The sequence below is a fragment of the Antedon mediterranea genome, chromosome 10 (genome assembly GCF_964355755.1).
Source record: "Antedon mediterranea chromosome 10, ecAntMedi1.1, whole genome shotgun sequence".
Classification (NCBI taxonomy): Eukaryota; Metazoa; Echinodermata; class Crinoidea; order Comatulida; family Antedonidae; genus Antedon; species Antedon mediterranea.
The window spans coordinates 11,905,040-11,977,128 of NC_092679.1; the positions used below are offsets into that span (position 1 = coordinate 11,905,040).

At 34.3% G+C, this 72,089-nt stretch overlaps 1 protein-coding gene and 1 long non-coding RNA gene across 4 annotated transcripts; both read left to right on the plus strand.

Annotated features, from left to right (window-relative positions):
• Positions 1-4,928: 4,928 nt before the first annotated feature.
• Positions 4,929-6,638, plus strand: LOC140060561 (uncharacterized). Its single transcript, XR_011847341.1, has 3 exons — positions 4,929-5,691; positions 6,020-6,111; positions 6,234-6,638. It is a non-coding gene; the product is annotated as an uncharacterized lncRNA (long non-coding RNA).
• Positions 6,639-26,566: 19,928 nt separating this feature from the next.
• LOC140060620 (steryl-sulfatase-like) lies at positions 26,567-60,032 on the plus strand. Of its 3 annotated transcripts, none has more exons than XM_072106907.1 (6): positions 26,567-26,891; positions 44,212-44,612; positions 45,870-45,992; positions 51,633-52,319; positions 52,982-53,263; positions 59,561-60,032. In XM_072106907.1, exons 2-6 carry the CDS (start codon positions 44,318-44,320, stop codon positions 59,986-59,988), a joined length of 1,815 nt encoding a protein of 604 aa, XP_071963008.1. In that variant the 5' UTR covers positions 26,567-26,891; positions 44,212-44,317; the 3' UTR covers positions 59,989-60,032. The 3 variants fall into 3 exon arrangements, with proteins under 3 accessions (XP_071963008.1, XP_071963009.1, XP_071963010.1); XM_072106908.1 differs by lacking the exon at positions 45,870-45,992 and adding an exon at positions 46,073-46,195; XM_072106909.1 differs by lacking the exons at positions 26,567-26,891; positions 44,212-44,612; positions 45,870-45,992 and adding an exon at positions 45,999-46,195.
• Positions 60,033-72,089: the final 12,057 nt, after the last annotated feature.

Genomic DNA, 72,089 nt, shown 5'->3' on the forward strand with positions numbered 1-72,089 from the left:
GGTTGTTACAAAAACATGAAGTAAAAGTTAGGTCAAATGAGCTATACAAATTAAATATGTTAAAGACATGAAAAATAAGAGCAAACAAAAAGTTCTAAAAAGATCGCACCTATTTCACAAACAGCGGGTCTTGTAGCTGTACATGTTTGGTCATTCCATAGTCCAGTTTGAAGTAACTCTACACAGTCTTCATTACTATTATGATCATCCGGGTTACTTCCAGACCAATCTGAGGTGAAAGATAATTTTTATTTTTAATGTGTATTTTAGTATTTTAAAACTGAATGTATGTTCAGAGATTGTCTAGTTACTTTCCCCTGTGCAGTGTTGTGTATAATTTTGTATTAAGTTTTCTATGGTGATTAAAATGCCTATTTGTACTGTATCTCACTCATTCAATATTCTATAAATCAATAAATCTTACTTGTGTATTCCGATACCTCTTCGAATAACCGACTAACCCAGGCAAATGTTCCTTCTGATGTTAGGTCATCATAGCCAATCCAAGCGCCATTATTCCAATTTCCCGAACCTAGTACACTATTTAGCTGATCTACGATCCATGTGTTTTCTTCGTCTCCAGCAATAGTTGCCAACTGTGAGTTCTCGTCTGCGTTCTGACATGCTGCTGCTGCATTGGCGTAAGTATTTGCATCGTTTACCACTAGGAAACAACTTCTTTTGTAGTAAGCCCATCCAGTCGGACAAACTAAATTCAGGAAAAAAAAGACACACATTATTTTTATGTTGTAATGACTAGAGAACAAGCAAAACTCATCGTTCATTCGTTAGATATCGTAAGGTTACGATATTATTTCGTATGTATTCTTTATTGATACATTGAAATAAATAGAAATAATATGTAAAATGCTCTCCAGAACAACGCAACTTCAGCCCCCCTCCTCCTCCAAACCAACTAATATGTTAAACGTAATATAATTCTATTCATAGGTATATAACTTACGAGTAACTAATATATCCCATTCCACTGTTGTGTTATGCCCGGCATTGTCAAAAACAGTATAAGTAACAGTGTAAGGAACGACGCCACCGGTATATGACATGCTATCACCAGATGCATAATTGGTATCTATGCTAGCAATTCCACTCAAGTCAGAAAATACTGGCGTCGCCCAGGTGGGTAAAGCATATTCCAAACCATCAATTATTTCAATTTCAAAATCCTCTGGATAAGAATTTGCAATTGGAGGTTCTGTATCTAAAATTGAAACGTAAATAAAAATAATAAATATTTAAAAGGTTGACAGTACATAACTGATGAAAATCATGTCAAATATTATGGGTTGGTTGAATGAATTATACTTTAGGCCTCTCACAAATACTGTATAATAAATTCTATAATTTTACGTGTAAATTACGTTAAAAATTATTTTTCTTTTAAAAATGCCGACTTCCTACCTGATATAACTGAAATTACAAAAGAACACGTTGCTGTATTGCCTGATACGTCAGTAGCCGTATATGTAACAGTCGTATCCGTCTGAGTATTCAACAGTGTACTGAACGTGTCACTAGAATTATAGTTTGACACAACGGTATTAATGCACCGATCATCTGTCGCCGTTGGTTCCGTCCATGTTACTACTATGGATAATTCGTCCTCTTCTGTGATGAGAATCTGGTCATGAGGGCAAGTGACTCCAAATGAAGGCTCGGTACTGTCAGAAACTGAAATGTAAAAGCGTATTTTTTACCAATTATTCGAGAGTTAAATATAGGCGCAGCCTAGGTTTCTTGTCTGATGTTTTGTTATGAAGTTGGCTTTCCTCGCATCTAAACTGACAATGTTCAAATTGAATTTGTCCAAATGAATTAAACACTTACATATTTCGCAAACATATGCTATGGTCTGGGAACATGACAAGTCATTCCATTGATCTGAGGACGCTTCCATTTCTACACAGTTTTCATTAACACCACCATTTGGTTCGTTTGAATTAAAATCTAAAAATAGTTACAATTTCAAAATAAGAAAAACATTTGCATTACCTTCATACTTTGCCTATTATGCACAAGATGTACTCTTGCTGAAAAACATAGACATATTTCTGCACTTTTTGTTTGAGATCAGTTAATCACTAACCATAATAAAAGCTATTATAATAAAGACGAACATTCGCAAAATTCATTTAATGTTCCGGTCGCGTTGACCATGGCCGAAAGTAGGATCTCTTTCACGTTTTTAATCGCCTGGCAAGTACAGTATACATATGTGCTTGTATTATTTTGTTACTAACTTACTTTCAAATGAAGAACATTTTCCAGAGGACGACCATACAAAAGTACCATCAGATGCAGAATCGGTATAACCAATCCAAGCATCATTTGCAAGACCAATTTCTTCTGCGACAACCCTGTTCTCATCTGCATTTGCTATAGTCACCAAGTAACCATTGTTGTGCAAGTTGTTGCAAGCAGTTTCAGCGGCAGACCACGTTTCTGTGCCTTCTACATACTGATAGCAATGACCCAGCCAGAACACCCAACCATCAGGACAACCGACCACTAAAGAATACGAGTGTAAGATGATAACACATTAAATAATTATTACAGTAGTTTTAAGATTTCTTTTCAGTAATATTGTATCGCGCGCAAGTACAAATTAACGATTTTTTTTCAGAATTCATATTAATTAGAAATTATTCAACAAGCCAAATACCAGATTTTCAGATTATGTTTTAAAAGTACATTTCAAGAGCATCCAGCACCGAAATACGTAAGCCTACCTTTTTCGCAGACAGCGATCTGAGACGTGGCAGTACACGACTGATCATTCCACGTGCCATCTGTATTTAATTCAGTACAATCTTCATTATTCGAATTGTCTGGTTGGTTTGATCCCCAGTCTATAATGAAAATAATAATTTTCAACGGACAAAGTTTTCAAATTTTGCATATATGGATAATCTATACCTTAGTAACTGTAAGGGTGGGTAGAAAGTTCTTTTTAGTATCAAAATGCTCAGAACATATTTTTATTTACTCTAATACAAAATGTTTTCAGAAAATGGCCGGAATAACCATTTCCGTAATTGTGACCTTTGACCCTAGTATGCTCATATCTTGTATGCTCTACTACTTGTAGTAGAGACATGGAATTGGACTTAACGATATATATGTTAGTATTTTGTCTAATGAAATATTTTGTCTTAAAGTGACCGGAAACCACAGTATTGACCCTTGACCTAATAGTCTCACATTTCGGTACCCAATGAGCATAAAATCGTAATATTGAGCTTAAATTATGCAAGACGTATATATTTATATTTTAGCTAATGACTAAATTTGTTAATATTTGGTCTAAATAAATTTGTTGTCCTAAGTGACCGGAAACAATACAGACCCTTGACCTGATAGTCTCACATTTCGGTAACCAATTGGCATAAAATCGTAATATTGGGCTTAAATAAGTATATAAATTATTATTTTTCTATAAAGGACTGGCTGGCTGGATGTAATATAATAAGATAATAATATATAATAAATGATAGTGACTTAGTGACCCAAATAATGTCAACTACTGATCATAGAGCGACGCATCATTGTGCTTATTCGACCTACTATTTAGCCATGGACCTATAAATTAACTAACCTTTAATTTGTAGGTCCATGATTTAGCTATCAATCCTATTTGACAAATTTTGCTTTAAATTACAGTTTTACATTTTTTTCTAGTGAACATAGGTGTAAAATTTGAAACGTTGTCATCCGTGTACCGATTCTGGCCCTTTGTACCCTAAGGCACCCTACTAAAAGCAGTATGACAAAAGAAGCGCGTCTTGAAGTGTTAATCAAATTTGGAAAAGGAGTGCACATTATAATAAATCTACTTCAGGACTATTTTAGGCAAAATGGATTGTACTTCTTTATGGTACCCTATTCATAATAATGGTTTGCTTACTTTCATACACTGACCCCTCACGTGCCGTTTGTTCTGCCCATTCAAACTGGCCTTCGGTAGAGATATCATTATAGCCTATCCAAACGACTGTCCATCCTGGATCGTCTGCGTCAAGCTTGCTTTGTAACCACATGTTTTCATCTTCACTTGAAATAACCGCCAAATCCCCTCCATCTTCACCTTGACAATACGTTTGTGCATCTGCATAGCTGCCCGTAGTGGTGTACACGAAGTAACAACTTTCAAAGTCTGTGTTCAGCTCCCATCCTATTGGACAATCTGTTGATTCAAATTTTTAAAAGCTATATGGATTAATTTGACTAATCGTTTGATAGTAGAAATAATCAATACTAAATACGACGTCATATAACCCTAGAGCTATGTAATGTCATAATTCTGTAGATTGCTTATGCGAGGTAATCTAGCAGCGCACGGGATGACGAGCAAACATAGTACAGTACTGTTGGTTGTTGGTTGTCGCAGCCAGACATAAGATCAAAGGAAGAGTTGGCAAGACAAGCCCAGTGTTATGTTGTTAAATTGCCTTGGGTTATGTCATTTTATATTGTAATACGCGTCATTGAAGAATTCGGAACAACTGACAGAAATATTTAAACGATTCAGCTTTTAAAGAATGTAAATACACGTTTTCTCCAATAACGATAAATCACTGGAACTAAAATTGTTCCTGTCCTAATAAAACAACAATTACGTAAGTTTATAAAAGAACACATTTAAAAAAGTAACAAAATATTTAATAGTAAACACGTTTAACCTTCACATTTACACTATCGTTGCCTAAAGCTTGGTTCCCAATATGACGCAACGCAAGGACGTAAGCGTAACGTAAGCTATTTGACCAATCACAAGCGATGGATTATTAGGATTGTCGCTTGCCATACTGGTCAACTCGCTTGCGTTACGTATACATCTCTTGTCGGAACCACGCTTAATGGGCATTCGGCGTTTTTCCTATGTTTAAAATGGATATGAAAGGGTTCCTAGCAATATCATTTTATTGGCTCAACGTGTAGATCAATCTGTTTTAAGCTTGCCATAGTCATACTTAATGTTTTGGAGGACGACAACGCCCTCAAAACGCCCCTGAGAAACCTGTGAAAAACTTTTTGTGACGTCACTAAAAGTTATTTTTGTATTACAGAGATAGGAATTTAGCAGTAAATCATTGATTGATGCAAAAGCATGGTAGTAATTACTTATCGCTTTGATATTTTTATTCTTGGATAAGTATGTTAGCCTAATCGAATAAAATTAATTCATATTATCAACCATGTTTTTTTTTAAACGGATTTTAATTTCGTTTTTCAAGGCCACCTTTTACGAAATTCATAGCCAAATGCCTATCTTGCTGGGTACACGGAGTTATTTTGCGCATGCGTGAGAATCACAGAGTCGATCACCTCGGCCTCTCTCTCGACCCTCCTCTCGCGAGCGATGTTATTTCGCTATTTATTATACACGTATTATTGAAACATTCATTTTATTATTATTTCATTGTAATTAACTGAAATTGATGGAAATTCGTCCACATCGTCTTGTTAACACGGGTGTTAACATCGTTTTGAAGAAACGGTTGGACGAGTAAATGGTGTTCGACAATGCCATGGCCTGGAGCTAGTTAGGCCGACTAGGCTAGGCTAGGCCTTTTTAGTAGTGATGACTGCTGGATACGGTGTTTAGTCGCCCGGCCAGAGGTGAGCTGAGAGCGTATGCTCCTTGATGTATCGTTGAGGGTGTTTCTGTTAATGGTAGGCACAATTGTGTTACTGTATTATGTGTATACACATTATTTATAAGTACGTTTATTAATATTGTTGTGTGCTGTAGTGTCCTGACTAACACATTATTAAAATATTTTTTTGTTATTACATGCCGCCCTATATAGCTAGCTAGGCAACACTGAATACTAAATACCCTGTATTATAGGATTCCCAATAAAATGAATAGAGGTGGATTTTCTCTAATGTAGTAATGGTTATAACAGGCCAGGCCTAGTTAGGGGTATTTGAGCTTGTATCATTATACAGTACAGTATACAGTAAATAAACAATCATTTGTATTTTTACCTACTTACAGGTCTATAATTGGAGTGCAACTATGATAATTGATGGACAGGATAAGCAAATGTATTTATTGATTGGAATGGAATCGCAAATTATAATATTAAGGTAACAGATACTGAGCATTGCTATTTTAAACTGTTGATCAAACCTACTTAATATATTATACCAAATTATTATTTTGTTTTGAGGGCAGATAAACATGTGCTTATTCATTTTCCTTTTTTCAGGTGAATAGAAAGATGCCCAGCGTACTTTATAATAGATGCTACTTGGATCATGCTTGCACGATACATATGCAGTATACTAAGACACCAAGTATAGAATGAGCGCAGACAATTAAAATTACAGAACTAAATATTTATGAAGAATAGTAAAATATGCATAATAAAATGCTTTAGACGTGAATGCTATGGTTACAGTTATACTGTAACTATGGTAATGTACTACCAGACAGTACACTAGTAGCAGTGCATCATATAGTGTTTGTTTTTAACCATCTAAATGGGTCTGGGTATATAAACAAATAAACCACTACTGTACTTCTTTTTTTATTTATTTAGCCAAATACTATGATTTATGAAAGAATCCATCTCTTGAATATGATGGAGCTGGCTGGTGTTGATAGAATTAAAATGTATCACTCAGGTCTCAAAAGTAATTTATGTCCCGTTTGAAAAATCCTGCTTGTTCCAAACTCATTATGATACATTTGTTCAATAAAATTCATTCCACACACTATTTCTGCCATATAATTTGTTGATGTTTACAATTTTATTACTAGTACTATTACAGTTCTTCAAAGCCATCTCATGTACTGTTGATTCCATAAATCTGCAAAGATAAGACCAATAAATGGATGGAAATGTACTATTATTTTTATTCAATCCTACCTAGGCCCTATAGTAGTATTAACTATTATATTTTATGACTTGGTAACAAACAGAAAGAGGTTATTATTTAATTACAGTTACTAACTAAACTATAATAATCCTCTACTCTGCTCTACTTTAATTATTAATATTATTACTATTTTAGTCCATAACAAAAGTCAGAGCCAAAAACAAGTTCAACACAAGCTTACCTTTTTTATTTACGTCGCCTTTTACATACGTCTACGCCCGCGCCTTGTCCACTTCCTGCAGGTTCGTCGGTGGACCGGCGACTACTACTCTCTTGTACTGTAGGCCATGGAGTAACTCCATGTGTAGGCCTAACCTAGCCTAGTATAGTACTAGCGAATTTAGAAGAAACTATAGTCTACTAGACCTAGCCTAATTTGTAGTCTGCGTGAGTGGTTTAGTGTGAGATGTACAAATACACACTTTCTTCTTTTTACGTACAATCTTTGCAGACATAACTTTTTATTGATTTGTGAAATATCGATATTTTCTACGACTGCAGCAACAGGGAGCTTGCAACACGCGAGTCTCGTGTAGGATGGGTTTGTTTATTTTGTTTACACCCACACACAGTCGATCCGCGCGAACGAGACAAGGCGGTGATTGGACTGTATTAAAATTCATTAACCAATCACAAAACGACTGCTGCCGTGGCTACAACCCCGGGTGTTTCAAACTCTAAATTTGACGATCTTGTACGTGCGTATAGAACGTTCATAAAAATTAAGATGGCGTGCCAGTTGGTCGGCCATTTTGCGGACGTTTTATACCAAAATTTAATTTGTTTATTTCTCAAGTTCTACTAGGTATTTGAATCTAATTTTCTGTGTGCTGTTTATTAACATTAAAAGGATTCATACAAAGTCATTTTTGTAAAATTTTAAAATCCTTTCATATCCATTTTAAGTACAATAAAAATATACGTACAAGATACAGTTGCTGTGAAGGCACACGTTTCAGACGGATTACCAGCTCTATCATAAGCTACATACGTGACGTTGATGTACGCGCCGTATTCTCTTTCAGGTATTGTGATAGAATGGCCAGGCGAATGTGATTCATCTTCACTTACAACACATTCATTGTCTGTAAACGTAGGTGGCGTCCACGTGACTGTTGCTGATGTGTCCCCCAGGGGTACAACAGTCTCTACATCACTAGGGCATGTTAATGTTGTAGGTATTTCATTGTCCTCAACTGAAATGTTGAAAAAAATAATTGTTTCTCAAAATACTAAATTTCTATAAAACATGTCCATACATATTCTTCCTTATATAATGTATTTAATTAAGATAGATAATATTTCTCTGTACAGAAATCACTAGGGCATGTTAATGTTGTAGGTATTTCATTGTCCTCAACTGAAATGTTGAAAAAAATAATTGTTTCTCAAAATACTAAATTTCTATAAAACATGTCCATACATATTCTTCCTTATATAATGTATTTAATTAAGATAGATAATATTTCTCTGTACACATCAGACTTCCTCCTCTGGCCATCTTTATCTGCTGTTAACAGTTAAAAAAAGACCTGAGAGCATCAAATTAAATTACACTAGTTATGCGTTCTTCACCCACAACTGTATTCCAGTGAAAACTTTCTTGTGATGTGGATATCCTTAATGGTCTAAACAAAAATGGTCTATTAGTGAATGCACGTGGTAAGCCTAAGTATTTTAATTGTTATTTGTTGTAAACTTAATAAAACATCCTATTTATGTATATGTAAGCTTGAATTCACTTACATTTTCTAGATTCACTTAAAAAACCTCTTTCAAGATTTCCTAAGTGCGGTTTTTTAAATTGCTGTTAACTTTGATTTTTGATCATAATTTTGTATTTTTAATGTACTAGAGGGTGAGCTCGCTTCGCTCGCTCCCCCTCTAGGAAGTGTAGACGATGGTTCTCGGAATGATAATGTTCTCCTTATACGTTTTCTGTCGGTTACCATTATTGAAAATGCTTGACATTCGTAAAACTAAACTACTTTGTTTCATAGTGTTTTAGATGATTAATAACATTTTAATGTATAGTTTTTATTGTTTAGTAGGGCCCTTTGGGGAGGCGGAGGTCATTTGAGGGAGGTGCTTATTCGAGGGATATATGTTAAATTTTTTAGTTTTAATATGGTAACATTTATAATCAAATGAAATCCTCTAATAAATATGAAAAGTGATAACAAATGCTTGGTAAATTGTAGATAACAGTGCGATGAATTCTACTACAAATAGTACAATTGTGTTATTATAAATATGTGGAACCATCCTAATAATTATTATTACATTATTTAATTTAATCATCTTTTGAAATTAACTGCCGTGACAGAGTGGGCCCAAGAAAGAAGACATTACGGCTTGCAACATGGGCAGACATCTCGGTCCTAACGGGACACAGGAAGATAGCCTACAGTTATTCCTGCAAGCTTACTCAATAAAACTCAGCTATCGGGATATGATTTCACTGGAAAAATGTCTTATCATCAAATCTATGTAATTTTATAATACTATTCCCCACAATATATTCTGATTCTTTATGGCATATATTTAATTTGATCTTTATTAATTTGCAGTATAATTTATATTATTTAACTACTGTACCTTCACACACGCGCGGTATGTTTTAAAATAAACAAAAAAAACTGAAATGGCTATGACTAATGGCCATAAGCTCCAGTCCTACTATCTGATTTTTTTTCCCGTCAGGGACACTGTATTGATTGATGGAAAGTGCCTGTTTCCAGTCACCTTTAGGGTCAAATCTATTATTTTAACTGCTCCCTTGTGTATAAAAGAGAGAAAATATTTTGTGCTCGCCTATGTCAGAATTAACCATAATTTATATATAGATGGTTCTCACATTTTAGTATTATTTTAGACTGTTTAATTATTATAATAACCCATTGAATCAACACTCAACATTTTTAAGAAACTATGTATTAGGCCTATATATGTATGTTGTAATGTTTTATGCTGGACCTTTTGAAAAACAACAATGTCCCCTTTGTTGGACAACGTTGATATTGTTATCCAGTAGAAATATGTTTTTTAAAAAATATTTTAAAAAAATAAAGCAAATAATTTACGTTGGCCGGTAGAGCCTCATTTTGAATCTTTTGAAAATAGACTCGGTACTTCAGATGGGTTCGGGTGCAATTAGAGAGGTTTCGCAATCTTACGAATACGATAACGAAAACGTATACGTCACGCACACGTTAGTCTGGGTTCCAGACGGAGTTTTGTCTTAATATTAGTTAAAAGATAAATATTTTGGCACAGATGGCGTTTCATACGTATACTACTTGATTCTGGATACTCCAGACAAAAATCGCGGTCGAAATAAAAACAAATAAATAAAAAAAAAGATAATACAGACTTGGGGCAAGTCTACGCACACGTATTCGTTTTTCGTAAGCCAGTAAAAATCTGTTTCGCATGGCAACGAAATATTGAGGGCGCTGTCCAAAATATGACTGCGGTAAATTTGAGCGAAGCGCAGATACGTGTAGTGTTGCTTGGTGCTTGGCTGGCTAGGCCTAGCGTAACATCAAAGCGAGTGAGGACTTTAAAAACTGATATTTATCAAAATTGACCTGGCATTTTAGTAAATTACTTTAGTAAATCTATAATTATATTATAATCATGAATCATTTCTGATTCAAATGCAAAATGTGCAAAATAGATCAAAAACTATAGGCCTACTCGTTTTTTGTAGTTACGAATATGACTGGTGATATTCGTCAACACGAATACGCTTTACGACTATGAAATGGAGATCAGCTCAAAGGTTTCACAAATGTGTGACGTATCCGTTGTCGTTATCGTATTCGTAAGGTTGCGAAACCTCCCTATTTACGGGCTATCTTACCCTATTTAACCTACAATATAAAATGTGCACTTCTAAGCTCAAACCAAACTTCCACTAGTTCAGGTAGTGTTTTATTAACTGCATTTAAATATTCTTTATTACTTACACATTTCGCAAACATAACCAAGTGCTGTACTACATTTTAAGTCATTCCAACGGTCTGAATTGCTGTAATCAAGCTCAACACAGTCTTCATCTCCAGAATTGTTAGGTTCACCAGAGTTAAAATCTGAATTATAGAAGAACAGAACAATATTTTACAATCGAAATCAGCGGACCAGAACTGTATATGTTGCATGCAAACTATGCGCCATAAAATAGTTGTCTTGATTATGTATCTTATTAGGCATATGCAATGCCAATGTCGTAATGGCAATATTGATTTTAGTATGAATCAAATAATATAAAATTTAAATATACAATTCCTAGCCGTACTACCAGATTTATCTGATATATTATTGTGTGATACAATGTTTATAACGAACTTGGGGTAAAATGGCTAAGACGCTCGCTCGGAGGTCATCAGAGAACTCAAACCAGCCAGTGGTACACTGAAAATTAATAAATGATGAAGATTAGGAAACCAGTGAAAGTGAAAAAAGCCGCCCTAAACGACATTAACAGACCAGAATATTCTTCTTGGTAGAGCGAATAAGTAGCCTAAAATTTGGTACAATATTAAAATGTTTGTTCTATTGAAGTACCGTACTACTCGAGGCGTTGTTTTCTGTTCTTCTGATGATGAGAATAGTTTCTCGAAACATGTCACATTTTAATGCAGTTTGCATATTCATTAAATGCCTCGCTATAGTTATTCTAACTCGTATAATGTTAAGCATTTAAAGCCCGGGCATCTAAGTTTTAAACATTTCAATGTTCACAGCCGATTCTCGTACGGTATCATGTCTTGCGCAAATGTAAAAAAAAGTCACTAATAGGACCTAACTCGTTATTATTAAAGATGTCAAAACATGAAAAATGAAGATTTATAAAATCAGATTTTAAATAGGCTATTTTACAATTTCAATTAAGTTAATCCCTAACCGTATAGGCCTACCTCTCACAATGAAAGACTCAAATTACGCTGGGGTAAACTAAGCAAACAGCTTCCGGAAGAAAAGCGTTGACATAACGCTTTAAAATAGAGGCTACTGTAGAGTGTCAGAAAAGGTATTCTATATACGTTTGAGGAGGCTGTGTCAGAAGATATAGGCTGCATGGTGTTATTGTTTCTAATACCGCTCGCTCGTTCATCTGGTGACTTTGAGAAAGTAAGACCGATATTATCTTCAATTCTGACAACTAGGCCTACTAGGCCTACAGTACTTAGTATTACTTACTTGTATAATCAGTGCATTCACCGGATTCAATCCAGACCCAAACATTTTCTACTTCTATATCTCTTAACCCTAGCCATACATCAGCACTGATGAGACTGTTATAAAGAAAGTTGCTTTCCTCGACGTTCTTTACAACAACCAAATCAGCCCCAAGGTTCATACAGTTTGTTCGCGCGTTTTCCCAAGTTTCGGTATTTGAAAAGAATTTGTAGCAACTGACGTCATACGCAGTCCACCCAGACTCACAGGTGATGCCATATCCTTTATGAAGTAAACGAAAAAAGAACAAAAAAACATATATCATATTATTTATTCATATTGTTTGAATCAATCGTGTCAACCAAAATAATGATGGTATGTTTTTAAATAATTTCCTTCAGAGATACTGATAATAAGATGTTTCATAGAATCACCGAATATGCTACATTATGGTTGTTGTGGGGTGTCAAGGAACAGTGACATCAAATGTCATCGTGTTTGGTCTCAAATGAAGAAAATAAACACAGGAAGTGGGATTTATATTGTCATATTATGCTTCTGTAAAATGTTTATTTAAATTGAAAGATCACTGTTTATGCGATTTAAATCTTTTCAATTTTATAGTGAGTGAGTGAGTGAGTGGCCGAGCGGTTAAGACAGTGGAACCGTAATTACGTAGCCATAACATCGGCAAGGGTTCGAGGCTCACTCGCTCCATGGTTCTGGTGGTAGAACGAGTCTTCTTGGATAAGGACTATAAACCGTAGGTCCAGTGTACACATAGCTCATGTGCACTTTAAAGAACCTAGTACATCTTTCGAGATGAGTAGGGGGCTACCCCGGTGTACTAGTCTACACAAACACAGCCACTATCACACACAGCCACTGTCACACACAGCCACTGTCACACACAGAAACTGTGCAATTGGGACTGGGCCGTTTTAGAGGTGTTTACCACCTGTTGGTCCCGATCCTTCACTAACAGTGTTAGTGAGAAGTTGAATAAATAAAAAAATAATAAATAAAATATAAATAGTAGGCATACTTTATGTTATGTAGAGCCATTTTATTATTATTAATATACTACTATCCTCTGCTACTTGTACAATGAATATACCATGGTGCAATGGAACAACAGGTTCTAGTAGAGTTTTAAAATTTAAATTTAAAGACATTAGCACGAGTAGTATGTTAATTATTGATCTATTGGAACTGTAGTAGAGTAGAGGATTAAGATGAGTCCCGGCACCCAGACATACAACATGCAGGCCCAATAGCATGGTGTCTATGAACTTGATCCGCAGCAGACCCCAGTACCTTTTCGTTTCCTGGTAGACGAGTTAACCTTGACAGAAAATCACCACTTCTCTGTGGTAACCTTGGGAAAAGTAAAGGCTAAAGGAGTATAGGGCCTAAATCTGACAGCCAAAAATTCCATTGCCTAATAAGTTCTGTTAATTATGACACACAATAGTTATACTAAAGGGGAATTATTGTTCATATCTCTCGCCTTTTTTGAATAATAGTTCCTAAAGTCGAATCAAACATTTAGTTCTGATTGACTGTGTTTACATCACAAAAAGTAGATGAAAATATTAATATGCATGCTCATTAGTCAATTCGCCAAATAGAAAATTGGTTTAAGTTATTAAAATTAATACTAAATAAATGTATAATGATCAACTAAATCAGAAATAAAGAAAGCTTTCAAACAAGCAATGCGATTATTCATGGATGTGAAAACAACCAACTTCAAAAGAAACAAGCAGTAACTGATAAATTGATTCAGAAATAAGCTACCAGTACCACCAACAAGTATCAAGTATCAAGTAGGCCTATAATCTTTATTCGTTTCCACAAGGAGAAAATTACATTTCTCGTCTTAAAATACATCATAATTACAATATTTATATCAACACGAAACAATACCAATTTTAACAAGGCCAACAGCCATTAAGTCGCGTGCTACAATGCATAGTGATACCGGACCGACAGACAGACCGACAGACAGACCGACCGACCAACCTACCAACTGACCGAAATTACTGAAATGTTTAAAAACATTTATATTTTTTTAATTTACACGAGCGTAGCCTGTCACTTTTGACGTGCTCGTAAAACGTAATTTTGAGTTGAAAAGTAAGTCAAGAAAACAGAAATCGGGTAAAAAGAGTGCGTAATAACATTTAACGCGCAGTGCGCGCGCAAAAATCTGCGCACTCATGGCAATTTTGTAAACGCTTAAAATTGCCTGAAACGTACTCTTATTTCATCGAAAATAAGTTTTGAAAATTTTAAGCGCGCGTATGCATGCGTTACATGCGCTACGCACGTAATTGTATTGCCATTATGATGATTTATGCCCTGAAATTTATGAGTACCAACTTTTATTTAATTGTGATTCATGGTTGTGAAGATATGATTACAAACGTGATCGTTAAATTGTGCGTAGACCGCGTAATTTTTTATTGCGCACCGTGAAAACATAACCACATTATTGATTCCTGGTCATAAGGAATATACTGTGAAAAATTGACCTAGCTAGATTAAACTGATATCAAGATAAGGTCAGAAAGCGATAAAACGCATAGTGATACCGGACCGACAGACAGACAGACCGACAGACAGACCGACAGACAGACCGACCGACCGACATAGTGAACTATAGAGTCGCTTCCACGCGACTAAAAAGGGGATAATACAGTGCCTTGTGGCGCGCCTGTATTGGAAACAATAACACCAGAACATACTGTTGGGCTAAGCTTCACATACTGCTTTCTGTTTGTTAGAAAATTCAGAATAAATAGAATCATATTAAAAGGGAATGGCCATATTACACAGCTTATCTACCAGTAAATGGGCTCGAATTGTGTTAAACGCAGAGGAAAGTCGTAATACATAGCACGGGCTGAATTTCCAACCTTTTATCTAAATGAAAATACAGCCTTTCAAGTTTAACTACAATCGCATCTTCTGTGGTCCGAGCACTTCTATATGCAAATTGCATGGGATCAGTATGCGTAGTGACTATTGGTTTTAAGCATTTTAAAACAATTTTCTCACATATTTTACCTACAACTGATGTTAAGGCCACTGGCATGAGATCATTCATATACTTAATAACACGAACTTTTGGAATAGGAGCAATAGATGATTGTTTCCATGTTTCTGGTAGTGAACTAGTTAATTAATTAATTAAAAATAATTGAGAAAATATACAACTGCATTGCACATGATTATAAAAATATTTGATTTAAGTTTAATGGGCCCGGGAGCTTTCTTAGCATTCACATTTCTAAAATACTCATTTGTATCAATTATGTCATTTATATTTAATTCAAGCTGACATTTCCGTTCCTTAATTTCTTTTGAAAAATCATATTTGTTAAAACTATTGAAAATATATTTAATTCATTTGCAAATTCTTTGTCAATTTTTGGTAGCGATACAGATTTTTGTTTATTATTTGTATGGCCACTCATTAACCTCATCCCTTGCCATTTCCTTTCATGTTATTTTCCGTGAACTTCTTTTCAACCTTATTTTTAAAATTGTATATTTCTTTACGTATTGCACATTTTAATTCTTTTTGGACCTCTTTTAATTTCGCTTTATTACCTTCAGCAAATGTTTTCTGTTTCCGGTTAATAACTAAATCTACGGTTTATTATTCACAAACACTTTAACCTTTTTAGTTGGGATAAGCATATCACTACAAAGTTCATATATTCAGACACTGTCTCCGTAAGTTCATTTCAGATCATTTCAGCGTTATTGATAAACATCTCCCAGTTCGTATCATCAAATGCATCTTGTAGGCGTTCTGTTGCTTCCGCTGTCCATTTCTTTACGACAATACAATCACCAGGACAATATTACCAATATAAAAAAACTATCATAGACATCATATAACGTTTAAAAATTCACAAAAATACACAAAAATTGCGAGCAGCGACCACACGTGCAGCAGCGACAGCAAGATTCCGGTGGCCAACAGAAAATTTAACAACTCGGTTTTGATTCTTCTGTTTCAATATATACCTTTGGAAGGTAACACAAATGGCTTTTTGACTGCTATTATTTCATTTCCATTCATTATATCATTAATTTTTCATAAATTATGTACACAAAACCACACAAATACAGAAAACAGTGCAAACCCTTGACAAAATATATAGGCCAATGGTCACATCATTCTCCTACATTCATTGCTCTAGCAGATGGATAAAATATAGCATTCATAATGATAAAATGTCTCTACATAACATACAGTCTACTATAAAGTTGAACAGATTTAAATTGCATAAACAGTGCTGCTAATGTCTTTTAATTTAAGTTAACATTTTACAGAAGCATAATGACAAAATAAATGCCACCTTTTGGTTTTAAAATTAAATTTCCTTTCATTTGAGACCAAACATGATGACATTTGAGGTACCGTAACTTACCATTGACCTCCACTCACCCGAGCCTACTTTTTAGGGGTAAATGTTGACACCCATACCTACCAGAATCAAGTGAAATTAGCTTCTTTTAAATTTTTCACAGATCAAACCTTATATCGGGATAATAATATACCGTGTATTATTTTACTTTCTTTCCCACTCGTGTTGTGGCCGTGACCGACAATGCTTGCGGAATAATTGCGTTGTTTGACGAGCCGAAATAATACGATTTTAAAAGTAAAACAATACGTTTATGGTGCTAACACAATATTCATGATAGTATAATATGCATAAATCGATACTTTCCGATTGTTTTCCATGGTCAACGACGAAGTTCCGATATAATACCCCATAATGAACTGTTTTGATTTAAGTTATAATCAATAACCAATGCCATAATCAATGGCTGTAATCAATCTAACCAATAGATCGACTATAAGTATTATATCAAATATAAATAATGGAGACCTTCAGATCACGCCAATTGATGTTGCAAGTGAAACCTGAACATTTTGTTTGCAAAAATAGATTTGTACTAAACGATCGATATGCTCATTTAGTATTGATAAAATAAAATAAATGACTTTGAAGTGTTTACACATTGCTGATAGTATAGTATTAAACCATCCAACAAGAATGAAAAATAATCATTAAATCAAATTTAAATTCGGAAAAACGGCATACAGTTGTACTGAATCATAATAATTAATTAATATTAATTTATTAAAAAAGAATTAATAATATGCCGATGATAGCAAATACTGAACGTGCTCGTTTCCAAATGTCAGATATCTGATTTAACTTTGTTAACGAACGAGTACGAATGTAAGCATTCAATTAATTGATTAACTATAATTCTTATTTTCAATTTAACTAGTCTGTTGTTCTAATAGAGTTATATTCCCGATTTGTAAATTACAGTAGACTTTCTTTAGGCTTATTATTTGGTTTTCTTGTGATTTAGTACAGTCGTTTTTACAAAATACGGATTTTTTCGAGAGCAGCTGATATAAATTACTTATAATAAATAGCAAAAGGTTCAGCGTGTTTCCGAAATGTACAATAATATTATTGGCAAATATAGCACAGTGATTATTTATAAGTGCAGCCCGTGAAAAATAACAGTGACTTTTAATCATATTGAAAATTAATGAAATACAGAAGTACAAGCTGAATAATAAAACACTGTTAAACAATGTTTCATTAAAGGTCTAAGTAATCTTTTGTGCATCATCTGTAGTTGTATTAAGCATGATAAACAATAAATGGAAAAGATGATACATATAATATTGTAAGTATAAAAAATGAACAGATTGTGTTGTTAAAAGAAGATGAGGTTATATTGGCAAAAATCAATTATTTGCTTTGACTTCAATTTTAAAAACGTTTGAAAAAAAGTGCCATCATTTGCTTTGGTAACTACTAACTGCTTCTACTTAATTATTTTTAGGTATTGAAGCAAAATGAAGCCTTAATATTGCATGTTTGTAGTTAAGTTTTTTAAGTAAAATTAATATGAGGAAAGTCAACAAAAAATATTAATAGTTACAAATAATTACAAATAAAGTAACATTGTTTAGGCCTATTGCTCGATAAAAGATGAAAGAAATTTAAGTTATCTGGTTACGATAGGCTACATTTTTACTATGTGTTTACAAGCATATATAACATATTTTAATTGATTTGAAAAATGGGGAAAAACACCACAACCACCATACAATAATAAAGTTACAATTTAAAATCACTAACCTGTTCTGAAGATACTTGCAATGGAAAATAATAGGAACAAGTTTTCTGATATTTTCCACATTGTGTTAAGATACGTTTTTCAAATTAAAAACAGAATATTTCTAAAAGAGGTTGAGCATCATCCTCTCAATTGTTCCAAGTTAATACAAAATACAAATAATTGTACAATTATATAAAACTTTAAATTCCATACCAAATTTAGTATACATGACGTAATCACGGTTAGAATGTGCCAACCAATCACATGCTCGTTGTTCCGTGCCAATATAATATAAATGCGCATGCTCATAGGTAGGATAAGTGATTTGAATGCAAACAATCAATGGGAAACGTACCATGAACTTAAAGACTGTATGTAATGTAAATTGATTCGTATTTTATCTAAATTGTTTGTTTTGTTTAATATAAATTAATTTATATATTTATTTAATCTGTAATTATTAATTCAATTTCTCTTGCCGGATTTTCCCACACTAATATTTTATAATTCCGTTACGTTTTCATTTGTATTGTTACAGTTAGAGAGGTATTGAAGTACCACACATAATACTATTATAATAAATTCGATACGTTTATTCTATCAGATTGTCTTCTAGTTGTTTTTGGAAAAATGATTTACACATTCTTTATTTATCTGGCATGGAACAGTAAGAACCAAACCTTCAACCCAAACCAAAACAAATTGCTATTAAAGTTTAAATAGTTTGTATGTTTGTTTTTCTTTGTACGATTAGTATTTATTCCATTCATTCACTGCTCCTATACAGTAATTTACTTTTCTATTGAATTTAACATAATTTAAGAACTTAAGCATAGGAAATCAACCGGACATTTTACTTTAAAATTGAACCGCGGTCCGCCAAATCTAACTGTAGAAGAAGAAACCAGCTGAAGTAGCAGAAATCTCTCAGCATAACAATGGCGCAGGGATTTTCACACCAGCCAAATCTTTCGCATACCCTACTACCAAATCCGTCCAAACTCGGTTCACTAAAGAACAATTTGGAAACGTACGCGCGTAATCTCTGCTTGCAAAGTTAATTCGTACTCTCGTTTTATTTTGGGCTACACTGTAGAATGTTAGTGTCCCTTTCTCATGGATCATTGAGAGCGTACATCTGTCACGTATGCCTAGTTGTCTACACCTACCGACAAGGTCATTTACCCAGTACATATTCGGGCGTGTCCTCTATTCAATTTGGGGATAACGGAACTTCGATTTTACAATACATTCCACTCAATTTCATTAAAACAATATTTGGATTGGTAGACAATGAAGCGTTTGAATGCACGTGTGGTATACAATTGAGAGTTATTATACTTTGGTATAATGATAATAATAAGCAATCATATTTATCAATATAGCGAATGGGTCTTTGATTTACAATAGACATTAAAAAAACCAACGAAATATTTTAATTGATTAAAAACAAAATATAATACAACAAAAGCAATTTCTTGAAAACAAATCCAGATTAAGAACCTAAATATTTGGAGTTTTGGAAAATTATAATATTTAATTTGAAAAAGAGGCTATGCTTCACAATATATTTATCCATTTATTTAGAATTTTAATTATTTTTACTTTTATCATACAGATTTTGTTTATAATGTATATGTTTGTATTTATACGTTTTAGTGAGGGCCCTTAATGATCAGTTCCTTGAACTGGATGGACCACTCTCATTAAAGATGATTAATTGTGTTGCGTAGCACTGTGTAAATTATATATAAGTCATAGGCCTACTGTCAAATTATTGAAACAGTTTGATTTATATTTAAACAGTATGATTTATTATGAATATGATATATATATATCAATATAAAATTTAAAATAATATTATTGTTCATATCCGACAAATTTATGTATGTTCTATATAATTATATATGGTGCACGCGCACCACAGAAAAAAAGTATACGGCCACATCTATCAGTAGGCCTATTTTTATTCACGAAGCTGGATCTCCAGAGTACGTGCAGCCATGTATATGGGCTTTTTATTCGCGAAGCGGGATCTCTTGAGAGATACTTATTATATGAACTTCTTTTCGAGATGTGCTTTCGTTTCGAGTCTACTTTAAAAACTAAAAAGGATCTAAAGATTATTTTCGAAATAAGTGCTGTGAAGATTATGAATTGGAACTGTACAATGATAGACATCTTGGTGGCGGTGTAGACATTGCCTGTCGACTTTAAAATGATTCAAGTAGATTAAGTTTATTTTATAATCGGCCCCTATATCTAGTATTTTAATTCCAGTCCTTCTCTCTTTTGTTGTATTTAAGTGCTTCTGCCTTGTGTTAACCATGCTGTAAGTGGTGGATTTGTTTCTGCTGTTGTTTTTTGTTTAAAAAATAAAGTAAAATTAGTAAAAAAAATAAATAAAGAAGAAGATTCAACATGCAATCACCGCATCACATTTGGACTATAAACTTAAAATAAATGTATAGTAAACACGATTATACAAATTATCATCAGTTTGTATCACCATGTTCTGAATTCTAGCAGCATTCACCAGAATAATAAACAAAAAATATAGTCACAGAAGAAGAAATCATGAATTGTTTATAAATGTTTTAAAGTTAAAAAGATCAAAAAATTTCTAGTATTATAGTCTATTATATCTACTGTGAAACTAACCGCTTATTCGCCATACATAGGTCTAAACACCTGAATATTTTTCAGTCTTTAAAGGGCCGTAGATACTGAGTATTTGCGCCACAGGTGAATAAATTGCGCCCCCGGACAACTACCCCCCGGACAACCACCCCCTTAGGACAACTACCCCCTTAGGATAACTACCCCCCGGTCAACTACCCCCCGGTCAACTACCCCCCGGTCAACTACCCAACTATCCAAAAGTAGACAAATATATAGGACCGGTCTCTGTAAAAATGAAATCATCTGTTTTTAACGGGTGTTTCGAAACTAGAGACCCGAGACCAGAGACCTGACACGAGACCCAATACGAAAAGGGAGACCTATATTTGGGTCTCCCTTTTCGTATATTAGGGTCTCCCTTTTCGTATAGTGTGGTCTCTCTTTTCGTATAGTGAGGTCTCCCTTTTCTTATAGTGGGTCTCCCTTTTCGTATATTTGGGTCTCCCATTTCGTATATTTGGGTCTCCCTTTTCGTATATTTGGTCTCCCTTTTTGTATATTTAGGTCTCCCTTTTCGTATATTAGGGTCTCCCTTTTCGTATAGTGGGGTCTCCCTTTTCGTATAGTGGGGTCTCCCTTTTCGTATATTTAGGTCTCCCTTTTCGTATTGGGTCTCGGGTCTCTGGTCTCTGGTCTCGGGTCTCTAGTTTCGAAACACCCGTTTTTAACCGATTATTCTGTTTAACAGCACGCTAGACCCTAGATATGCTAGATTTAAAGTACCGTATTTATTGAAAAAACGGCTTGGGCTGTTTATTGTTTAGGTGGTTTTTAGGTGGACATTTATTGGAAGAAAGTTGTTTATTCAATGGGAGGGGGTATAATCTAATGGAAATAGACGCCAATTATTCCATATGATGTGTCATGGGAGTGACATGGTCACCGTTTATTTGAGGGGAATTTATTTAAAGATCGCCGTTTATTCGGTGAGTGAATTTTGAGGTCAAATATCAAAAGTGATATTATTCTTCAAGTGTACAAAAATACAAATGACAAATTTGAGACAAAAATTAATTCTTTTAAGACCAGTGGTTATCGAAGCATTGTCCTGACGCAAAAATTATTATTATTATTAGCGAACCCAGTCTTTACAGTAAATACAGGGAGTACTATATAATACGTTCGACTATCCTATGATCATGTGTGACAATCTTCAGTTTATACCAGGCTATATTTATGTTCAATCTTTTACTTTTGTTTACAATAATGAATAGTAATTCGTCAAAGTAACGAATTAAAATATAGTTATTAATTCCTATTATACGCTGTTGCAGAGTCAGGTTGTTGAATGGTCTTGGTGGTAGTTGTCCGTCGTCGGGGGGTAATTGTTCTAAAGGGATAGTTTTCTGGGTGGTAGTTGTCCAGGGGTTAGTTGTCCTACGGAGGTAGTTGTCCTAAAAGATTATTTGCCCTCGGAATATTGTCCAGGTCCAGGAGGTAGATGTCCTACGGGGAGTATTGTGTCAGAGGCAGTTGTCCGCGGGGTAATTACCCGGGGGGGGGGGGGGAATTCTCCGGGGGTAATTGTCAGGGGGTAATTGTTCCTAGGGGGTAATTGTCCGGGGGTAGTTGTCCAGGGGTTAGTTGTCCTACGGAGGTAGTTGTCCTAAAAGATTATTTGCCCTCGGAGTTTTGTCCAGGAAGTAGTTGTCCTACGGGGAGTATTGTGTCAGATTTAGTTGTCCGCGGGGTAGTTACCCGGGGGGGGGGTAATTGTCCGGGGGTAATTGTCCGGGGGTAATTGTTCCTAGGGGGTAATTGTACGGGGGTAGGTGTCCAGGGGGTAGTTGTCCTAAGGGGGTAGTTGTCCGGGGGTATTTGTCCGGGGGTGGGGGTAGTTGTCCTAAAGGGGTAGTTGTCCTAAGGGGGTAGTGGTCCAGGTGGTGGTTGTCCGGGGGGTAGTTTTCCGGGGGGTAAATGTCCAGGGGGTGAATATCCGGATACACTCACTATGTATGTATGTCGGTAGGTCGGTCGGTAAGCACTAACTTGAGCACGCGACTGCAGCCATGTATATGGCCTTGTTAGCAATATATTTTGTATATCAACATTGTAAAATTTAATCAAATATGATATTAGATGTTATTAAATAAAAAGAGTGTTTATTTAACCTCATACAAAGAATTTCAATACATTATTTTCTCGACGTGTGTTGGACATGCCAGGACATGCAGCAGTCTTCAGAGACAACGGCACATGTGAGAAAATTCTTCCGCAGTCTGTTGGACCTATCAATTAGTCAAGTTTACAAAATATTAAAACTGTCGGCATTAACTCCCTAATGACCCGCACAAATTAGAAAAGAAAGGTGAGGTGGTGGAATTGGCATCTTTATATCTAAACGTTTATCGGTTATTTCTGACAACATCTTAGAATCTATTAATGATGACCTAGAGAGACGTTGGGTCAAAATTTAAAATGATAATAGCAAACCAATATATATATTTGTGTGACTTATTTTCCTGTACAAGAAGTTATATAATGAACTAACCAATGAACTTTATACCCAATTATTTACCCGAAATTATTAGAATAGAAAATGATGAAGATGATACTAATATTGTACTGATGAGGGATTTCAATGCAAGAATTGGAAATGTAATACTATGGTGATCCCATAAAAAAACTCAAATGGTAATAGGTTATTTAATTTTAGGAGCAACGCTAATCTTACAATTTTAAACGCCACTATCTTGTGAGAGTAAGTTGTACATGCAATCAACAGAGCACAATAGATTATTTACTGTGCTCTAAAGGGTTGATTAACCACATACAATCAGTTTTAATTGATAAAAAGGGAGAGTTTAATTTTGGTAGTGATCAAAATCTTATGTTGTTAACCCTTGACATAGCTTTGAATAAACACACCATTTCACCAATTAAACCAATAGTTATTTGGGACATTAAGAACAATCAAGATTTCACTTTATACCAAAAGAAACTTGAAGAAAAAGTTAATGGTTGGAATGCTAATGATTCAATTTGGGAATCCTAGAAAAATATCATTATAGAATCAGCAAAAGAAGGAATAGGAATTACCAGAGTACTAAATTGCAAATAAAAACCGTGGTTTGATAAAGAAGTAGACTTTGCCATAAAAGAAAGAAAATCCGCTTCACGCCACCATCGTCAATGGGTTCATTTAAATAGAAAAAAATAATGATAATACAGTATAGATAATAGCAACACTAACAACAACAATAATAAAAATGATATTGATACTGCTGATTTATGGAGTTTATATATTTGGAAAAACGGCATAAAGTTGAAACGCTTATTAAAAATAAAATAACAGAAAAAATGATTAATGGTTCAAGAGAAATAGCTAATAAAGGAGGTCCTTCCTGTAACGATTTCTAGAAAAAACTTCAAAGGCAACACGGATTTTGATTGCATCCAAGTTCCTGATTCTGAAGATAACCTTTGCATTAGGTCGTTGGGAAAATTTAGGTAAAGATAATATGAATTTGAATGATTGTAATGGTTTTCTAACTGATCGCCTAGTTAGAAAAATTAGAGATAACCTTTCTTACGATGTTCATTCTGATAATAATGGAGAATTCCTAAATGATATTGCTATTGATTTTGATATTGTTAAAGATGCAATAACTCTTGCAAAGAATAACAAAGCCTATGGTTGGGACAATATTACATTATTAAAAATGAAGGAATATATATTATTAAATCATTACTTGGCCTTTTCAACAAAATTATTAAATTGGAAGAAATCCAGAAGGACTGGAATAGTTCCATTATTATTCATATTCATTAGAAAGGTAGCCGTAGAATTTTGGACAACTATAGAGAAATATCATTAACTTCATGTGTTCTAAGATCTTTAATAGAATTGTGTCATTTAACATTTCAAACTTGAAAATGTTGATACTTTTTCCGCGGTCCCAGGAAGGCTTTCGCGCAACATAGATGTGAAGACCATATTTTTACTCTTAAGAGTATTGCTGCTTGCAGACTTGAAGAAAATAAACACACCTATAATATGGAATTCCTGGACTTCCGTAAAACATTCGATGTGTCTGGCGAAAAGGCTTACTTAGGCCTAAAGCCGTTTGGTCATCAGGTATTAGGGGTAAAATTTGGCGATTGATCGATAAACTTTATGAAGATGTTAAAGGTTCTGTAAGATTTGGAGATATGGACACAGAATTCTTCAATATTCAACAGGGAGTAAAGCAAGGCTGTGTACTTTCTCCAATCCTATTTAACATTTTCATAAATGAATTTAAAATGCTAGTAATAGTATCAAACAATGTTGGTATCAAAATAAATAACACGTTGATAGGTGGGTTATTCTGGGCAGACGATGTTGTATTAGTTGACAATAACGAACATGAATTTTCAAAAATACTTGATCTTGCAACATTATTTGCACAAAAAAACGGAAGTTACATTTTTACTATGATAAATCCAATGTTCTTGTTTTTGGGAAAAGAATTGACAGCCATAAACAATGGAAGCTAGGGGATAGATTTATTGTTGAAGCAGAGACTTACAAATACCTTGGTGTCCATATTTCTAGCTAAATGACAATGTAAGCACCAAAATGTAATTACAAAATGCAATAGGTCTATAGCTTATATCAAATTGTTAATTGACAATTGCAATAATTTTAACAGAGTATTTTTTGAGATATATTATGGAGGACAATCGGTCTACCTGCAATTAATTACGAATCAGCTGTTTGGTGTTCGTTAAATAAAGTTGATATTGATAAAATAGAAAACTTCAATTGCAAATAGCTAGATATATTCTTAAGGCGTCTAGAAACACGCCGCGTGCAATCTTATTTTTGGTGAATTGGGTTGGTTCCCAATAAATGTCACACAGGATAGTTTATTTTAATCCGATTGTACACATGGAATCACATCGTTGGCCAAATGTTTTGCTTAATGCCCACCACCGTAGATCTGACCAGGGAGTTGTAAAATACTCCCTGATCTGACCAGCTTTATGTTGAGATTAGGAACTAAGATTAAAGAACGTGCTTGTATTGATTTTGCGCTCCAGAATATTAGACTGGAGGAATTGGCAATATTCGGGCAAATCTATCTAATGCAATTGACGTTTGGAACCGATTAATAATGGAACAATAGACCAAAAATCAATGTATGTTCTTGGTTCATCTGTACTTGATCTTCCTGCAAATATTAAAATTACATTCGAGAGATTTTGTAGAGGTTTTTCACCAAACGGGCATGGAGAAAGAGAAGGGACATCAACAATGTTCTTTGCTTTTTAAATCCTGTATTACTTTTGTTAATGTTATTTTTTATATCAGTTTCCTTGTACTGTAAATAGGCCTATTGTTAAATCATTTTTTTTCTCTAACTTTTATTTTACTCTTACTCTGGATGCACCTTCACAAAGTATTACTTTTGTTAATGCTATTTGCTTATATCTTGTATAATTTAGTTTAAGTTTCCTTTTAGGCCTACTGCAAATAGGTCTTTTGTTAAATCATTTTTTTTCTTTAACTTTTATTTTACTTACTCTGGACGCACCTTCATTTCAAGAAGTGTGCCACTGTTTCAAAAGCGTAGCTTCCAAATAAATTACTTTTTGGCTAAAGCCGCAACGCGAAAGAAAGCTCACAGCAGTTAAAACTGCTAGTTCGCCCTCTAGAGTTTATACGTGTATTTCGTAAACACAATAAATGTGCAAGAAGAAAACGAGACAGCAGCTTAGCTTAGGCTACTAGGCCCTCTCTACAGTCTCCCCTCTAGCAGCCTAGAGTCCAACAGAGGTGTGATGACTTTTGTGAGAGGAAGAAAATCCAGCCGGCCCAAAACAAATAAATATTGAATGAAAAAAGAGAAATGAAATGTTATCGTTAAAGATGAGCTGCCTGATGTATTTGCAAGAATGTTCGTATTTGTTTTGATAGCGATGTTGTCATGTAAGTTTGATCAATTTTTATAAAGACAAATGTAAGTCTCCATTTTAAATTTGTAAAATTTTATTTTTAGGCTAGGCTAGTAGCCTACGCATATAGGCCTAGGCTAGGCCTAGTAATAGTAGTAGGCCAGGCTTTATGCATTGGACTAGATAAGAACAAGATAGGTTAGGTAGGCCTAGGCTAGTGGGTCAAGGCTACTTTGTTATTATATGACTAAGGCTAGCTAGGCTAGGGGCCTATTAGTATCTCCTAACTGTGTGGGCTAGAGGCCCAGCTAGACCTCTCTATCTAGGCTAGTCTACTCCTAGCTAGAGGCTACTAGATTAGGCATAGCCTATATAGCCTAGCCTACTTATACAGCAGGCCGGTCCTTCCCGGAGAAGGATTAGGCCAAGTTGAGCCGCCGACAAGTTGAGCCACCACCAGAAACACCAAATGCTAACTTTCGCCGGTGCTCATTTCTATTTAATAGAAGTTCTATTTATATTATTATTTGATATAACGATACGGTATATTCAAAAGTTTATATATCACGGGTTTTAGTATATATTATTAAATATTATAATTAAAGAAATAATTATGAAAATCTGACTTGTAGATTCTAAAATATAAGGCATAAAACATCACTGAAAATGATCGTTTTAGCAAAAAATTATGTATAACATGTTTGCCTGAGGGGGCAGTGGTATGAACTAGGCCTACTCAATTTTTCGGTAAAATAATTACAATAAAATCACCGTTTTTTAGTAAAATATTTTGTGTATTAACATTTAATAAAATTCAATAAAATATGATATTAAAAGATAGTAAATAAAAAATAATAATTATTTAACCTCATTCGAAGAATATCAATACTCTATTAGTCCTGAGAGACAACGTGATTTTACGTGGTAAGCCTACACGCGAGAAAAATTTTATGGAAAATATTATGACTACTTTCCTTTGCTGTGTTGTTATGACGGTTCAACTTGAAACCAACAACATTGTAGTATGTAATTATTTATATATAATTTATTTAAATAAACATAAAGACCATGAACTTATGTACTAGGACACCACTCTATCACTACGCGAAATGTCGTAAAAGACGCACTGGGCGTTTCATAGAAATTACCGGCGGCTCAACCGGTCATATGCCACGACAACACCCGACCGAACGCACGGAGAATGTCTGGAGTTCCGAGGTATTGAAAGAAGCACTCGAGTAGGCCTATGATCGAAAGAAAGTTATTTTTAAAATTAAAGTATGTTTATGCTTATGTGTGGCAACATATTTTTCTGATGTTAGCCTTGATCGTCTTGTATTGTATCATTTAAAAAGAATGTTTCTAACTGTATCTAATTTATCTATTGAATGTTAACCTGTTACATAGATACTGTAAATGAGTGTTTGTTAATGTATAATTATGTATAGAACTGATATGAAAATTATGTACTCAAATGTTTTGGTAACATTTCTATAACTAGAAAGCCACTCCGAGAGTGCATACCTCCGCCTACTGTAAAATTCTCCTACATAAGATTTCTCCGGGAAAAAAAAAAATATATATATATATTTGTGTGTGTCTTATTAACACGTTCACCGCCAAAGACGGAAATCTCCGTCTTTCAATGCCCAGCGCCAGACCGCCAAAGACGAAAATTTCCGTCTTTGGCTTTTTATTGCACAATTTGTTAGATCAGGTATATATGGACCGCATGTAGAAATTTCAACATCCAAATCGATCTGGACCGCAAATATTTTGATACTTTATTAACCCCTAGTGCCATTGACCCCAGCTGGCCTACATCGCGTCCTATCCGTAAACAACATAATGTGTTTACTGCGGACGAAGCAATTGCAGAAATATTGGCCGACTCGGAAAATGAGTATTTATTATCCCCAGATGATGTAGGTATATTTGTACCTAAATCTGGTTTATAAAATGTAATAAATAATTGGAGATAATTTAGCTAGCCTGGCCTAGGCTAGTTTGTAGAATAGGTTGAGAATCGTGACACTGACAGACGGTGCAGTCCAGGCTAAAATCCTCATTATCTCTGCTTTGTTCTCCGATTGAGCCTAAAATGCTAAAAGTGAGCCAAGTTCTTTGTACAGTTATGTGGTATTACAGTTTTATTTCAATAAAGTGTTTGGTACCATTGGAAAGTTTATTTCTATCTCATTATTTTAATGGAAAATGCATGTTATTCTGGATTACAAACACCTTTGCTATGAGCTTTGAAAAACAGGTAAATTTATCTAAAATGGCTGGCGGTGAGGGGTACTTCCTTTATTGAATGACTGGCGGTGAAAGTGTTAATGCTGTTTGTGATTGAGGCTAATAATTTCACCACAAGCATGTGTATGCGAGTTTGGCGTAATGGTTATGTAACAAGCCTTTCAAATAACAATAGCTTCAGTTGACTAACAATACAACAGCAACGTGAAAATCAAACAAGTAAATTAGAAAAGAAATAGGTTTTTTAAACTACTCGCATTAAAAAACATGCACAATAAATCAAATTATGTTTTAAAATTACAAATCACATATTATAACTCTTGCCTCTTGTACAAAGATGAAGTTTTTTGGACAAGTAGTTCTCGAGAAAATGCAATTTCAGTTTACTTGTTACTTTAAGACGGCTCGCCGGCTTTTGAAAAATTCTGTCCTATCTTTTAACACTAGCAGGTCTGAAAATAATATCAATTTTGTTATTGTGAAGTTATTAATACACCAATTTTGTTGATTTTCAATAAGCATGGTCTGAAAGTATATACCTATCTCTGCACCCAAAAATTCAGAACAATAACTTGAAAACTGTAGGCGCTATCGTGCTAACAAACATACATACAAACAAACAAACAAAGTAAATACTATATCTGGCAAAATTCTTTTTTGCCAAGTAACAAACACACGCTACCGATTACATATACTGTACCTCCTTGGCGGAGGTAAATAACCATGAACATGGATGATAAATGTGGTACTTACAGTATACAGTATGTAGTTAATTAAAATGTTATATGTTACTATACATTAATCAATTGCAGATATGTTGTCTTTTTTATTAGCTCAGAATGTCACTAATATTGCAACAAACATCTGTGACAGTATTTAGGCCTAATTTTTATTGGCCTATATTTTTATCATTGGTTATCGTTTAGGCAATTTTGTTTTTCTTGTAGTTTTATTGTCTCTTTTTTTATTGTCTTAATTATGCCAAGTAAAATGAATTTCCATTTTAAGTGGACCAATGAAATTTCTTGAATGAATTTTGACAATAATTTTATGCCATTTTTTACTCACTCACATGAATCGTGTTGAAAAAAAAAAATCCAAATTACAAACCCCACAGTTAAACACGTTTGAACCAACATTTAGTTTTCTTCATTAATTTATTACAGATATTACTGTATCTGCCATTACTTGATATCATCATATTATTGTTATTCTAACATTCATTTATTAATCATACTATATAACTATATCATTATATATAAAACAAAATATAATTCTTTATCTTACATTTACAATTTGAATGTGATATTGATTGACATCTAGAAGAAAAAGATGGAGACCTAATTAGAACCAATTTCTGAAAAAAGACCTATATAATACCAAACTCTCGCCATTTATTAGTATACAGGCGCTGGGAGGGGGGGGGGGGCTGCAACCGAGCTTGGACGTGTATTAGTAGGACTCACCTACAGTACTGTAGGCTTAGACCACTAACCCAGCTTTTAGATTTAAGAAATAAAAACATGAAGGATCAGATGAATTGAATACCAATGTACACAGTTATCGGCTAGACTTGTTTGTACATAGCCGTAGGATCAGCAGGATGTACAGTAGGATAGGCTAGCCTAGGCCTACTACTCCCTTAGGACAACTACCACCTAGTACAACTACCCCTAGTACAACTACCCCCTAGGACAACTACCCCATAGGACAACTACCACCTGGACCACTATCCTCTAGGACAACTATGTTGTATAGTAAAATATCACTGGATACATTACTGGCAATGATGAAACAAGCTATAGACAACTAGGATGTGATTTTTATCACTGGTGCTGCAATAACAACCTGAAACTAAACATAAAGAAAACAAAAGAAATGCAAATTGATTTTAGGAAAATTAAAGAACCCTTAGAACCTCTGATTATAAATGAAAATGAGATTGAAGTAGTAAATGAGTACAAATATCTGGGTTGTATAATTGACAATAAGCTAAATTGGATAAATAATGTAAATAAAGCCACATGCAAAGCCAACCAAAGGATGTTTATTTTAAGAAAAATGAAGTACCTACAAATTGACAAAACTATACTTAAATTGTTTTATAACTCTGTAATTCTCAGTGTAATACTTTTTTGTAATGTTTGTTTTTATGGTAATACAATGCAAAAAGATAAAATTAAACTTAATCGAATAGGAAATAGAGCAATTAGACTAGTAGGAGAGCACTTACCTGATGTTGAATCCTTGTATAAAGAAAATGTGTTAAAAAAAGTAAAAAGTATCATTGATGATGAAACACATCCTCTTCACAAACAATTTGCTCTCATGAATTCTGGCATAAGACTACGTGCACTTAATACCAAAACAAAACGGTTTAGGTGCTCGTTTGTACCTAATGCTATACACTTATATAACTCCAGAGTACAAAGGTAAAATGTAACCGATAATTTTTTATCTAATTTTAACAATTTTTAGCCTCTTAACTTTTTGTGTGTGTTTTTGTAAATTGTATTTTATATTTTTGTATTTTGCCAGTTTTCAAATCACATTTCTGTTTTTAAATGGACAATAAAGTATATATGACTATGACTATGACTATGAACTACCCTCTACTAGTAAAACTACCACCTAGGACAACTGCCCCTCTAGGACAATTACCTCCTAGAAAAATGATCGAGATAAACTGAGAGATGCCAAAAAGAGTACACTTGCCCAATCTGTCAGATTACTGAACTTCAAAAGCATACAGTAGGGAGAGAGATTGGTCGTAACTGAAAGCTTTTGAATCTTTCAATATGCGTATTCGTCAGGCGGGTAGGCTTATTTTATTCTTGCGTGACATGAAGATGCATATAGAAATCTGGAAACATGCAGTTTACCTAGCTACTCCAGTTAATAAAAAAAAAAGGGGTATTTTTTATAAGCCCCTTGGTATCGTTCACAGTGCTGACGTCACAATACAATGTGACATCTCCTCTAGACCAAGCGTTCTATGATAAACAGGCATTGTACTCCCGATTTTACTTCATTTTCAACCGAACATTACTTCCAAATCTTTATTACTTTACGAAACTTTTACCAAAGAATTTGTACTTGGACATGGATTTAGGTGCTACAGTAACTATTCATTCACTATCAGTATTTACAGAGTTTTAACTACCATATTATACTTACCTCGTCTACATAAAAAACAATAAAATCGTCCAAAATAATTAAAATGTTGTTAAAATTATGTTTTTCGATGTGTAGCCAGGCCATTCTAGCCCCTATAATGGCCTGGCCTAGAAAATTGTGGCCTGGCCTAGAAAATTGTCTTCCTTGGCAAGATAAGATACAATAAGACAAGCTTTAAAAAAAAAAATACTTTGAGAATTCAAAATTCTCTCTTGAAAATTGTTGATTTGTTATCATGAGTGCGAGTGGTTTTTCATAATTTTAGTTACTTTCTTTAAATAGGTTGTTTTTTTGTATGCATTCATTTTATTAATATCTTTAACCAATGATCCAATAGGGGTTTCTAGGGTATTCTAAAAGTAAGACCGTTTCTACTAAAATGTTTAACAAAAAATAAAATTATCCAACATGAATTCCAGTATTGAACAATTCATTGTTTGATAAAAGAATGTCGTCAGTCTCCCTGCAATTCACACTTGATGTCATTTTCATTCTCACAACCTTTATCATTAGAGCCAATTGATCAATATTGATCATAAACAGATCAGTGTTTGCTAATAATATAAAACCCAAACTGGCAATTAGCCAAATACCAATCAATGGATGACATGTCACTCACAAAGTTCAAGGTCATAAAAAGCAAATTAAAGCAGTTTTATTAAAGTCGTTTAAATGAACATATTAATTACATATTCCAAGAACATATTTTTCATTTTATTAATCTAAATGTTAATTTAAAGAAAAAAATATTAATGCTACGGTTTGCCTACAGAAAAAAAACAGCAAAATTAATGATGAAAAAATGGAGATTGTTGTAGTAAGTAGGAATTAAAAAATGTTAAGATTATGAAAGTGGCTTAACATTTCCAAATAGCCTAATTCATAACAATAAAATACTGCATACTTTTAGCATTGACCATTTTATCAACAATTACCAGATATATGTCATTCCTCAGTATTTCATCTTTTTATTGTTAATTATGTACTATTACCAAGGTAATTTAACAACAGGATGCTGAGTTTATGAGATCAAAGGGTTTATCTGTGGCTGCTACATGATCAGTTCCACACCCCTTAAGAGATCAAAGGGTTTATCTGTGGCTGCTACATGATCAGTTCCACACCCCTTAAGAGATCAAAGGGTTTATCTGTGGCTGCTACATGATCAGTTCCACACCCCTTAAGAGATCAAAGGGTTTATCTGTGGCTGCTACATGATCAGTTCCACACCCCCCCCCCCCTTAAGAGATCAAAGGGTTTATCTGTGGCTGCTACATGATCAGTTCCACACCCCTTAAGAGATCAAAGGGTTCATCTGTGGCTGCTACATGATCAGTTCCACACCCCTTAAGAGATCAAAGGGTTTATCTGTGGCTACTACATGATCAGTTCCACACCCCTTAAGAGATCAAAGGGTTTATCTGTGGCTACTACATGATCAGTTCCACACCCCTTAAGAGATCAAAGGATTTATCTGTGGCTGCTACATGATCAGTTCCACACCCCTTAAGAGATCAAAGGGTTTATCTGTGGCTGCTACATGATCAGTTCCACACCCCTTAAGAGATCAAAGGGTTTATCTGTGGCTGCTACATGATCAGTTCCACACCCCTTAAGAGATCAAAGGGTTTATCTGTGGCTGCTACATGATCAGTTCCACACCCCTTAAGAGATCAAAGGGTTTATCTGTGGCTGCTACATGATCAGTTCCACACCCCTTAAGAGATCAAAGGGTTTATCTGTGGCTACTACATGATCAGTTCCACACCCCTTAAGAGATCAAAGGGTTTATCTGTGGCTGCTACATGATCAGTTCCACACCCCTAAAGAGATCAAAGGGTTTATCTGTGGCTGCTACATGATCAGTTCCACACCCCCCCCCCCCTTAAGAGATCAAAGGGTTTATCTGTGGCTGCTACATGATCAGTTCCACACCCCCCCTTAAGAGATCAAAGGGTTTATCTGTGGCTGCTACATGATCAGTTCCACCCTCCCCCCCCCCCCCCTTAAGAGACACTGCACGATTTTTAAAACTACGGTTTGATGTGATTTTGTGTTTTCTATTGTTTTTTAAATTGATGAATAATCAATTTGAATAATACTGTAATAGTATTAGTAGTAGTACAATGTTCAGCAATACGAATGACTTGTCCCTTGTTTCGCCTCTTTGTTTTGTGCCATCAACAAGCAATTTGTGGCACATGCAAGCAAATTATCAAGACATAATTAAGTCACGTATGTAGATTTGTAGAGACAGCCAAAAGCAATAAAAAAAAAAATTACATTTTTGTTATTTTTACAGAAGAAGGTAACTAAAACAGTACAGTGTTTATATTATTATTACCTTGATGTGTTTCTATTTTGAGACAAATACATGCATACATTTGTGTGGTATGTTGTTTAAAAAATGGTGTAAATTATGTATGATTTTCATACAGTAAAACCTATCAATGTTTTATGCTTAAAGACATATTGTCTCCCAAAAACATGAAAAATGAAAATTAATTAATTTATCAGACTTTGAATATATTATTTTGTAGTTTTAATAAAGTTAATCACTTCCATAAAAAGAAAACGAAAAAAAAAATGTTTTCAATAAAAAAATTACAAAATAAATGGTTAAATTCAACCAAAAATCCATTGACTGGCAGCAAATTTTTTCTTTAAATCATGTTTTTTGTCAGGTAAATACATTTTTTTTCGATCCAATTTTTGGTCAAAGTGGATAACTATTATGTTACATTAATATTTTAAGAATTATTTTTTCAGGGGGACAAAACATCTTTAAATTCTATTCTAGTGGGTTGTTTTTAACGAAAATTTTGCATAATAATAGAACAATTAGTAATAATTAACGAAGGTGTGAAGTTTCACTGAAATAAAACAATTAAAAAATCCTTCTGTTTCAGTATTTGTGAACATTTTGAAAATTGTGACGTATGCCATTGTCTGATTTCCCTTGCATCTACCACATTTGAATCAAACAAGTGAAATTCGCTCCCTCTTCATCTTTTGAATTGATTGTGATAACCTAGTCATATCATGAATGGAAAAACTTGGACATATTTGGTTCTATTTTTTTAATTTAAATTCTGAACTTTGCCAAAATTGCAGTCAAACAAGTAGGACATTTTGCTATAAAATCCACATTTAAATAAATTATGCCTGTCAATTAATGCTAAAGGGGTTGTGAAACATGGCTAGCCTGTGGTTCTTTTTGGGCCAAACTGTGGTCCGAGGGCGCTAGAAATTTGGCAAGCCTGTGGTCCCAAAGGCGTCAGCATGAAATACGCAGCCAGTCTGTGGTCCGAGGGCGCTAGATAGTTAGGCCAGCTTGTGGTCCAGAGGGCTCTAGATAACTATTTAACTAAGTAGGCATTATTATGAATAACTAGTAAATATTTATCTTTATATTTTTAAATATTTGGGTATAGGCCTACCTACTGAAGTCTAGCCTAGGCCTGTGTTGCTTTTCCACAGTTTATCAGGCAAGTGCTTCTTTATCATTCGAGCCAGCTGTGCAAAATAAAAGTTTGCTTGTAATTTTCTTTTAAAAAAAAGGTATGTAAAAAAAGCTGTGGAAAAGTTATGTATAGCGCCCTTTGGACCACAGGGTGACCGAAATGTCTAGCGCTTTCGGACCACAGGCTGGCCCAAAAAGAACCACAGACTGGTCATGTGTTTCACGACCCCTGCTCGTCAAAATGTATAGTACAAGAGTGGTTAGTTTAGAGTGGTCGTTGTAGTCTATAGAGTTAAGATAAGATTGCCTTGTTCACGTTTTTCTCTTCCTTAGAAAAATAAAACAAACAATAATGATTTCACTATAAAAATGTTGTTTTTTTTGTTGAAAACCCATTGTCTATAATTACTGTACAGTTCTTTCAGGAAAATATTGATCCTGATCCACTAATATGATTCAAAAATTATTTTTACAGTATGCATCATATCACAAAGAAGTGTATAAAAAACTTTGTTATTATTTAAATAAATTGGCAGAAAAAGAATAGCCAACAAATTAAAGTGATCTTATCTAATTATCTTATGATTTCCAAGAAATCACTCAAAGACTCAACTTTCTCAGAAAGCTCAAGCAAATTTGAGTTGATAATATTTTAATTCTATTTTATTGAAGTGTTATTTTAAGTATTATATATTTTAGAATTGAAAGTTTTTATGGTAATTTATACTAAAAAAGATTTAAAAAAACATAGATAGACCACATTACATTACACAACGTATCATTAAAGCAGATCTAAAGCCATGTTCACTGATTTACGATATTCTTTCATAATATTATTATCCTTTACATTACTAGTAAAATTTTGAGATTAGACTATGGCCACCAAAAGCCAATCTATGTAGGCCTAGAACTAGGAGTTCAAATTTGCATTCGAACATGGAATTAAAATGTTTAACAATAACTCTATACTGTAATTGTTGTTTTGAATTTTAATCATTTTAATCGTTCTAACAGTATTTTAATATTGGCCTATTAACCATATTTTGACATTGGCCTATTGCGTTTAGTCAGAAATTGGATATATTTTTCTCATAGTTTTATTGTCTTTTATTATCTTAATTATGCCAAACAAAATTAATTTTCATTTTATTAGTGGACATACAATTTTTTAAATCTTGAATCTGTTCATTATTTTGTGAATTTTTTCCTGTTTTTCTTGCTTTTATACGCTCTACCATATGAATCAGTCAGTACTTCTATCTTATTTATGGCCAGTCATTTTACATTTAACAATTTCTTTAAATTGCCTTTAATTGGGTTTTCTTTAATTATTGTTATCATTTACTGGAACTCATGCTATAGTATGACTATCATCAGTAGCGTAACGCAGGAGTTTAACACTTTTGCTGGTGTAGCACACCTAAGGAGCCTTCCAATGCTAGGAAGTGGCACTGAGCTACTCATGCTCTGGGCTTTGGTGTTATAGCATCAACAAAGTATGAAAACAGTAGAGAAAATCAGTAAAACAGCTTACAGAATAATAGGAAAACTAAAGATAGTAAGAAACCCTAAAGATATTGTAAACAATGCCATAAGTAAAAAATGTTAACTAATTATGTCGGATGAGTATATAACCCTCTCCACCATTACCTTGTAGTAAGTCAGGGCATTAGTGTACCCAAGATGGAGAACCAATAGAATGAGGGATTTTACCAAATGTTAACCTTTTTAACTCATTTTTATATTTTTATGTGAATTTTTGAACAAACAAAAATAATTTCAAACCATGTACATATTTTACTGATGTTTGACCATGAATAAATGAATACTGAATGCTTTGGGGCCCCTGGGGTTAGCTACGCTCATAGTCGTTAGGCCACTGACTATCATTTTCATTGTGTTATGTTTCAGTTTTGGTGAGCCATCCTTTGAACAATGTATGTATTACTATTTACCTTTTGAGTTATATTTATTTAATATTTCCTGTATGTACTGATTGGATGATTATTTTATGAGGTGTTTTATTGTGTAGTTCTGATTGGATAGAAAACATACAACATCACCTTTTGGAGAAATAGTTACAGTGTATAAACTCTAGATTAAAAGCATCCTAATTTATTACCCACTGTACTGTATGCTTACAATACCAGAATCAAATTATTTGTTAGTTTTACAGGTATGTTTTCAATTGTATAATTGTATTTAATAGGATTGTGGAAACGGAGTGGAGGATAATATTAGGCAGTGTTGAAGGCAACTGGCCAACCTACCACATAATGCTTACAATGAGCTGTAATTAAACCGCTCATTCTCCACATTAAAAAAGTTTAGATATTTATTTCATGCAACTGACAGCGAGAAAACTACAAGATGGATATTATCCATTTAAAACTATAATTTAAAACTATTTTATAATGTATTATTATGCTTTACAGTAAAGTACTGTATGAACCCAGTCTCATTTGAGGGAGGGAGTTATAACCGTCACAAGGTCAGGATTAGCCAGTGTCACTAGGTCAGGATTGAACCCTGTACCTTTGGGATTGGAAGGCAAACACATTTAGCACCAAGCTAAAGCTCCACTACAAAAGTAGATGAATATAGGACAAACCTTTTACCCAAGTTGTTTTAATCATGGAGATTCTGTACTCCATGTTCTAATTAACACTTTATTACACAACAGGGTATCGTACACCTGATCCACTTAATCATTAAACCTGGTTAGGGTCATCATTGTACTGTAGCTATGTAGTAATTTAGCTGTCATTAAACCTTACTGATTCATTTTGTGATTACTGTAACTTTGGGTTATGTTCACACAAACCCAAGCTCGATTACTGAGAATCAAGAATGAGCATGATTTATTCTATCCTAAAACAAATACTATCAAGTAAAAAAATTTAAAGTACACTTGATTCATCGATACTGACGCCCTTCTCCGTGGATGTCGTGAATGCATCTGTGTTTATAACCTACCCTTGATTATTTTTGTTTTTATTTGCCAGAAAGTAGCATAAAAATTATGGGATTAAATTTTAAATTACACATACAGTACTAAAAGACACTTGTTAAAACTAGAAATGCAATTTTTGTACCAGCATTGGTCACATACTGATTTAAAGGTACCATGTTTTTAATTTGAGAGTATCACATAGCGACCTTTTATAATTTGATGGTGGATACAGTAAATACTAAAACCCACTTAATCGATTTAAATTCTATGTGGGTCGAATCAACCAATGCCGAGTACGGATAACATCAGTAAAATAAACACCCAACTCAAATTCATTATGAAAGTGGCCCATTTAAGACCAAGTACTATGTATGATCTTCAGAATTCGAGTCAACAATTTGAGTCAATAGATATTTTGTGTTTCAAAGTATATAACAACAATCATAGATTGGTGCAGTAGGAAGAGGGTTTGTAAGGTCCTTTTGATGTAAGGGCATGTAAAAGGAAGTACTCCAAAATGTACTATAAACTTCAATAAGTTATCTTGTTAAGGGTCAAACACCAAATTAGTATGTGTTTTTGTTTCAACTGCAAGTATACAATAAGTGGGTGTCTTTCAATAAACAAACAAGAAGCAACAAAGTACTGACTTTCTTCCTAATTCTACATCCTTTGATTTTGGTAGCAAATTTAAATGCATAACAGTTAAGTGTTATGTTATGTATACCCATTATAATAAAACCCCATTGTAAAACATTTTGACACTAGACCTACGTTTTTTGACATAATTTAATTCACACACTACATTTTATGTAAAAATAAATACTTTATAGACCTAATTGCAATAATCTTTTTTCGTCTTTAAATGGTTAAAAATGTGAAATATATAATTGATTCTAATAATGTTAGCGGCCCGCTATAAAATCCTAACAGCGCGCACGAATTGATATCGAGTCTTCTCGGATAAGGACTATAAACCGTAGGTCCAGTGTACACAACTTGCTCGTGTGCACTTTAAAGAACCTAGTACATCTTTCGAGACGAGTAGGGGGTTACCCCGGTGTAGTAGTACATCACAGCCACTGATCACCAACTGGGCCCTCTGGGAGATCAGTCTTTGACTGAAGAGGTCACCCAGTATAAAGATAAAACAAACAAAACAAACAAACAATTTTCATATTGTGATGTGATGCACCCACTACGATTGATCGCGTGAAAGGGTAAACAAATAAAAGAACCATAATTTTTTAGCAAATATACCAGGTGTATACTTGTTTTAACGGATTCTGCCAAAAAAGAAAAGACAAGCTACTTTTAGTGCATTGTTTTTATCATAATTAACCTTAGAACGCACATTTAAGACAAGAAATGACCAGGTTTAATGTTTTTAAAGTTATATAAATGTATTATTTTCAAAATGTCAAAAATTGCAGGTCTAGTTTTTTTTTCTTTAAACTGGGTGACCTCTTCAGAAGTCACAAGACTGTTCTCCCAGAGAACCCAGTTTAACAGACTGCAGGTACGATGTGAATGACAGTGTGTGCACTACAGTACCGTAGTACACCGGGGCAACCCCCTACTCCTCTCAAAAAAGATCATATAAAATTACGAATAAAATAAATCGAACATAGACAAAAATATAAACTAGATTTAATTCGTCACTATGACGAATTATAGGTTACTAGAGGGTGAGCTCGCTTCGCTCGCTCCCCCTCTAGGAAGTGTAGACGATGGTTCTCGGAATGATAATGTTCTCCTTATACATTTTCTGTCGGTTACCATTATTGAAAATGCTTGACATTCGTAAAACTAAACTACTTTGTTTCACAGTGTTTTAGATGATTAATAACATTTTAAAGTATAATTTTTATTGTTTGGTAGGGCCCTTTGGGGAGGCGGAGGTCATTTGAGGGAGGTGCTTATTCGAGGGATATACCGTATGTTAAATTTTTTAGTTCTAATAATATGGTAACATTTATAATCAAATGAAATCCTCTCATAGATATGAAAAGTGGTAAAAAAGAATAACAAATGCTTGGTAAATTACAGATAACAGTGCGGTGAATTCTACTACAAATAGTATAATTGTGTTATTATAAATATGTGGATGGACGTTTATTAGATAGTTGGGTTGTGGGGGGGGGGGGGGTTATTATTCAAAGTGATGTTTTATTGGAGAGGCGTTTATTCAAATGAATACCATCCTAATAATTATTAATACATTATTTAATTTAATCATCTTTTGAAACTAACTGCCGTGACAGAGTGGGCCCAAGAAAGAAGACATTACGGCATTACGGCTTGCAACATGGGCAGACATCTCGGTCCTAACGGGACACAGGAAGATAGCCTACAGTTATTCCTGCAAGCTTACTCAATAAAACTCAGCTATCGGGATTTCACTCGAAAAATGTCTTATCAAATCTCCCTATGTAATTTTATAATACTATTCCCCACAATATATTCTGATTCTTTATGGCGTATATTTAATTTGATCTTTATTAATTTGCAGTATAATTCCTATTATTTAACTACTGTACCTTCACACACGTGTGGTATGTTTTAAAATAAACAAAAAACTGAAATGGCTATGATTAATGGCCAATTTTTTTTTCGTCTTCCAAAGGGCCCGTTTCTGCTGCCAACCCAAAATATACCGTATAAATATACCGTATAAATATACCATATAAATATACCGTATATGAAATTCGTGCACCGTTTCCGCTGCACATACTTCGTGGGTGGGTTGTAAAAAAGTTGGCTTTCATTACCCAAAATGCATTTCGTGAGACGGAAGTATGGATTGACCTCGTGTAGTGAGGTTTTTACCTACCGGTACATGCTGACAAAAACAAAACAATGATGGTTTCTCAAAACGTCGTAGCATTGCTTTCTATTTTAAATCTAATGAGCAGAAGTAGCAACGAATTTACACCGCACATACAAGCACAATCTAGAAATGTCACTATAAATAAACTCTGTTATTCAAATTGAGTTTATATTATGCTATATTATCCTATATTGCCGTTTTAATTTCCATTTTCTATTATACAGTATTTTACCATGATTTTACATCACGTTGTGTAAGAACATTCGATTTATTGTAATTAAAATCTTGGTATCGCTTCTGTTGCCATGCAGTCTCCCCCCAACCTTCGCTTCCCCCCACAATTGAATTGCAAAAATAGTGATTTGTTCGGTCCACAGTGACATTTTGATCTGTTGCTTGCTTTTACACGTGTGTTTCAACTTTCAATGCAGCAGAAAAACCAAAACAAACGCGTCGCGCTCTGTTAGTTTTTGACCTCGTGTCATGAGTCGGGTCACATTTACGGTATATTTTGAGTGCAGCAGAAACGGGGAACGAAATATACGGTATATTTTGGAATATACCGTATAATATCCACAAACGATGGGGATATTTATGCAGTATATATACCGCAAATATATACGGTATATTTTTTATGAGACCCATTTCTGCTGCCAAAAAATATACCGTATATAAAATATACCGTATATATACGGTATATTTTTGGCAGCAGAAACGGGGCCATAGGGACACTGTATTGATTGATGGAAAGTGCCTGTTTCCAGTCACCTTTAAGGTCAAATCTATTATTTTAACTGCTCCCTTGTGTATAAAAGAGAGAAAATATTTGTAACTAAGTTGAACTTATCTTAAACCCGGAAATTACTTTGACCGGGAAGAATTGAAATTGAGAGGAAAATTCAATGTTGAAATCATAAATGTTGTTAAAAAACTCTTTATAACATCTTCCTAAGATATAAATATGGAACAATAGCGTCGGCGTGCACATTAATGTTATCAAATCTACGTTTCGCGGTACATCTCGGATAGATAAGGTAGGTATCCAAGACGGAGATTTGTACCGAAGTTTTTGCATTGTGCTCGCCTATGTCAGAATTAACCATAATTTATATATAGATATGCATTGATTAAAATAAAGATAATTGATTGATTGAAGATATATTGATTGATTGATTTTCTCAGAATCTTTAATTATTTATAATATATGATAGGATCTTGCTAACGCAAATACAATAGCCAGTATCATAATCCGATCAAAGATCCTTCTGCCTATATAATGTCATAAACCACATTTGTTACATAATAATAAAGACATAAATTACTTTTTATCTAGATTTCATTATAAATCATGTGTATAATCTATACACTAAGAAATAAAATTGAACAAACAATAAGGATAATTAAAAAAAATCTCATTTCATTTCGTTTCCCAAGGTGAGACTCGATCTCGGTACCTTGAACGCCATAGACACGCACCACCGAGCCATCCACAACTGACTACAGTTGTAGAAAGATTCCTTTGTGTATTTACTATGCAGTAACCACTTTGGTGCAGATAGATTATTACATACCGCAATGAATTTTAATTTTTTACAATGATGAAATCTTTAAAAATTAAAAAAAGTGATGCACTGTCAAACTATATACTTTTAACTTTTTAATATATGAACTTTTGAAGGAAGAAAGTTAATGTTAAGTTTGTTATTTTGGCCTACGAAAATGTCATAATTTTTTTAATTTAAAATGCAATTAATGATGACCATATCAACTTTTGTTCTCTTAATCTCATAATAAATCATACATATGATACATACACTTCAAGAAAATGAAATAAAAAATAAAAGTTCCCGAGCATTCTGACGATCTATATTAATTTTAAAATTTAGCATATTTTCACCATTTTGTTAACAATTTTGCGTTAAAAAGTGAATAAAATATGATGATATTATTAAAGAATGGTTGTACAACAAAAACCGGACAAAAATAGTGTGCAATAACGTTTAGCGCGCAGTTCGTGTGAAAAAATCTGCGCACTCATGACAATTTTTTAAACGCCTAAAATTGCCTGAAACGTACTCTAATTTCATCAAAAATAAATTTAGATAATTTTGAAAATGTTAAGCGTGTGATATATGCGCTACACACGTAATTGTATTGCAATATGATGAAATATGACCTGAAATATAAGAGTACCAAATTTTGTTTAAAAGTGATTCATGATTGTGAAGATATGATTACATTACAAACGTGATTTCGTTAAATCGCGTATAGACCGCGTAATTTTTGATTGCGCACGGTGGCCATAAGGAATATACTCTGAAAAATTGACTTAGCTAGATGAAACTGATATCAAGATAATTCATGGACAAAATAGTGCTAAGGAAAGAATAAATAAATAAATAAATAAAGATCCTGACAGAATCAAGAGGTTATATGCATGATAATGCATATAACCTAAAAACACTATCGTAAACATATAAAAAATATACAAAATATATTAGCAGTATATACAGTTATAACAAATTACATTTTCAATCTATCGTTTAATATTTGTGTTATATAATGGTAAGAATTTAGAACAAATGACTTTCGAAGACGATCATGATCTCCTCTTAATGGATGTTTGGCTACTATGTATTACATTGCTATTTCTTCTCTAGGCCACTTACTCGCTTTTTACATTTTGTGATGTTTTTTTTTTTATAGATATTAATGTCTTCTGGAAAACCAATTACATGATATACTAAGCTTCTAAAGGAAGGGAAGTTGACACACCTGGAAATTTACCACAGAAAGAACTTTACTATCAATCATGAGCTTCCAAGCGCCATATGCAATAATGCATTTCTTAGTCATTCTAACAACTCATCTTATTCTTGTGGCAACTCTGGAGGCTGATATAGCCAAAAGGAAACCAAATATTGTTATTTTATTAGCAGATGACATTGGCTATGGTGATGTCGGTTGCTTTGGTAATACAAGCCTTAATACACCGCATATTGACAGTCTAGCTAGAGATGGAGCGAAGCTTACACATCATTTAGTAACACCATTGTGCTCTCCAAGTCGAGCAGGTTTATTGACTGGCAGATATCCGATACGTTCAGGTTTGAATTATTATTTTATTTATAAATATTACTCTATAATTTGATTATTTCTGGCCGTACTAGTTCAAGTGAAAATATTGACTGATAATAATAAACTGTGTCCATAAAGGCAATACCATATTGAAATACCGGTTTTCATTAGATCACTGAAGTTAGGCCCGCTTCATAAAGGTCTTCAAAATAAATTCATTAATACTATGAAAATCAAAAACATATTATATTATAAGAACTAAGACCGTCAACTAGCTGATTCCAGCGGGGAAGGCAGAAAAAGGCTTTCTATAAAAAATAATGTTTTTTTGTGAACATGTACTTTTTGATAAATTATACTGTAGTTTTTTTTAAACATTTGTTTTATTCAACTCCATTATTTTACATTCTTACATTGATGTGCTCAATATTCTGGAATGCAATGCAAATATAGTGGTTTGTTGGTATATATGTTGAATCCTTGTATAAAGAAAATGTGTTAAAAAAAGTAAAAAGTATCATTGATGATGAATTCTGGCATAAGACTACGTGCACTTAATACCAAAACAAAACGGTTTAGGTGCTCGTTTGTACCTAATGCTATACACTTATATAACTCCAGAGTACAAAGGTAAAATGTAACCGATAATTTTTATCTAATTTTAACAATTTTTAGCCTCTTAACTTTTTGTGTGTGTTTTTGTAAATTGTATTTTATATTTTTGTATTTTGCCAGTTTTCAAATCACATTTCTGTTTTTTAAATGGACAATAAAGTATATATGACTATATGACTATGACTATGACTATATGATTAGCATAGTTGCATCCATATTGTATAGTCATCATGATAACTAGCTTATTGAGCTGTGATTGCGTTGATATTTATCCTACTTCTTAAAGATGTATTGTCCCCCTGAAATTTTTTTTTTGTGTGAAATGTGCCAATGCCATTTTTAATGTTAAATTTTCACTTGGACCAAAAATTGGATTGGAAAATTTTTTTTTATTATAACTCAATTTCAAAGCAAAGATAGTCAAATTGTCTGACAATGGGTTTTTGGTTAAATTTAACTATTTCTAACAATTATTCGTGTTTTTGGGGACAATAATATTTAACTGATATTATGTTTATGATTAAAATGCATTCACAAAACTACACGTTTCAGAAAATTATCTACAGCATAGAGGTCACTCCTATGGTGTCTATACAGTAGTTGACTATATATAATATTGTTTTCATCCTTAACATCTTTGAATTTTATGTTGGTGTGATATACATACACAGGGATGGTAGCTTACAGTATTATACGTGTAGTGTCGTTCGTGTCAGCCAAAGCTGGCTTACCAGCCAATGAAACAACCATTGCAGAATTGGCACAGAGCATGTCATATAATACTGCCTTGATTGGTAAGTAGTTCGACACACATTCATTGTGTTTAAGTTTTGTTTGACGTGTCTTTCAGTTTTACTCTTACTCTTATTTTCAGGCATGGCATCATTAAATATGTTGAGGATAGTACCTTTCCTTAGTAGTGATTCAGGGCTACCGCCCAATGAAAGTACTCTTGCCGAGTTATCTTTAACCGCAGGCTATAATACTGGTTTGATTGGTGAGTGGTGATGGTAATTATCATTGCTGGGCCTGCCATATGCTGTTTTTCATAACGTAACGCTTCAATTAGCATGCTTTTGTCTAATTTTTTCATTTCTGATTTTTTATTTCATAGTTTATATTGCGATTTAATAGATTATCACATGATTTTCATTTAATTTGGTGTTTTTTTCTATACAAATATTAATCAAATCAAACTTACATTTGACTGAACGCAAGAAAGACCAATAAAGAGCAGTTAAACAATTTGATCATCTTGAAAACTTTCAACATTATATAAAATATATGAAGATAATAAGTAACTTGAATATCAAATGTTGATGGCTCTCCTCGACCCTGTCCTGGTGGTAGAACAAATCTCCTTGGATAATGACTTAAAACTGGAGGTCTGGCTTATGTGCACTTTGAATAACCTAGTACATTTTGCGGGCGAGTAGGGTTACCCCATGCACTGGTCCAGCCCCTGACGTTCATCTGGGTAGGCACTGCTCTGCTGGCTGCCATTGATTTGTAGAGAGCTTGAGTTACCTGTTAAGCTTGACTATGATTATACATTACATAAAACAAATCATTTCATCCACAAATATTAAAATTTAAAATAATTACATACAACAGTAATTACCATAGTCTCAAAATTACGCCATACATACATTTTGTTTACATGTGTTTTTAAAAATTGTTGATTGATTGTTTTTACTATTTCATTCACATCTTTATCGATCATAAAACATGTTAAATTCAAAGAAAGGATAAGTTGAACAAAAACTTAAAAGGTTTAAATTTTTACACATTAAATTTCTTGTCGATGCTTTTTAAAATTTGATTAAAATTGTTTTGAATGTGGTTATAATCATTGTATCATAATCATTGGAAAAAAGAAAAGTGAAATAGTACGCGAGATATCCTTTATTTGTCTTGACAAATTTCATAATGCTTCATTTCCTGGATTTTTCATCTTGTATTTTATTGTAAAAGTAGACAATAGAAAGTATGTTGTATAGAAATTATAGTCATTTGTACTTTGTATTGCTCTTTTAAGCTCTGTCTACAATATCAAACTTTATGTGAAAAAACATGTCATGTTCCCATATATGGACATGATGTCATATCACTACCAATAGCATATCACTACCACATTTGGCGACATCACACTTTTTTTGTCCAACTAGTTTGATAGTTTAGACAGAGATTTAGCTACATTTTTATTTTTTTTAACATTTAAAAAATGGAGAGAATGATCTGATAATGGTCATATTGCCACCAATTAATACCAGTTATATAGTCCTTGTCTCGAGATTACCCTATAATCAAACAAATAAATAAACATTTTTTTTAAATGAATAATAAATAACACAGACAAGACAATTACAATACAATTACAGATAAAATGTGCAAATATCGGAGCCTAATTATCAGTTTGAATATAAAGGATAATAATCTTTCTTAATGTTCTTGCGGTAAACAGGGAGAGAAATACTATTTTTTATTTGGACATCAATGCTATTCTATAGACGTGGGTCAGACACTGATAAGAAGTGGTCAGAAGTTTTAAGTTTGACTAAGGGGCTTTTAAAAGTAGGCAATAGTCACTTGATTGTACTGTAATTGTGGTAAATATTGTAAAAATTATTCACTTTCAAAAGGACCTTAGCTGGACCATCCGCTGTAAATCACTATACTTTATGCTTATTAATAAACCTAGCATCATCATCAATGATTGTGATTATAAGGTTTGGCAATCCAAAATATAATATAGTATTATAGTACAATGCAGTACGGTATACAGAAATCTATAAATGGATGTATAAGAGGTAATTCATACAGTATTTATATTAAAAAGGAAGATAAAGATAATAGGCATATTGTATTTTTTTCTTTTTCAAAAAATGTTATTTTTTTATTTTATTAAACACATTACAATACATCACTTCAAAAAAAAAAAAAGAAAGATACATATTGACATACAGATATAATACATATTGTATTCTTTATATTTCAGTGTTTATTTTGTTTTAATTCTAAAAGCAAGCAATTTGATAACATACAAATGTACAGAGTCATCACAAATAATAGTAGTGCTCCCTGTAAAATGAATGTTAGCACTGTTGCTATACTATAACTGCAGCTGCACTGATCACATGCGCCTCAGTCACCTAATTGTGATGTAGGAAAATGGCCGAGAATTAACTGAACTCGGTGTTCGGCAGTTGCAAAGAAATTGGTCTAAAAAAACAAGTTATATGGCTTAATGGAGAAAGGCGCAAGTATCGGACTTGCCTCTTATGAGGAGAAAGAGGAAAACATTTTGGCTTAGTGCTGTTATATTATAGATAAATGGTAATCAAGTACATTTTTCAAGCCAAATTAACATGCTAGGAACTAGAAAAATTGAATGCTTTTTATCAAAGTCTATATTCTCAATGAACAAGAACACAATTACAGCCCAACCCACTTTATTCCTGCCCACAACCACCTCCCGTCCACTTCCAACGTTATTGCTGCCCTCAACCACCTCCCGTCCATTTCCAACCTTATTGCTGCCCTCAACCACATCCCGTCCATTTCCACCTCTTCAAAGCACAATTTAATCACATTTGTTTACACAAATTTAATATTAATATCAAGTAAAATTATATTTAAAACAATATTATTATGATGCAAGATAGAAACTAGAATTCTTACTGACTCTGTTCTCATTAAAAGAACAAGTAAACGATTACAAATGTTTAATAGGATGTTCATATTGATTTATTATTAGATTGTCATAACTGACAGTGAAATATAAGCTCTTAATGTATGTGCTAAAGTCTAGTTGACTGCAAATTGATCTATTTAATGTTTTCTTAACCAATCTACTGAAAAGTACAATATATTGTTGTTTGAATAACCTGATTTTAATTCATTTAGTTGTTGGATATGGTTATCAAGAACCAGCCTCCAAGATTGTTATCCAGTGTCTAGACTAGACAAAATATATATCTAATATTATTAGTTGTGTTAACAGCCTGCAAAGTTATTTAGAAATATTCATTTTAGTTTATTAGTTTTATCATCAAAAGAAAACTTTATTTGTATCATAGAAATGTCAAACAAAGGATCTAAAAATGATCCTCTAGATATTTTAGAGTAGTTCTGTCACAAATACATTCTATTAATCCAGTTTATCCTCCCAAATAAATAATATTATTGCAGCTAATCTGCATCTTCACCAGAAATTGTCTTGACCCCTGTAATTTCGACAAATGCATTGGAAAAAAAACAGACAAAACATAAAAAGAACATTTTGACACACTTTGCATGCCATACTTGAGCTGGTTGCACTGGCACATATCACCTCAATTTTAAAGGAACTTTAAAAGCAGTTGACTTGCTTGTAAAGTAAAGGAATACTGACGTAAATATGAAACACAAACAGCCTAGAAACATTAATAAATACAGTTAGTAGTCATTTTATTGTTACATAATTTGTCTTGTCTCCCTCTTTCAACTACCAATACATATACATACATTATGTTCTTTCAAGTTAAAAAAAAACAATAGACATTTAATAATTCCATTATTTCCACTTATTATAATAAAACTATTGGAGTTTTCTTAAATAACTATTGCCTTTGGCATAGAGTTACTCTAGCAGATTAATAACAGTATACAAAAAAAATGGCTTTATCTTGAACAATAGAAGATAATTAGACAGTGTTGATTTGGCTGTTAAATTAATGTACATTCATGAGTACTCTTTTTGTACAATTAGTACTCGTTATGCAACATTTATTATTTTTGTGTAAGGTTCTGTAAATTATAATCTTATGTTGTATAATACAGTGCCATGCTTTTATACTACTTTACTTCATTCTTTATATTTGTTTCTTTGGTTTTAATATTATAACATACTTATTTACTCATTTTTATGATTAAATATTTTTCAAGGCATTGTTGATATTTGTTTACATTTTCAAATGTGTACAATTGAAATATGGAGAAGAGATGTCAAACCATTGAGACATTGTCCATATCAATCAGTCAGTCATTTCGTTTTTTATAGTGCTGTTCCATTTTTGGTTTTACTAATATTTTAAGGAACATGTACCAATGAATACATAATATCTGCAATACAAGTTCGTTCAGTTTTTATCCACTTTAATCTAAAATCATACAAAATAAGTTATGGATTTTGGAACCATGTTACAATACAATGCAAGTCAATATTATGGCTGACCCATTTTTCTTGTACACTTATGAAAATGTTGAGATTGACTCTTTTTCATTTTAATAGCATTTATAGTGTTATTCTCTTTGCAACATGCCTTCGGCATTCTTAAATCAGTTCATTTATTTTGCACCAATATATTATTATAATTGAAACATTTATTAACAATGCACTTTCACTTTAAGCTGGAACATAGAACTAAAAGATATTAATTCTGGGTTAATACACAAACTGTTTTTATTGGCCACCAAAAGGGCAATTCCATGGTTTAAGTTCCTATTGTTTATAGAATACCGCTGACAAGTGATTGTGCATTTGTAGGTGATTCATTGGGTTTCTAATTTATTATACCGGTATTTTTCATTTTTATTGCTCTAACAGCAAATAATACTTCCACCATTAAAACAGTCCCAATGAGCTAAACAATGAATTTAAAACCTGTTTATATCTCAAATTGTAATAAATATCCTTGTTCTTGGTGTAAAGTTCAAGTTTGCTTGAATAAATTTATTCCAAGTGACCAAATGTCAAGATGGCATGAATATATTGCATTTCCCTCATATCAAAAACCACGAATTATTATAAGGCAAAATAAAAAATGTTCATGTCCCCTTCATCTTAAAATCTATTGTGCCGCATGACTGTATATAACTATTTGTTAGTAATTTTTTTTTTCGATAAGAATAATAATGTTAATTTAAAAGAAATTAAAATGATCACTTAATTTTCCATAAAAAGATGCAGGTACTATAGTGAATTGTTTTGAGGAGTGTTAATAGCAACTGGACACTAATACAAGTTATATTCTTGTTGGAACATCATAGCTACTAATAGTTAAACCCCGGCCTCCCTTTTAAACAAATTCAAATCAAAGTAGATTTAAAGCTAACAATGTTTTCTATTTGACCATGAAGTATATCTGGTACTTACTAGTTACGCTACAGGGATCTTAATCAATTTGAGGAAGATTTAGTTGTTACCTTGCTTATTTTTTTAATTTAATATTAATTTAGTATAATATTTCATTGTTTCTTACTTGGATGCAATGCAAGGACGCAAGTATTGACCAATCATGATGGATCACTTGAACCGTTGCTTGTGATTGGTAACTCAATTGTGTTGCACCTACATCGTTGCATGCATCTAAGTGAGAACAAAGCATTACCATTTTTGTTTCAAAGTTTAAACCATTTTAACTTTTAGTTTATCCAATTTTTAATAAATGTAGGGAAGTGGCATTTGGGACATGCTTGTGAAAGTGAAGGAAACTGTTCTCACCCGAATGGACAAGGTTTCAACTATTTCTATGGACTTCCACTAACAAACTTAAAGGATTGTGGAGGAAAGACTAATGTATTTATCGCTTGGGATTACCACATCTATCGTGATCTCTTTTTGATGGCGTTACTATTGTCCATTTCTATTATCGCCCTCTATCGACATGTCTACATTGATAAGTGTTCTTTGATTGTCTGTTTGGCGTTTACTTGGGTATTGATAGGGAGCGCATACTATTTTATAAACTCTATTCAAATCATGAACTGTATTTTGATGGAGAATCAAAAAGTGTTAGAGCAGCCTCTAACATACGATAACCTGACACAGCGTCTGACAAATCGTGCCATCTCTTTTATGGAGAGACATCAGAAGGATCCGTTCTTGTTGTTCATGTCGTACCCACAAGCTCATACTGAGCTGTTTGCATCTGAGAGGTTTCAGAACCAGAGCAAACATGGCAGGTATGGGGATGCAGTAGAAGAGATGGATTGGAGCATTGGAGAGGTACTAGCAACTATCGATCGTTTGGGTCTTCGTGATGACACATTTGTTTATTTTACTTCTGATAATGGTGGGTTTATGGAAGAACGGGGAGATGACGGTGAGCGTCAAGGTGGCTATAACGGACCATTTAAAGGTAGTAATTTATAAAAGTACAGTGTACAGTATACATAACTTAACCATTCAAATGGTTGTCAACATTTAACGCCCCTAGTGTATCCTTGTCATTTTATTGGTTGATTTTATATGCATTATTACCACCTATCCGCTCCGCGTTTTGTGTAAATGGTCATAAAGAATAATAGATTCTATATTTTTAGTACCGTTACTGCCCATCTGTGTAATTGTGCATGACTTTGATATCGAGTAAAGATGGAAGCAGCTGATTGTTTTAATCAAAGTTTGCTTTAAAACACTACATAAGTTATAAAAAAATATTTGAATGTTCTGTAGTTGTTGAATGAGAAGAATATTTTCATTATTGAAAGCCTGACTATATTCTCCCCATTCAACTTATAAACATTCATTACTTGTGGCCCACCATTCATTACTTGTGGCCCACCATTCATTACTTGTGGCCCACCATTCATTACTTGTGGCCCACCATTCATTACTTGTGGCCCACCATTCATTACTTGTGGCCCACCATTCATTACTTGTGGCCCACCATTCATTACTTGTGGCCCACAAATTTTGGAAAATTGCAATGCAAAAGATATTGTAGGACATTATTTTCTGATTTCCATCACTTCATTTTAGAATTTGTAGGCCATTACATAATAACTTATTTATTTTTAGGTGGAAAAGCAAACACATGGGAAGGTGGTATGAGAGTTCCAACAATAATACGTTATCCTAGAGTAGTACGTAGCAACCGAATCATACCGGAACCCACCCATGTCTTTGACGTGTATCCTACCATTGCATCACTTCTGGAAGTCCCTGTGCCTTCTGATAGAGTCATCGATGGAAAAGATTTACTGCCATTACTAAATGAAAAGAATAAAACCTCTCCACATGATTTCATGTTTCATTATTGTGGTGGTTACTTGCATGGTGTACGATATATACCAAAAACAGGTAGGAATTTCATTTTTAAATGTATGTTAATTTGAACAGTAGCCTACCACTTTAAATAAGGCTCAAATAATGTTTTATCTGATGGTACTTATAATTACCATTAGATTAAGCTGGTTTCCTAGAACTCGAGACTAGAATGCCTTAGTGTTCTTTGCATATGTCGTAAAAGTGTTGATTCAACTTAGAGGGCGATGCAAAATTAAAGAATATTGTCTATGTTGCATTGGTCATGTTGCATTGGTCATGTTGCGTTGCGAGGAATCAAACATCATTAAAAAGGCCAGCTGCATTTTATAATTTGTCGCCTCCAGATATCTCAAAGCATATTTGTTTCTTCCGCTAAACTTACTAAATCCTCTAGTACTGTACTGTACATCTACAAGTCAAACATCATAGGCTCTGCCTATTCAATTGAGGACATGCACAGTTTAGAAAAGTAGTGTACAGTAGTTGCAGGATGAAACAGACATGCACGGTTTAGCAGAGTAGTGTAGTTGCAGAATGAAACAGACATGCACAGTTTAGCAGAGTAGTGTAGTTGCAGGATTAAACAGACATGCACAGTTTAGCAGAGTAGTGTAGTTGCAGGATGAAACATGACATGCACAGTTTAGCAGAGTAGTGTACAGTAGTTGCAGGATGAAACAGACATGCACAGTTTAGCAGAGTAGTGTACAGTAGTTGCAGGATGAAACAGTCATGCACAGTTTAGCAGAGTAGTGTACAGTAGTTGCATGATGAAACAGTCATGCACAGTTTAGCAGAGAAGTGTACAGTAGTTGCAGGATGAAACAGACATGCACAGTTTAGCAGAGTAGTGTACAGTAGTTGCAGGATGAAACAGTCATGCACAGTTTAGCAGAGTAGTGTACAGTAGTTGCATGATGAAACAGTCATGCACAGTTTAGCAGAGTAGTGTACAGTAGTTGCAGGATGAAACAGACATGTACAGTTTAGCAGAGTAGTGTACAGTAGTTGCAGGATGAAACAGACATGCACAGTTTAGCAGAGTAGTGTACAGTAGTTGCAGGATGAAACAGTCATGCACAGTTTAGCAGAGTAGTGTACAGTAGTTGCATGATGAAACAGTCATGCACAGTTTAGCAGAGTAGTGTACAGTAGTTGCAGGATGAAACAGATATGTACAGTTTAGCAGAGTAGTGTACAGTAGTTGCATGATGAAACAGTCATGCACAGTTTAGCAGAGTAGTGTACAGTAGTTGCAGGATGAAACAGACATGCACAGTTTAGTAGAGTAGTGTACAGTAGTTGCAGGATGAAACAGTCATGCACAGTTTAGCAGAGTAGTGTACAGTAGTTGCATGATGAAACAGTCATGCACAGTTTAGCAGAGTAGTGTACAGTAGTTGCAGGATGAAACAGACATGTACAGTTTAGCAGAGTAGTGTACAGTAGTTGCAGGATGAAACAGACATGCACAGTTTAGCAGAGTAGTGTACAGTAGTTGCAGGATGAAACAGTCATGCACAGTTTAGCAGAGTAGTGTACAGTAGTTGCATGATGAAACAGTCATGCACAGTTTAGCAGAGTAGTGTACAGTAGTTGCAGGATGAAACAGATATGTACAGTTTAGCAGAGTAGTGTACAGTAGTTGCATGATGAAACAGTCATGCACAGTTTAGCAGAGTAGTGTACAGTAGTTGCAGGATGAAACAGTCATGCACAGTTTAGCAGAGTAGTGTACAGTAGTTGCAGGATGAAACAGACATGTACAGTTTAGCAGAGTAGTGTACAGTAGTTGCATGATGAAACAGTCATGCACAGTTTAGCAGAGTAGTGTACAGTAGTTGCAGGATGAAACAGACATGTACAGTTTAGCAGAGTAGTGTACAGTAGTTGCAGGATGAAACAGACATGTACAGTTTAGCAGAGTAGTGTACAGTAGTTGCATGATGAAACAGACATGTACAGTTTAGCAGAGTAGTGTACAGTAGTTGCAGGATGAAACAGACATGCACAGTTTAGCAGAGTAGTGTACAGTAGTTGCAGGATGAAACAGACATGTACAGTTTAGCAGAGTAGTGTACAGTAGTTGCAGGATGAAACAGTCATGCACAGTTTAGCAGAGTAGTGTACAGTAGTTGCAGGATGAAACAGACATGCACAGTTTAGCAGAGTAGTATAGTTGCAGGACATGGCAATTAAACTAATTAATCAGATGCCATGAATTGAAAGATGCCCGTATACAATTATAAATAATCCATGGCTTTTGATAATTGATTGAGGAAATATAAAACTGTTTTATTTCAGGTCAATATCAAAGACTGGTAGGATAATTTACAATTGGTATAACTACTATAATTTCTACTAAAAGCAACAAATACATTTTAATTCGGTACCATTTTGTGTCAAATTTAAATCACCAATTTATTGACAAGACATTGAAATAAAAAAATTAATGAGAATTATTAAATATTATGTCATACAGTAAGTGAAGTCAAACACAATAAATTGTTATGACAGGCACTAAAAATTATACTCGCAAGAACATTATCACGATGTACTACTGACTTCCATATACATTAAATTTGAATATCTCACCTCGTATAATGAAATTTCTTTAAGCATATCCTGAAAGATTAACTTTGAAAACTTGTATGCAATGTAATTAAAATGAAGTTGAAACTTGTTTTACTAGCATTAATGTTGATAATTTTTAATAAAAAGTTAATATCTACCACTACCAACCAGTACATTTATTTCCTGTTTAAGATTTTTTGTTAAAGATGTATTGTTCCTTTGACTAATTCCAAAAAAATAAAAAATAAAAGATTTCGAAAAAAGGTGGGTCATTTTGAAGTGTCATAATAGTTATTAACTAAACTATCACCAAAAATTTGTCCAAAAAAAAATCATTTAACTGAAATACAGACATTTTTTCGTTTTAAAAATAACTTTGACTTCCAGTCAAAGTTTTCGATCAAAACATATCCCATAATGAAACGCTCTTGTTTGGCTACTCTGTATGCATAATCATAAAACTTCCTTACGATCTGTTTGAAAATACCTTCTCAACCGTGACGAGTTGTAAACAATCCTAATTAGCATTATGCATAATGCGTACTCGTGGTTTGAAGTCTTTGTTTACTTTCGCTCGCGACGATTTCCAGACGAAATGTAATCAAACTAATTTACCTGTTAATTACGTAAACTTGTTGTTTTTGGCTCAAATTTTTGACTTAAAGTGAATAACTTTAATATTACTTTGATATGGCCAATTTAAATTTAGAATATTTTGACCTTCATTTTTTTGTGTTTCAAGGGACAATACATCTTTAAAGCCCCCTTCCCTACGTTTTTTAGATCTAATTTAAGATCACAAACTATATTTTAATGTAAAAATAATACTATATGGTCCTATTGCAATAACTTTTTTCGTCTTTAAACGGTTAAAAATGTGAAAAATAAGTCGATTCTAATAATTATAGCGGCCCGCTATAAATCCCAAAATGCATTGCGCGCGGATTGATATTTTTGTTTTTCACCTGTAATTCGCCCACTTTTCGATTGATCGTGAGGCCAAAACAAATGGAAGACTCCTAACTTTTCAGCAAAAATACCGGGTTTTCCCCAATTTGTATCAACGGAGTCTGGCAAAAATAGAAAGACAATTAATGCAGCAACTATACAACGTCAGGCTAGGTATATAGCTAGCGTACGGTGTTCGTACGTTACCGATGTTTACCAGCTAGGCCTACAAAACTAAGCCTAGCTAGGCTAGGCCTAAGACCGTCCACGAGAGGTCGATCGCCGCGAGCTACTTAGGTAGTGCATTGTTTTTTTAAAGTGAAATATATGTATTATTTTCCAAAAAACATCCAAAATTGCAGGGAAGGGGTCTTTAAGTAGATATATTAGTGAAGAAAAACAAGTGACTCTCAAGACCCACTTACACTAGGACAATAACAATTGATGATAAAAAGCTAAACATTTTTTTCACTAAAACAAAAATTAATTTTAGACAAGTTTTCATTCTAGAACTAACTGTAGGATAACCATTTATACTATCATTTATAAAAAAAATATGTCCAATCAAAGACGTCACGATTAGTAAGTGCAATAATATTGTGATGATACAGCAATTTTATTGATCTTATTAATCATGATATCATTTGAATGGATTTTAAAATATATTGTTTTTATCAAACACATGGTTTCCTACAGTTTTTTTTTCTACTTTTTTTTATGTAAGAAAAATGTATGTCTTTATCATAGATCAATATTGTCCTAGTGTGTAGCAGCCTTTAAAATGGCAATACCACTTGCTTCAGGTGTCATTTAACACACAAAATGTTGTTAAGAATCAAAGAGTAATTTCTCAGAAAATACAGAGAGCGATATGATGTCAAAATTTGTTTTAAATTCAAATTTGTTCTAGGAACTATGGACTAAAATAATAATGTTATTGAAATGATTAAGCATGAAGGTATCCCACCATGCCCTAAGGGTTGAGTTAAGCATGAAGGTATCCCACCATGCCCTAAGGGTTGAGTTAAGCATGAAGGTATCCCACCATGCCCTAAGGGTTGAGTTAAGCATGAAGGTATCCCACCATGCCCCAAGGGTTGAGTTAAGCATGAAGGTATCCCACCATGCCCTAAGGGTTGAGTTAAGCATGAAGGTATCCCACCATGCCCTAAGGGTTGAGTTAAGCATGAAGGTATCCCACCATGCCCTAAGGGTTGAGTTAAGCATGAAGGTATCCCACCATGCCCTAAGGGTTGAGTTAAGCATGAAGGTATCCCACCATGCCCTAAGGGTTGAGTTAAGCATGAAGGTATCCCACCATGCCCTAAGGGTTGAGTTAAGCATGAAGGTATCCCACCATGCCCTAAGGGTTGAGTTAAGCATGAAGGTATCCCACCATGCCCTAAGGGTTGAGTTAAGCATGAAGGTATCCCACCATGCCCTAAGGGTTGAGTTAAGCATGAAGGTATCCCACCATGCCCTAAGGGTTGAGTTAAGCATGAAGGTATCCCACCATGCCCTAAGGGTTGAGTTAAGCATGAAGGTATCCCACCATGCCCTAAGGGTTGAGTTAAGCATGAAGGTATCCCACCATGCCCTAAGGGTTAAGTTAAGCATGAAGGTATCCCACCATGCCCTAAGGGTTGAGTTAAGCATGAAGGTATCCCACCATGCCCTAAGGGTTGAGTTAAGCATGAAGGTATCCCACCATGCCCTAAGGGTTGAGTTAAGCATGAAGGTATCCCACCATGCCCTAAGGGTTGAGTTAAGCATGAAGGTATCCCACCATGCCTTAAGGGTTGAGTTAAGCATGAAGGTATCCCACCATGCCCTAAGGGTTGAGTTAAGCACATGGTAGAGAATTGTTTTAATGGAATCCATATTTTTAATTTCAAATTTTACACTGTTCCACAAGGCAAACATTTTTCTTGTATTTTTATTATTTTAAGAAATGTAAACAAACAGTAAATAATACTGAACTCATTTAAAAAAACATGAGAATTGCCCATTTATGAGGAAACTTGGATTTAAGACAGTATTCCATGCCCTCCAATAAACTAACAGTTTCTTGAAACAAACCATCATTATATTGCCTTTAATATTTAGGCCTGGGTGTGTTTTTTATTTCTTCCCTTTCTTTCTGGAATAGAAAATTAACATTTGAAAGGGATGGCACTTTAAATTCACTGATGTCATTTTGTATCCTCAGAAGAAACATTTGGGGCATGTGGGATTATACTCAAACAAGGTTCTAAGATATATATATATATATATATATATATAATTTGAAACGATAAAGATGAGGAAATCTGTGAGAATGAGAAAAAGTCGCCCCAACCGAGACTCGAACTCGGACCGTCTGCTTGATATGCAGTTGCCCTAACCATTAGACCACTGGTACTTTCATGGTATTGTTCAAACTCGATTGGATAGCGACTCTTTAACATTCTCAGCATGGTACGGCGGAACAGCACTACAGTAGTCCTCAGTTGTACGCACACGCAACAGAGATCAAATTGATACGCCCTCATCTTTCAGTATTTTTATTCACGAGGCGGGATCTCCTATGCGGACTATCCAATCGAGTCTCGGTTGAGGCGACTTTTTCTCATTCTCACAGATTTCCTCATCTTTATCGTTTCAAATTAATTAATTAAATTTCAGTATATCACCGGGCGGTTTAGGATTAATGTTCTTTGCCTACTGTGTTTATATATTATATAATGTATAATGTTCTTTGCCTGATACAGTATAGGAGGAAGATGATGATGTAATGATCAATTAAATATGTTTTCTATTTTCTTTAAGGTGACAAGGTCTACAAAGTAATGATGACTACAACCAAATTAAATGTCAATGAACTTGGAGAAAGAGGATGTTGGAAGACCTATGTATGCCAATGCTATGGATCATCTGTCGACCACCATAACCCTCCACTTGTCTTTGACATAACAACTGATCTCACAGAAGACAACCCACTAAATCCAAATGATCCTGAAGTGCAGGAGATTATCAAGAAGTCATTAGCAGCCATTGATGAACACAGGAAGACACTAACTCCAGTTCCAAACCAATTCCATCCTCTTAGACTTATACCAATTCCATGGCAGCAGCCGTGTTGCGGTACATTCCCATTCTGTAGTTGTAAAGAAGATAGTAATAATAATCCTGAAAATCAGATTATTGATTCTTTACAAAGAACACCAATTTCTGAGGAAATCGGAACCAACTCATGATGAAAATCATCGTATGACTTAAGTCAATGCTGAAAAATATAAATAATACATACGTATACACACTAGCACCATTTGCCAACGCTTTACAAACTTTGATATTGGTTTACGAGAATGTGACAATTGTCGTATTCGATTGGGAACTTTCGTTGTCAACGTAAAGATTCGTTGAGTACTTTTTGTATTCGAATTGTAAATTTGTGCTCAACAGAAAGTCATTCGAATAGAAAATGTTGACAACGAAAGCTTTTTCGTTAAGAACAATCTTAACACCTCAAAATACTCCGTTAAAGAAGTACTCAACGGAAAAACTGTACTCAACGTTGAAAGTCTAAATCGAATACGACAATTGTCATTGGTTTACAAGCATGTGACATTGGTTGTTAGTTTACAAACTTGTAACACGTGCCATTGTTTAAAAACACTTGTCATTTGTTTACAAACTTGTGACATTTGTCATTGGTTTACAAACTTGTGACATTTTATTGGTTTACAAACTTGTGACATGTTATTGGTTTACAAACTTGTGACATGTTATTGGTTTACAAACTTGTGACATTTTTCATTGGTTTACAAACTTGTGACATGTCATTGGTTTACAAACTTGTGACATTTGTCATTGGTTTACAAACTTGTGACATGTTATTGGTTTACAAACTTGTGACATGTTATTGGTTTACAAACTTGTGACATTTTTCATTGGTTTACAAACTTGTGACATTTGTCATTCGTTTACAAACTTGTGACATGTCATTGGTTTACAAACTTGTGACATTTATCATTGGTTTACAAACTTGTGACATTTGTCATTGGTTTACAAACTTGTGACATGTCATTGGTTTACAAACTTGTGACATTTGTCATTGGTTTACAAACTTGTGACATTTGTCATTGGTTTACAAACTTGTGACATGTCATTGGTTTACAAACTTGTGACATTTATCATTGGTTTACAAACTTGTGACATTTGTCATTGGTTTACAAACTTGTGACATGTTATTGGTTTACAAACTTGTGACATTTGTCATTGGTTTACAAACTTGTGACATTTGTCATTGGTTTACAAACTTGTGACCTTTTTCATTGGTTTACAAACTTGTGACATTTGTCATTGGTTTACAAACTTGTGACATTTGTCATTGGTTTACAAACTTGTGACATGTCATTGGTTTACAAACTTGTGACATTTGTCATTGGTTTACAAACTTGTGACATGTTATTGGTTTACAAACTTGTGACATTTTTCATTGGTTTACAAACTTGTGACATTTGTCATTGGTTTACAAACTTGTGACATTTGTCATTGGTTTACAAACTTGTAACATGTTATTGGTTTACAAACTTGTGACATTTGTCATTGGTTTACAAACTTGTTACATGTTATTGGTTTACAAACTTGTTACATTTTTCATTGGTTTACAAACTTGTGACATGTTATTGGTTTACAAACTTGTGACATTTGTCATTGGTTTATAAACTTGTGACATTTGTCATTGGTTTACAAACTTGTGACATTTGTCATTGGTTTACAAACTTGTGACATTTGTCATTGGTTTACAAACTTGTGACATGCCATTGGTTTACAAACTTGTGACATTTGTCATTGGTTTACAAACTTGTGACATGTTATTGGTTTACAAACTTGTGACATGTTATTGGTTTACAAACTTGTGACATTTGTCATTGGTTTACAAACTTGTGACATGTCATTGGTTTACAAACTTGTGACATTTGTCATTGGTTTACAAACTTGTGACATGTTATTGGTTTACAAACTTGTGACATTTTTCATTGGTTTACAAACTTGTGACATTTGTCATTGGTTTACAAACTTGTGACATTTGTCATTGGTTTACAAACTTGTAACATGTTATTGGTTTACAAACTTGTGACATTTGTCATTGGTTTACAAACTTGTGACATGTTATTGGTTTACAAACTTGTTACATTTTTCATTGGTTTACAAATTTGTGACATGTTATTGGTTTATAAACTTGTGACATTTATCATTGGTTTACAAACTTGTGACATTTGTCATTGGTTTATAAACTTGTGACATTTGTCATTGGTTTACAAACTTGTGACATTTGTCATTGGTTTACAAACTTGTGACATTTGTCATTGGTTTACAAACTTGTGACATGCCATTGGTTTACAAACTTGTGACATTTGTCATTGGTTTACAAACTTGTGACATGTTATTGGTTTACAAACTTGTGACATGTTATTGGTTTACAAACTTGTGACATTTGTCATTGGTTTACAAACTTGTGACATTTATCATTGGTTTACAAACTTGTGACATTTGTCATTGGTTTACAAACTTGTGACATTTGTCATTGGTTTACAAACTTGTGACATGTCATTGGTTTACAAACTTGTGACATTTATCATTGGTTTACAAACTTGTGACATTTGTCATTGGTTTACAAACTTGTGACATTTGTCATTGGTGTACAAACTTGTGACATTGTCCATAGTACTTAAACTTTTTATTGATTGGTACAAGCAATACAAAATAATAAGTTATCACACATTTTTTTAATTAATTGAAACAATTCTCGTTTTCTCTGTTTATTGATATAAATGTATTAGTTCTGAAATGAACAGTTGAGTTTCTTGTCGTTTCGATCAATATGCTTTGATCGTCCACAGGAGTTAGAATGAACCTTCAAACAATATATTTCTCTGTTTATTCGTAGACAAACAAACTATTAATGAACAATTTTGTTTACAATGGTTGTCACTTGTACACATTTGTAAATCTTGGCATGTCTTTTTATACTGATTTTTAATTTAGTTTTGCGTAGTGTAAATATAGAAATAACCGAAGTGTGTGTAAATATGTTTCACTAAGGTGTATGTGCAAATATAGTGTTAGTAATCATGGTGTAACTTGCTTGTCTAGAGGTAATGCAAATAATTATAGTTTAACAAAATTATTAATATATTTATTTTTATTACTATTTTTAAATTGGTTGTTTTTAATATTTTTCTATTTTATTGCTTTTTACAATTATTGAGTGTAAAAAAAAATTGTAGATCATTATCTCAGGAAATTAATCTGCTGCTGATTACGCTTAATAATGTTATTAATGCAATTAACACAGAATATGTAGTATCCAATACATTCTTAGATGAGACACCTCATTACCCATGGCTACATCGTCATAATACCCATTGGTACTTTAGTATCTTGTACCTGCAGATACCAATACCAATGGATACTTTAAATTGTATATTGTACCTGCAGATACCAATACCCATGGACACTTAATTGTATATTGTACCTGCAGATACCAATACCAATGGATACTTTAAATAGTATCTTGTACCTGCAGATACCAATACCCATGGATACTTTAAATTGTATTTTGTACCTGCAGATATCAATACCAATGGGTACTTTAAATTGTATCTTGTACCTGCAGATACCAATACCAATGGATACTTTAAATAGTATCTTGTACCTGCAGATACCAATACCCATGGATACTTTAAATAGTATCTTGTGCCTGCAGATACCAATACCAATGGGTACTTTAAATAGTATCTTGTACCAGCAAATACCAATACCAATGGATACTTTAAATAGTATCTTGTAACTGCAAATACCAATACCAATGGATACTTTAAATAGTATCTTGTACCTGCAAATACCTATACCAATGGATACTTTAAATAGTATCTTGTGCCTCCAGATATCAATACCAATGGGTACTTTAAATAGTTTCTTGTACCTGCAAATACCAATACCAATGGGTACCTTATAGTAACTTGTACCTCATTATACCCTTGGGTACTTTAGTATCTTGTAGCTGAAGGTACCAATACCCATCAATAGTTAGTATTGTACATGGGTACATCAGTATATTTGACCTAGAGATAATGTACCTCATTTACCCATGGTTACATTCTTGTACCTACATGGGTACCATAGTATCTTGTCTTGTATATCTACCAATTGGTACATTGACCATGTAATATAATCACATCATACATCAGTATGTGTAGTAAGTCCAACACCAGATATAAATGTGCATTATCATTAAATACCATTTAGAGGCAATATTATTTTAATTTATGAAGAAATATGTCCCAAAGTGTGAAATACCATTATGCCACTGCCATTATGGAAACTATTTATTTGTCTGTTCATCATTGCTTTCACATACAGTTACTACTCTATTTTCGATCTGATCAGAATCCAGTAGGCAACTGATAATTGTTTAGTTTCTTTATAACATTTAAAAGAGATGTATAATATGGATTTAGGTCTAGTATGCTACAATTAGGAGAATCACATTCAATTGCTTTTCCAGTAGCAACATGGAATAATAACCACACAGCTTCACCCTTATGATTGTGAACACTGTCTTTTGACATTAACTTACCTTAGGTAATAGTTTCATGTGTTAATGTATTTATTTTATGAATATGATATTCTTATTAAGATACTGTATGTATAATTACATGATTTAGAAATATCACATAAAATTCATGATCAATGGCACCTCTTGTTTGCCCTAAATGATATTCCCAGTGTGCTAGCAATCGGTAAATACTGTACATGTGACATAATATTTGTTGTGTATGTTAGATGAGTGTGTTCTTTTTGAAGACAGCTGATTTTTTTATCATTCTTCACTAAGCTCGATGTTTTGATTTGTGTTGGGTCGGAAAACAGGAGGCATTAGGTCTAATAATCTATATACTTGTTATTTATTTATACTTAATACAATTATACTTGCTGATATCCACCTAATTCTCAGTGATGTACCTATCGTAATAGGAATATTTGGTAATACAGCATCTCATTTATATCACATGTGGTGCCTGTATTATTTAAGGTTAGGTTACTACTAGATACATGTGAATGTTGTATTACCAAATATTCCTATGATACAGTACCAAAAATCAGCTGTGATATCCTATCTTTTGCATTGAATCCACGGCTGATTAGAACATACAGTATTACACTATCCTTGATTTTACTTAGCCAGCTACTCAGATGATTTGCCCTACTCTGACTAATTGTACTATATAGACTAAGATATATTACCAATTTTCAACTGTTCACAATATTTATTACTTTGTATATTTATATATTTTGTTGATTTAAACTTTACATATATACAGTATTGTATCTTCATTGAAAGTATGGTAAATGTATGGTTTTACTATCAATCAGGGGATAAGATAAGCCCCCTGCATAAAATCTGCTTTTACGGTACCTATGTTTTGATTACAGACAGATACTGTATGCAAGAAATCATTCCTTCACATCAAAAGGAACACTTTGCATCTTATTATTTTGTGCAGAGCAAACAATTATTAAATTTCTTTTAGATAACTGTTACTGTTAAAGAAATTGCAATTGAACATTGCATTAACATTAAAAAAAATATAAAAGTGTGTGCTATATAGTTGCTGAAATGTAGTGTAAATATTAATTTCTTAATTTTGATTTTGCTTATTATTGCATTGCTGTTGGTTACCTAGATATTATATAAGGGTACAATTATGACCCATTTAGGTTCAAGATATATTCATTTATTGCATTTAAAAAATGAACATTGTATTAACTTTAAATACGATTCAATGAATAGAGGGTGAATCCATAAATAATAAATGATTTTCACTTAGATTGCACATTTGAAGGATGGATGGTGATTAGTGAGGGTCAGCAGAGGCCCATTTAGTTTTTGATTATTAACTAATATTCAATTCACTTTTAATTAATTATTATTATATTAATTATTTTAATATCTAATTATAGCTAAAAATAAATTTAGTTAGTTAATATAAATATAAAATTAGTTAAGAATTAAAATTGTTTTTAAAAGAATGAGCCATATAATATATTAATGTACACTACTGATGGAAAGATGTATGTCCCCCAAAATATGAAAAACAAAGTTGATTGATTTGCCGAGAAAACAACACACAGAAAAACAACAATGTAATTAATTTGCTTCAAAGTGAATAACTATTATTAAATATTTTCTTCAAGGGAACAATATATCTTTAAAAACAGTTTTTAAAATAATTTACATTTAAATAGTATGTTTTTTAATTGTTATTCATCACATTTATTGTGAAAGCAATTATTTAACCCCTGATATACCCATATTATTGCACTATGTATTACCATGAAGGATATTATTAGACATTACATTGGACATATGATATGTGAAATGTATTATGCAAAATTAATTTATATTCTGAAGTCTTGCCATACATGATACAAAGCTATGCAATTGCTCATTTGAAATGTTAGATCAATGGTAAATTGTACGTATCGCTGGTTGAAGGCCCACATTCGGTTTTTTCCTTCTCAGTACAGTTTATTTTAAAGAAAAAGGCAAGCTGGTAAAGTGTAATATGTTAAATTGAAAAATGTCACTCCATATGAAATACTGCTTTATGTTTGTTGCCATTGGTTTTGAAATAGTAATAGTGCTGTTTTCTTCTTGAAATAAATATTTACGATATGCAAATTAGTGTACATTGTGTATAATTCAAGTTGCATTCATTCATTTTTCTCCTAGATGTACAAGGCTAAGGCAGTATGGCATAAATTAGGACATTATAGGGGCTCTATATAAGAATGGGTTCCCAAGCCAACAGATTTGCCAAGAAATGTGTCCTTAGTCTGGAGCTCTGGGTTTCATGCCTCAACATCCACCAGATTTTTTTCTTTTAGTAGTTTGCGAGATAATTTAGAACGAAATGAAGGCGAAAACAAACCGAAAGTAGAATGTACCGTAAATCGTGCGTGAAGCGTGAAACCTACCCCCATTTGTAAGGACTTATTGCCTGAAACCTACCCCCATTTGTAAGGACTTATTGCCTGAAACCTACCCCCATTTGTAAGGACTTATTGCATGAAACCTACCCCCATTTGTAAGGACTTATTGCATGAAACCTACCCCCATTTGTAAGGACTTATTGCGTGAAACCTACCCCCATTTGTAAGGACTTATTGCATGAAACCTACCCCCATTTGTAAGGACTTATTGCATGAAACCTACCCCCATTTGTAAGGACTTATTGCGTGAAACCTACCCCCATTTGTAAGGACTTATTGCATGAAACCTACCCCCATTTGTAAGGACTTATTGCGTGAAACCTACCCCCATTTGTAAGGACTTATTGCCTGAAACCTACCCCCATTTGTAAGGACTTATTGCGTGAAACCTACCCCCATTTGTAAGGACTTATTGCATGAAACCTACCCCCATTTGTAAGGACTTATTGCATGAAACCTACCCCCATTTGTAAGGACTTATTGCATGAAACCTACCCCCATTTGTAAGGACTTATTGCATGAAACCTACCCCCATTTGTAAGGACTTATTGCATGAAACCTACCCCCATTTGTAAGGACTTATTGCGTGAAACCTACCCCCATTTGTAAGGACTTATTGCATGAAACCTACCCCCATTTGTAAGGACTTATTGCGTGAAACCTACCCCCATTTGTAAGGACTTATTGCATGAAACCTACCCCCATTTGTAAGGACTTATTGCATGAAACCTACCCCCATTTGTAAGGACTTATTGCATGAAACCTACCCCCATTTGTAAGGACTTATTGCATGAAACCTACCCCCATTTGTAAGGACTTATTGCATGAAACCTACCCCCATTTGTAAGGACTTATTGCATGAAACCTACCCCCATTTGTAAGGACTTATTGCATGAAACCTACCCCCATTTGTAAGGACTTATTGCGTGAAACCTACCCCCATTTGTAAGGACTTATTGCGTGAAACCTACCCCCATTTGTAAGGACTTATTGCATGAAACCTACCCCCATTTGTAAGGACTTATTGCCTGAAACCTACCCCCATTTGTAAGGACTTATTGCATGAAACCTACCCCCATTTGTAAGGACTTATTGCGTGAAACCTACCCCCATTTGTAAGGACTTATTGCATGAAACCTACCCCCATTTGTAAGGACTTATTGCATGAAACCTACCCCCATTTGTAAGGACTTATTGCCTGAAACCTACCCCCATTTGTAAGGACTTATTGCGTGAAACCTACCCCCATTTGTAAGGACTTATTGCGTGAAACCTACCCCCATTTGTAAGGACTTATTGCATGAAACCTACCCCCATTTGTAAGGACTTATTGCGTGAAACCTACCCCCATTTGTAAGGACTTATTGCGTGAAACCTACCCCCATTTGTAAGGACTTATTGCGTGAAACCTACCCCCATTTGTAAGGACTTATTGCATGAAACCTACCCCCATTTGTAAGGACTTATTGCGTGAAACCTACCCCCATTTGTAAGGACTTATTGCATGAAACCTACCCCCATTTGTAAGGACTTATTGCGTGAAACCTACCCCCATTTGTAAGGACTTATTGCATGAAACCTACCCCCATTTGTAAGGACTTATTGCATGAAACCTACCCCCATTTGTAAGGACTTATTGCATGAAACCTACCCCCATTTGTAAGGACTTATTGCATGAAACCTACCCCCATTTGTAAGGACTTATTGCATGAAACCTACCCCCATTTGTAAGGACTTATTGCATGAAACCTACCCCCATTTGTAAGGACTTATTGCGTGAAACCTACCCCCATTTGTAAGGACTTATTGCGTGAAACCTACCCCCATTTGTAAGGACTTATTGCGTGAAACCTACCCCCATTTGTAAGGACTTATTGCATGAAACCTACCCCCATTTGTAAGGACTTATTGCGTGAAACCTACCCCCATTTGTAAGGACTTATTGCATGAAACCTACCCCCATTTGTAAGGACTTATTGCATGAAACCTACCCCCATTTGTAAGGACTTATTGCATGAAACCTACCCCCATTTGTAAGGACTTATTGCATGAAACCTACCCCCATTTGTAAGGACTTATTGCGTGAAACCTACCCCCATTTGTAAGGACTTATTGCGTGAAACCTACCCCCATTTGTAAGGACTTATTGCATGAAACCTACCCCCATTTGTAAGGACTTATTGCCTGAAACCTACCCCCATTTGTAAGGACTTATTGCATGAAACCTACCCCCATTTGTAAGGACTTATTGCGTGAAACCTACCCCCATTTGTAAGGACTTATTGCCTGAAACCTACCCCCATTTGTAAGGACTTATTGCATGAAACCTACCCCCATTTGTAAGGACTTATTGCGTGAAACCTACCCCCATTTGTAAGGACTTATTGCGTGAAACCTACCCCCATTTGTAAGGACTTATTGCATGAAACCTACCCCCATTTGTAAGGACTTATTGCGTGAAACCTACCCCCATTTGTAAGGACTTATTGCGTGAAACCTACCCCCATTTGTAAGGACTTATTGCCTGAAACCTACCCCCATTTGTAAGGACTTATTGCATGAAACCTACCCCCATTTGTAAGGACTTATTGCGTGAAACCTACCCCCATTTGTAAGGACTTATTGCATGAAACCTACCCCCATTTGTAAGGACTTATTGCATGAAACCTACCCCCATTTGTAAGGACTTATTGCATGAAACCTACCCCCATTTGTAAGGACTTATTGCATGAAACCTACCCCCATTTGTAAGGACTTATTGCCTGAAACCTACCCCCATTTGTAAGGACTTATTGCCTGAAACCTACCCCCATTTGTAAGGACTTATTGCGTGAAACCTACCCCCATTTGTAAGGACTTATTGCGTGAAACCTACCCCCATTTGTAAGGACTTATTGCGTGAAACCTACCCCCATTTGTAAGGACTTATTGCGTGAAACCTACCCCCATTTGTAAGGACTTATTGCATGAAACCTACCCCCATTTGTAAGGACTTATTGCATGAAACCTACCCCCATTTGTAAGGACTTATTGCGTGAAACCTACCCCCATTTGTAAGGACTTATTGCGTGAAACCTACCCCCATTTGTAAGGACTTATTGCGTGAAACCTACCCCCATTTGTAAGGACTTATTGCGTGAAACCTACCCCCATTTGTAAGGACTTATTGCGTGAAACCTACCCCCATTTGTAAGGACTTATTGCGTGAAACCTACCCCCATTTGTAAGGACTTATTGCGTGAAACCTACCCCCATTTGTAAGGACTTATTGCATGAAACCTACCCCCATTTGTAAGGACTTATTGCGTGAAACCTACCCCCATTTGTAAGGACTTATTGCATGAAACCTACCCCCATTTGTAAGGACTTATTGCATGAAACCTACCCCCATTTGTAAGGACTTATTGCATGAAACCTACCCCCATTTGTAAGGACTTATTGCATGAAACCTACCCCCATTTGTAAGGACTTATTGCGTGAAACCTACCCCCATTTGTAAGGACTTATTGCGTGAAACCTACCCCCATTTGTAAGGACTTATTGCGTGAAACCTACCCCCATTTGTAAGGACTTATTGCCTGAAACCTACCCCCATTTGTAAGGACTTATTGCGTGAAACCTACCCCCATTTGTAAGGACTTATTGCGTGAAACCTACCCCCATTTGTAAGGACTTATTGCCTGAAACCTACCCCCATTTGTAAGGACTTATTGCGTGAAACCTACCCCCATTTGTAAGGACTTATTGCGTGAAACCTACCCCCATTTGTAAGGACTTATTGCATGAAACCTACCCCCATTTGTAAGGACTTATTGCGTGAAACCTACCCCCATTTGTAAGGACTTATTGCGTGAAACCTACCCCCATTTGTAAGGACTTATTGCGTGAAACCTACCCCCATTTGTAAGGACTTATTGCGTGAAACCTACCCCCATTTGTAAGGACTTATTGCCTGAAACCTACCCCCATTTGTAAGGACTTATTGCCTGAAACCTACCCCCATTTGTAAGGACTTATTGCCTGAAACCTACCCCCATTTGTAAGGACTTATTGCCTGAAACCTACCCCCATTTGTAAGGACTTATTGCGTGAAACCTACCCCCATTTGTAAGGACTTATTGCGTGAAACCTACCCCCATTTGTAAGGACTTATTGCGTGAAACCTACCCCCATTTGTAAGGACTTATTGCGTGAAACCTACCCCCATTTGTAAGGACTTATTGCGTGAAACCTACCCCCATTTGTAAGGACTTATTGCGTGAAACCTACCCCCATTTGTAAGGACTTATTGCGTGAAACCTACCCCCATTTGTAAGGACTTATTGCGTGAAACCTACCCCCATTTGTAAGGACTTATTGCCTGAAACCTACCCCCATTTGTAAGGACTTATTGCATGAAACCTACCCCCATTTGTAAGGACTTATTGCGTGAAACCTACCCCCATTTGTAAGGACTTATTGCGTGAAACCTACCCCCATTTGTAAGGACTTATTGCGTGAAACCTACCCCCATTTGTAAGGACTTATTGCGTGAAACCTACCCCCATTTGTAAGGACTTATTGCGTGAAACCTACCCCCATTTGTAAGGACTTATTGCGTGAAACCTACCCCCATTTGTAAGGACTTATTGCGTGAAACCTACCCCCATTTGTAAGGACTTATTGCCTGAAACCTACCCCCATTTGTAAGGACTTATTGCATGAAACCTACCCCCATTTGTAAGGACTTATTGCGTGAAACCTACCCCCATTTGTAAGGACTTATTGCGTGAAACCTACCCCCATTTGTAAGGACTTATTGCGTGAAACCTACCCCCATTTGTAAGGACTTATTGCGTGAAACCTACCCCCATTTGTAAGGACTTATTGCGTGAAACCTACCCCCATTTGTAAGGACTTATTGCGTGAAACCTACCCCCATTTGTAAGGACTTATTGCGTGAAACCTACCCCCATTTGTAAGGACTTATTGCCTGAAACCTACCCCCATTTGTAAGGACTTATTGCATGAAACCTACCCCCATTTGTAAGGACTTATTGCGTGAAACCTACCCCCATTTGTAAGGACTTATTGCGTGAAACCTACCCCCATTTGAATTGTAAGGACTTATTGCGTGAAACCTACCCCCATTTGTAAGGACTTATTGCGTGAAACCTACCCCCATTTGTAAGGACTTATTGCGTGAAACCTACCCCCATTTGTAAGGACTTATTGCGTGAAACCTACCCCCATTTGTAAGGACTTATTGCGTGAAACCTACCCCCATTTGTAAGGACTTATTGCCTGAAACCTA

Bases quoted from the DNA above. Each gene is read 5' to 3' on its own strand.
- LOC140060620 (XM_072106907.1), top strand. From the start codon at position 44,318: ATGAGCTTCCAAGCGCCATATGCAATAATGCATTTCTTAGTCATTCTA. The intron at 44,613-45,869 runs GTTTGAATTATT...ATACATACACAG, and splicing joins CAGATATCCGATACGTTCAG to GGATGGTAGCTTACAGTATT. The intron at 53,264-59,560 runs GTAGGAATTTCA...ATTTTCTTTAAG, and splicing joins ACGATATATACCAAAAACAG to GTGACAAGGTCTACAAAGTA.